Source organism: Vulpes lagopus, chromosome 20, assembly GCF_018345385.1.
Source record: "Vulpes lagopus strain Blue_001 chromosome 20, ASM1834538v1, whole genome shotgun sequence".
In the NCBI taxonomy this organism is placed as follows: Eukaryota; Metazoa; Chordata; class Mammalia; order Carnivora; family Canidae; genus Vulpes; species Vulpes lagopus.
Window position 1 is genome coordinate 16,184,264 of NC_054843.1, and position 72,089 is coordinate 16,256,352.

General features: G+C 35.7%; 1 protein-coding gene and 1 pseudogene across 2 annotated transcripts; one reads left to right on the forward strand and one right to left on the reverse strand.

Moving 5' to 3' along the window:
* Positions 1-11,640: 11,640 nt before the first annotated feature.
* LOC121479351 lies at positions 11,641-25,451 on the forward strand (annotated as a pseudogene).
* Positions 25,452-44,297: 18,846 nt separating this feature from the next.
* LOC121479452 (phospholipid scramblase 1-like) lies at positions 44,298-46,204 on the reverse strand. Of its 2 annotated transcripts, XM_041735072.1 has the most exons (2): positions 46,066-46,204; positions 44,298-45,778 (listed from the first exon to the last, which is right to left on the reverse strand). In XM_041735072.1, the coding sequence occupies exons 1-2, from the start codon at positions 46,144-46,146 to the stop codon at positions 45,152-45,154; spliced, it is 708 nt and encodes a 235-aa protein (XP_041591006.1). In that variant the 5' UTR covers positions 46,147-46,204; the 3' UTR covers positions 44,298-45,151. The 2 variants fall into 2 exon arrangements, with proteins under 2 accessions (XP_041591006.1, XP_041591005.1); XM_041735071.1 differs by having other exon boundaries at positions 44,298-46,204.
* Positions 46,205-72,089: the final 25,885 nt, after the last annotated feature.

Here is a 72,089-nt window from a genome sequence, read left to right on the forward strand (position 1 = left end):
TGTTGGAGGTTATCATTCCTGCCATCACCAGAGGCCAAATGCTGGAAACTTCTCTCTTGAGGACAACCAACCACTTAGTTGCAATTTGATTACTTTAGACTTCTAAAAAGGTCAGCAGGGGTCCTTAGCAGGACACACGTAAAAATTTGCTTTTCTTATTCCCAGTGTCTATGATAGTACCACTAACTGAGGGTTTAAAGCCCATATACTGACATGGGATTCTGTATTATAAGACCTCAGGCAAAGAAATCAATTTTATGGTGAATGGTATAACAGTGGACTCAAGCCATTGCATATTAAAAATATCACAACAATCAAAAAGTGTGGCCTGAGAATATGTTGAGGTAGCCTTTTAAAAATGAATCTTAACTCATACTTGAAGATAATATTCATGGGGCTGGGGTACTGTCCTTTGAGATGCAGAATGTAACTTGACTCAATGGTCATTTAACCAATAAGAGTATATGAGTCTAGGAGCTGAAGCATAGCAAATAAGAGTGTTCATATTTTCTATGCACAGGGGCCTAGGGCTTTGTTTTCAAGAGCTGGTCAATGGGAAGTCCTCAACATTGGCATTTCTTTGAAATGTGAAAAGTTTGAGTAACCTATACCTATTGAGTTAAACTTTTCTTTAAAGGTTTTTATTTTTATTATTTATTTATTTATTTATTTATTTTTTGTGGGGGGTATGCCTGGGTGGCTCAGCCAGTTTGGCTCAGGTTATGATCCCAGCATCCTGGGATCAAGCCCACATCAGGCTCCCTGATCAGCAAGGAATCTGCTTTTCCCTCTCCCTCTGTGATCTCTCTTGCTCCTGCTCTCTCTCAAATAAATAAATAAAATCTTTAAAAAAATAAAAAGGAAGGTTATTTGGAAACATGAAGGTAAATACTAGTGAATTAAAAAAAACTAGAAAACGTGAAAGTGTTCGCTTGTATGTGGTAAACCTGGGATATGTAAACTATCTAAATATCAGTATTATGAAAGGTAAGATATGAAAACCATTCAGACGATATGTAAGCTGTTGGAAAGAGTGTAAATAGAAAGAAAAATATGCATTCTAAGTCTTTTCTTTGGCCACATTCAACCTATACTCTGAGACTGTGGGCCACTAGCCATTCATCAGTTTCAAGGACTTGCCCCTAGATATAAGTATACTGGTTACATATAAAGATAAAAGTAATGGAAATGTAGTTATGAAAATTCCATTGTGTTCCAAAAAAAAAAAAAAATTCCATTGTGAAGAGAAGTATCTTTCCTGTTGTGGTTTTTACCAGCATATCCATTATCTTTGCCAGCAAATCTTTAACATTAGGTAGTCAAATTTACATTTGTCACAATGGAGAGAAATGCTTTTGACCTCCTCACCGTAAAAGTCTTCTGGTCTGTAATGGAGTAGAACACTTAATTAGATTCCAACAAAGGATATTATAAATATGTTTATATATATTTTAAAGGGAAAAAGAAATAGAGAAAATCAGTATCGTGGCTTGATGATCTCTTGTTGGATTGTTTGTATAATTACCAGCGATCCTTTCACAGAATTTTATGTAATATATTTAGACTTCTCTAAGACTAAAGAGCCCACAGAGCATCTGAGCCCTCATCATGTTATACTGGTGTCTATATGTGAAGAATAAGGGTGAAACTTTTTAATAATGTTGTAAAGTATTTTATATCTGTGTTTTGTATTATAGTGTATGCCAAAACCATGCGTAGAGCCAAATATTTCTTGGAGAAAAGAATTTTGTCCTAATTCAGAGGACAGAAGTTCTAATAAAAGTGACACTCTCATTTAATTGTTGGAAATGCTAAAACTCATACATGCAGAGAGGAACAACTTGACTTTTTTTGATGGAACAGAATTCCTGATATACTGCATATTTTTGTGTTTTTATTAGTTATTTTATTTTTATTACTTTTTGAATTAATTTTCTCTTTCTCCCAGGTATTCACCTGGTATCCCAGCTAGGGAGTGCAATAAGAATAAATACAAGCCTGAGGCCAAAATGAATTTGGGGAAACTACATAAATGTTGGCAGGCCTTCCTTTCTTATGAAAGCTAATCGCCTGAAATGATTACGTAAACCACCTCCAAGCGAAAAAAATATTGATTGGAATGTCAAATGTAAAATACTATTACAGAAACAGCAAATGTAATCCTAGTTTAGTGCCAGCATACCATATCTCAGTTCCAAAAGGTTTTCTTCTCTGAAAAAAAAAAAAAAGGTAAGCATTTCAGATAAGTTACAGAAACCAAATCTCCAATAACTTGCAATGTAGCAATATCAAGATTCAAGGTTAATAATGAATAGTGATTTCCTTTTATCCAAGTATCTTTTCATAGCTATACAATTTTTCTATTATTGTTTGGTGAGGATGGTGAAAGAAACATTAAATGCAACTTCAGCAAAATGGAGCTAAATCACACTTGTCTAAAATGACAAAAAATAAAACAAAAAACAAAACACCAAACATACCCAAAAGCATGGTTGACTAATACTTACAAAGTGGTTTAAGACACAGTTGCATTCTGTTCTGCTTGTTTCATGACTCTCTGTTTTAAGAAAATGAGTATTTCTCTTAACTTCTAAAAAAAAAAGTTTAGTTTTATATCAGCACATTGGATCACTTTTTGCATGTGGGTCTTAGAATTTTGGTTCATCAATTTTGATCTGACAGAGAGACCAAAATGTGACCCTCCACAGCAAATGAAGTCTATTTTAGTCTAATGTTGACTCTAAAAGGTTTTTTTCAGTGTTAGGAAAGTATGTTAATTTGAAAAAGAAAAGTATGCTAAATTGTTCAAAATTGTCCTAACCAACCACTGTAAAGTATCCATGCTGTTCAGTTCCCACTTTGTTGCCTGCCAATGTGTTTCTTCATTGCATTCATTCTCCTTCGTAACACAGTACCAGCATGCTGAAACAGGAAGCTAAGGAATTGCTGGTATGTCAAGGTGAAGTCTGCTTCCAAAGAATAAAAAAATTTGCAGATTTTTCTTTACTTGTTTAATTTATTTTTAGATATTGTGTTTATATGTACAAGAAAATAGGATCTCCCAAGAATTGTCCACCACCTAGTCTAGTTCTGGATCAGTGTTAGTCTGTAGTTTGGGACTGAATTTGAAAGATACTGTATTTTTTAAATTCCCAGTTATAGAGGGCAAAAATCACATAAATATCAGCTAATCAGGATTTGTATTGGCTAATAATTTACTTCATCTCATTCTCTTCTTTTTTCCCCTCCCTCCCTCATCCTTCTCTTTTTTCTTTTTCATTTTTCCTTCCTTCCTTTCTTCCTTCCTTCCTTCCTTCCTTCCTTCCTTCCTTCCTTCCTTCCTTCTTCCTTAAGGCTGTGTCTGAAAAGCAAAATGTAGGCCAGCAAACAAATATATTGTGATATTGGCTTTGGGGTGTAAGCAAGATTGATACAGATTGATATTATAAATTGGTATAAATAGCAAAACAATCATCACTATAACACTAGTTGTGTTATAGGAAAACAAATTCAGCATTTACAAAGTTGTATAGATTTCTCATATTTTTGTATGTAAAACCATAGGAAGAGACAAGAAGGACACATTCTTTTTTTTTTTTTTTTTGGACACATTCTTAAATAACATTTACCCATCACTTTTTACAACATCCCAAAATTAAACTTCCTCAAATAAAGATTGAGAGTAAATGTTATCTATATGTCAGTTCCTGTCATTTGTAGTAAAATAAATTATTTGGATGTATTATACATGCTTGAATGATTTGTTACCTGACTAAATTTTACTTTTTATAACATGCAATGGCCCCTTCATATAATAATTAAAATAATAAATATTTGGAAGTTAGTCTAATAGGAATTTTTCTCATTTTTCCTTTTATAGGAAGAATACTTGGTCTATATTCTTAACAGACATATTTTGCTTTTACTTTTTATTACTCTTTATAACATCACAAATAGCCTCCATATTGTGCATTTATGTGAAAAAATTTACACCTTTTGTGTAATTTTGAGTGAACCATACACTTCCCTTAGAGTGTGAAAATGAACTTCTCTCCCCCTTAGAGAACATTGTAATATTCAGATTTAATAGCCTCTCCCTAGAGTAAAGGAAACTTTTTTTTATTTCTCACTATAAAAGAAAGAATGTGTCTATGTCAAGATTTCTTTAATAACTGGGACTTGTTCTTACTGTCTTTATATGAACCAGGGTCAAGGGTTCATAAGGTTTAATAATGCCATGTTCTCTCCCAGAGACGGAAACCATGAAAAGGTATCCTGAGAGTAAAATCCATTGTATGTTTATTTTTAAGATAGGTTTGAAAATATCTTATCTTTTTTCATCAATCAGAGCCAATATGGAAATTTGAATCAATTTTATTTATACTACATGACTTATATGAATTCTACTCCAAGAAAAAATATCACCTTTCATTTTACTTTCCTTTTGAAAACTCAGACGTACATTCCAAAACATACCTATTATCCAAAGCAACCACTGAAAAATTTATAGAATCAGGGATTAAAATTGAGACAAAATTCATGTGAGTTCAAGTAATGAAAACTGAAGTAAGAGTTGAATTATTTGTCAGAGGCACTGGGAAGGCTCAGTGGGTTGAGCATCTGCCTCTTGATTTCAGCTCAGGTCATGATCTGAGTCCTGAGAGCCCTGAAAAAGCTCAGAACTTAGTGCAGAGTCTACTCGTCCCTCCCCCATCTCCTCTCCCCTCTCCCTACTTGCACATGCATGCACTCTCTCTCTCTCTCAAACAAATTAATAAAATCCTTTTTAAAAATAAATTATTTACTAATTGAACATTAAATTTCATTCAAATTTATGCACTCAGTATATGAATGGACTTCAATTAAGCCTTCCAAACTTGTTAAGAGTTACCTATATTCTAAAAACTAATCTCATAGTCTTGTTCAGCAGAAGTGCAAGAGATGACAGAAGTAGCCAGCCACACTTGGAGCAAGGGAGGGTCAGCCAACAGTTGACATATTGCCAAAGATGCTACTACATGAAAGTAGGTAGTAAATATAGTACCTGAGATGCTCCTTATGGAAGGATGTTAAAATGCTAAGGAAAACTTTTAAAGTTGTTTTCCTTGGAAATTCCAAATATGTAGTTCTGGGTGTGCATACTCCAAAGACCCTACCGCCTATTCCCTGGAGTGTTGGGCTGTCCTTATTTGAAATCATGTCAGATTAATTGGAGATAGACTTTAACTTTTACTACTAATATGTTTATTTGAAGGCCCTGGTTATCCCCACACATTTTTAAGAGTAGAGTTAACAAATACCACAGTGAGAATGCAGACATGGTCAACCAAGTTGCTTAATGGGGTTCCCAAATATACCTCCTTCCTGTCTACTTCAATTTTGGGCTTTGCTCTTAAACAAGACAGTAATAAGGTAGGGGGAAAACATTTTCCCCTCTTTGTCTTTAAAGACATTGATGGTTTCAAAGCTTTAGAGGATGAGAATAATAGATTTCACTGGTGCACTTAACAGCCATATGGCTTGCCCACTCACACAAACTCCCTTTACCACTAGTCTTCATATGAAGTTCTTTTAAGTTATTCATATCTAGATTCTTGTGCTCAAATGGCCCTCATCAGTTCTTAGGTTTTGTGACAAATCATATGACAGGACAATGTGCTGGGCTATTCTTGGCAATCCTTCAAAGTAAACAAATTCCTAAAATTTCTTTTATTTTTTTATTTTTTTTTTTTTCTAAAATTTCTTTTAAATCCTATTTTTCTCTTATTTCAGACTTCTGGTTTTAAAGTGATAAATTTATAATACTATTCATATTATTATAATGTAATATAGATCACATATAGTGCATTATAAAATGTACTATGCAATATTGAATTAAATTACTGCTGCCATTTGTTGAATATATATACATAAATGTATATTTATACATAAACATATAAATGTAAATATGTATGAATATATCATATACATCATATACTCTTAAATATAGTGCAGATATATTTTCATTAATCCTCAGAAAAGCTTTATAGAGAAACCACTGCCTAGAGGCAGCGCCTTACGTGTAAGGAAAGTTTATAGCTATGGTGGATGCTGTGACATGATATCCAGTCTTTCTTCTGAAGGACTTACTCCCCCTATTCTTTTTATTGGGAATGCTGCCAGCAGAAAAGCTCTTGGCTGTCAACTCTCTGGAGAAATGGTCTTCAAAGGCAGCCTGGGTGGCTCAGCAGTTTAGCTCCGCCTTCAGCCCAGGGTGTAATCCTGGAGACCCAGGATTGAGTCCCACGTTGGGCTCCCTGCATGGAGCCTGCTTCTCCCTCTGCCTGTGTCTCTGCTCCTCTCTCTCTCTGTGTCTCTCGTGAATAAATAAATAAAATCTTTAAAAAAATGGTCTTCAAGTAAAAGTACTGTCTTGTCCAAGATCACTCTCCTTCTGGGGACTGGACCCCATGCATTGAGTGTAATGATACAGTGGTAACAGCTTAGACCCTTGCTCCAAATATAAAAATTCCAAAGGGCCTTTGCAGCTTTGGAGCTCTATCTGGGATTGGCTGAGGCTTTTTTCCCTCTCTCTGTGGAATCTTGCTTCTTTTCCTTTCCCCTCTGGTAGAGATCCAGAGAGCATTCCCCAGTAAACTTCCTCCAGGCTTATCTCTGACCTCAGAGCCTGCTTCTTGAGAAACCCAGCGTGCAGTAATAACCATATAATTTATAGTCCAAGCTAAGAATTTTTTTTCAAGTGAAAGGGTGTGCTGATCAGATGGAATGCAGGTACCATAGGCATAGACTGGAATTAGTCCCAAGTGAACTCAAACATGGTCACTCTACGGTTGAGGTAGCATAACCGTGGGTTCAATGCCACTTTACTAGTTGTGAATATTAGGGTAATTACGGACTTTCTTAATCTCACTTTCCTCACGTGTAAAATTGGAGAATTTTCACTGGAGATTTGGACGACTTAAGATGTGAATAAGACATTGGTATAATGTTTAAGACTTAATATTTGGTAGTTCTTACCATGATTACATCCAATTAACAGGTGAAGATATGAAGCTCAGAGAGATTAAGCAAATCCAAAGTTTACACACCTCATTGAGGGGCAATGGCCAGGAATCATATTCAGTTTTCCAACTCTAAAACCCACCCAGATAATCAGGCTGCTGGATTATCTTTTTATACAGCCATTTTTGTCATTTTTAAAATTTATTTTTAAGACCTAATACTCCTCATTAACTGATGTCTTAAGTACTCTTTTAACTGCAGGTAACAAAAACAAAACAAAACAAAACAAAACAAAACAAAACAAAACAACAAACCCTCTCCAAAAGCACAAAATCTCAAACAAACTTGATCAAAAAAGAAATATGTGAACTTGTGAACTAGAAAAGCTCAGGGGGAATTCTGTGTTCAAGCCTGGCTGCTTCCATGTCCTTAAAAGCTATCGTGAGAATTTTATATCCCTTATTCTATATATGGGCTGCTTTTCTCAGTGCTGGCTTTATTTTCAGTCACACTTTTCCACATGTTTGGAAAGATGGCTATTAGCAGCTCCAGCCCAGTGTAGCATGTAATTCCAGAGTTGAGAAAGGCAAACCCCCCCCCCCCTTTTTTTTCCACCATCCACACTAATCCCCTTGTTTGGTCCTATTTGACATAAATATCCTTCAGAGTTTTACACTTTCCTCTCCTTCCTTAAACCTCCAGCACTTATTCCCTTTCCTCTCTCAGGCGATGGCCTGAATTTTCATTTCACTAAGAAAATTAAATCAATCAAAGCAGAATTTCCTGATGTGCCCACCACCAAATCTATCAACATACCTGTATCTGAAATCACACCCTTCGATTTCCTTCCTTTAAGAGTGGTGAGTCTGTCAGTTTTCCTGACAAAGACCGAACAACATCCCATTATATTATTAAATGGGATTATAATTATTATATTTATTATTATAATTTTCCTAAAAATTATTCTCTCTGGGTTCTTCCCCATGATTTCTCCCTTTACTGAATCATTCCCATCAGCATTTGTTTCAAAGGAAGAACTATAATTCAGATATCTCTTAGCACAATGAGTGAAAGAAATCAGTGATTAAGTTTGGCCTTAAGGATTAGTTCAGGATCTAAAAGTTCTTTTTATATTGAGTTTTAGTCTATTGAATTGCTATCTTCAAAATCTAAGCCTCCTCAGATTCATTTCATTCCTCCCCCATTTTTCTGCCTTTCTCCCTTCAAATAAATGTACCTGATACTGTCCTATTTTCTATACCTTCAGGTCCTCATTTTTCCCTAACTTAGAGTGAATGATAATGATAATTAAACAATTAGGTGAAAACTCCTGGGATTGTGTTAGCTGTTTAATAGGTATCATTTCCTTCTCAGGTTACTGGAATCAATCTAATTCAAAACTGTTGATCCTAAAAGAAACTGTTGGAATAATTCTTGAGATGATTTTAGGTAAATGTGGTGAATTTATAACTTTGTCCAGGCAAGTTCTTGAGGCTTCTATTTTTTTTTTTTTTACCAGATTTGAGAGATTTTGATATAGAAGGAGGGAGGGAGAAATAATTAGCCATCTCTGGTTGCTTTGGAAAGTGAATTGACTCTTTTAATCTGTCTCTTGAGTACACATGATCATGGAGTCCAGGGGTGGTAGAGAAGACTATGGGTTCACATGATGCAATTGGACCTAAAATTTATAATTGACTAAGGATGGAGAAATTATCAGTAAGAGAAATTATCAGTAAAGAAAGTGTTGGTTTTCAAAGAGGAAAACTTCTTCAACATTGGCTCCCATGCCAATATTAAAAAAAAATGAGATCACAATTTGATTTGTGAAAAATGATTTCACAATTTGCAGTTTATTCTTGCTGATTACCTCATCTAAATATGATTTATAATGTACATGAACTGAGTAAGGAAACAATTTGTATATTTTCAAAAAGTATAGAAACTAAGGCCAAGAAAAATCAAGTAACTTTCCCAAGGTCATCCAATAAACAAGTCAAATGTACTCTACAGGTAAGGAAAGTGGTTACCCAGCTCTACATACATATGCTCATCATTATGCTGCCTCGGATAGCTAATTTCTAAAGAGGGCCCCCCAAAAACCTTACTTTTCAGTATTCACATGTTTGTATAGTCTTTACCCACAAAGATTCAGACCTGGTACTGGTTAGACGATAGAATGTGACATGCTTCTTCCTTGTTCTCTTGGAGTGTGTACTCTATGAGAAGCCAGCTGCCATTTAAAACTTTCAACTACTCTGATATTCCAAGCTGTTAGGAAACTCAAACAAGCTATGAAAAATAAAGCTCTTTCACTAGCTCTTTCAGAAATCTTACCATAAGTAGCAGACATGTAATTGAAGAAACTCTTGGATGGCCCAGTTCAGTCGAACATTCAAGTGACTCTCCTTTGGTCACCCTCTGACTGTCATCTTAGAGATACTTCAAGCAAGAGGTAAGCTAAACTCAGTTAATCTACATTATAATAAATATATTTTTTAAGTTACCAAGTTTTAGGGTGATTTACTATACATTAGATCAGCAAAACCTTGTCTCTATCCAAAGCTAGGTAAAGAGCAGAAATCAAGGGATCTTATAAAGTAAATATTAGAAAGATAACATTGCAAATTTTGAAAAATGTTATTGAAAGCATATGGATATAATGAAATACACAGAGCCTCAGAGGTCATAAACCCTGAGATTGAATCATCTTCTTCACATTTTCTCACCTTGTGACTCTTAGATAAATCCCACTCAAACTCTCCACCTCTAAATGTGATTATCAGTAAAACTATGATAAGAATGCACAGCCATGGGACACCTGGGTGGCTCAGTGGTTGAGTGTCTGCCTTGGGCTCAGGTCTTGAACCCGGGGTTCCAGGATCAAGTCCCACATCAGGCATGGAGCCTGTTTCTCCTTCTGCCTCTATCTCTGCCTCCCTCTTTCTGTGTGTCTCTCATGAATAAATAAATAAAACCTTAAAAAAAAAAAAAAAAAAAAAGAATGCATGGCCACTCCAGAGTGGCCTCAGGTAGGAAAATTTAGTGTTTAAGTACTTTTATAAATTGCAAAATTTTGAAGATATTTGCAGTATTATTATGGGAAAAATACAGAGGCAGGAGAATGTGATCCTGTGATCAAGAGGCAAATTATGTTTGAGTTAATGGAATAGAGTTCGAGCATTGGAATCATTTACCCTATGCTTTTGGATACCATCATGCATAAGGAATTGTGCTTAAGGTCTGGTAACCTGGTGCTGAATGAAACATAAATACTACATGGAGCTTATATTCTAATGTTTATCAAATGAGTGATTTCCATTTAGGCAGCTATTATTGACATAAATAAATCAATTTTTCTCTTAGTAGTTATCCTGGTAATGCTGGTGACAGATATGATATATTTTGTAGTGACTGTGGCAGAGCATTTCTAGGTTGAGATAGTTATAATTAGTCACTCACTAATTTCTATGAAGAAGTTTGAAAATTCTATCACACTCTGTGATTAAGGGGAAAGGGGTAAGTCAGTATCATATTGCTCTTAGAAGATAATCCCCTAGGAAGACCCTCGTCTAAAAATGGCAAAATAGGAAATTTGATGGTGCTCATGGAAAAATAATGAAATAGACATTCATCTACAGAGATTACTTTCCTTTGGCAATAACACACAAGGAATTAAACATGAATGTGTTTTTCATGAAGATCTTGGCTTTACATTCCTGTCCAGTGACTAAAAGGAAAACATACATTACTAAAATGGGCTTATCAAATACAAAATATGTATAGAATCCACTTTGGGGCATATGAGCACTGCCTTCTAGGTTTGGAATATGCAATTTCAGAAATCATACCCTAAAAAAGACTTGAGACTAGTATGGTGTGATGTAGCCAAAGCAAACAACATCACTTAAGTGCTTACCAGGAACCTGTAAGTTTGAGAGAAAGAAAGGAATTGTTTCAACTTCATAGAATATGTGGCTACCATACCTAATTTATAGGAGATATACATCAAAATACTTATAGGCTTGTAAGTCATCTCTTGAGTGTTAAACTTCAGACAGAAGATAATCATAAGCATCAGATAACTATAAATTATCAGAGAGTTTAGAGGAAAGATATGTTTTGGAGAAAAGTAGTAAGGATCAGAACTGTATCCAATTACAGTTAAATTCTGTTACTTAGGAAAAAACACCATGGCTTTATGAATACTGAAGAACATTTCCCAAGATGTTAAGCTGAAGATTAAGTCTTACGTATAAATTGGATTTAAATCATATATATGAAATAAAACTTATTTTTATCTTATAATTAGTACTTACTTGCAAGTGCTAATAAAAATATTTCATTTCTAGTGGTATAAAATTCTATTGTGATATGAAAGATAAATGATATCAGTGAGAGAAAAAGCCTCTGAAAATAATTTCCTTCATACAGACAATGAAAGAATGGCAGAAATAATCAGAACTAATTTTTTTTTAACTCTGGAAATTAACCAAAGGCTTCTAAGACTCCAGAAACTCGTGTGTGTGTATCATCTTAATAATAGAAAGAATTGTGAACTTTGTGATATTTTAGTTTGCTCTATTCTCATGCCCCTTTCTAAGTACCCGGGTAGACAAAAACAAAGAGCCTTCAATCATGAACATTGGCAGCGTGGCAACCACCAGTATCATTCCCAGAGAACTATCATTATTTGACCTGGTAGGTGGTTCAGTGGGAAACCCCACTTATAATTCTGTCTTCATGTGACCTAACTTGGAACTTACCCAGTGTGAAAAGCCTTTTCTCTGGGATACTTGTTGAAAATATTTAGAGGCAATATTTTAACTTCATGGAAGGCTGAGGTAGGAGATAATGGTTAGAACAAATCATAAGTAGGCATAACACTTAAAAGAGAAAGTTATAAAATGAGATGTCAACAAGGATTTTCAAAAGTTCTGGCATGTTATTGAGGATCTAAAAGTCCACACACAGGGATATGGTGGTGTACATTCCAAACAGAGCTTCTATTTTCAAGAAGCTGTGTATGAGAAAACCTAAGCTCTCAGCATGGGCTTACCAACCAGGAGGCCCTGGGAAAGCAAGAAGTGAGGACAAGGTCAGAGTTTTCAACTGCCTGTCTGGGAGTTGGAGGTGTGCCCCAACTGCACACAGATACCCTTAGCAAAGACTGGATGAATTATTGGGTCCAGAAGGAAGGAGACAGTAAAGACTGGAGTGGAAATAAATAAAACAGAGAATAGAAAAATAATAGACAAAATCAACAAAGCCAAAAGATAATTCTTTGGGAAGATTATCTAAATTGACTCTGCTGTAGCCAAAATGGCCATTATAAAAAGAGGCAAGATGCAAATTACTAAAATCTGGAATAAGAAGAGGAATATCACTATTGAGATTATATAAATAAGAATTATAAGGAAATTCTATGAATGTTCTCATGGTAATTTAGATAAAGTGAGAATTCATCTGGGAAATTTCATATTCCTAAAAAAAGAAATGCTTGTGGGAATGTAAAGTGATGAAGGTGCTTTAAAACGGAGCCTGAAAATTCTAAATAAAATTAAATGTAGAATTACCATATAAGCCAGAAATTCTGCTCCTAGGTATATACACTAAAGAACTGACAACATTTTTCTATTTGTTTACACAAATACTTGTACATTAACGTTCATAGTGGTATTAGTCATGATAGCTAAAAGGTGAAAATAACTCAAATATCCATGATTTGATGAATGTATAAATAAAAAGTGGTATATCCATATAATGGAACATCATTTGGCAATAGAAAGGAGTGAAGTACTAATTAATACATGACAGAACATGAATGGACTTTGAAAACATTATGCTAAGTGAGAGCAGCCAGACACAAAAGGTCACATCTCGTATTATCCTGTGACATAAAATATTCAGAAGAGGCAAATCTATAGAAAGTGTATTAGTGTTTCCAGGAGCTATGGCATGGGTGGATAGGGAGCAAATGCCAGTGACTACCGAGTTTCTTTGGGTGATGTTGAAAATGTGCTGGGGTTAGAGTGTGGTAATGATCACACAACCATGTGAATATCTAAACATATTGTACACTTTCAAGGTGTGAACTTGAAGAAATGTGAATTATATCTAAAAATAAAAGGGAAAAAAAGAAAGGCAGAAGTGGTTGACTCGATGCATAACAAGCTTGATGCATACATGCAGGAATAAATCAATAAAATTAAAGCCCTGTTTTCTGGTCTAGCAATCTTCATTAGTCTGGGTTGCCGGAAGGAAAGAAAGGTGATACTTAAATTAGGTAATTGATGAGTATTTAATAAAGAGACTAATTGCAAAGTTATGGCACAGTTTAGTGAAACCAAACAGGGACAAACCAGTGAACTCTGGCAAGGAAAATTTATTCGTTGGCCTGGAAAGGTTAGAAGAAGAAACATTTAACAGAACTGTTTGAAAAAGAGACTGCACCCAGTGGGGTGCCTAGGAGAAGCTGTGGCTTTTGGTAAAGCAGCACAGTCAGCCTACTGATATCCAACAGGAGAGAACTCAATAAATACCCTCTCACTCTTTTCCCACCTTCCATTCTCCTGCTAGTGCTTCTCACAGGCAGTTTGAAGCCAATTAGAAGCCAGGGTTAAGGCAGCCTTTTGAGACAGCCCACAAAGTCAGCTTCCCAGGGCAAAAAAAATAGAGTTACAAAGGGCAAATTGAAAACGTAGAGTACCGTAACCTAAAGGAGATGGACAAAGAGGACCAAGACTTTCCTTTTGATGTTAGGAGTTGGATAGTACTCTATTAGAAGTCTGAGTCCCAGTCGTGGAGGAAGGCTGCTGAAGAACATGTCCTGCTTGTTCAGATTAGGCATGGAGATCATACTTGATTTTTGATTTTTCATGAAAAGAGTTGAAACTGGGATTCTACAGCATCCAACCCCCTGATCGGAGAGGGCTTACTCTCAGTATACTTATTATCGACAGTATCTATTCTGTGGATGGATACTTGCTTTAAAGGGCCCTGTTTTCTATCAAGAGAGAAGAATTAAGATGTCAGAAAGTGTGCTGACCTTTTGTGTCTTCAGTTGGACAGTTAATCTAAAAAAAAGAGTATCTTTTTTTTTTAATGCAGAATTAAGACTTTAACGTGGCCTTCTAACACCCCGATTCAGACTTCTGGCCTCTGACATTGTAAGAGAATCAATATCTATGGTTAAGCCAGACAGTTTGTAGTAATTTGTTAAGGAAGCCCTAGGGAGATTGTATACTAGATATGTGGCCTTATTATTAAAAACAAAAGAAAACAAGAAACTAGCCAACAAACATTGTCCCACGTAGTCTGATGCTTTCTTCGTAGCCCTCATGATGAAGAAAGAAACATAGAAATAACTATGTAAGTAAGGGGATCCATTCACTCATGCTCTTGCTCAGACATGAATAGAACTGTCCAAGTCACAGTGTGTGTGGGTCAAAGAAAGATGTTTCTCAAGGGATTTTAATCCCAGTATCCATGGGTGTCTGTTATGATGTCTTATACTGCTGGGTCCTACATCAGGCTGGCATTGGCTTGTGAAAATCTCTCTTAAGTCTGCTGGCAAGCAGCATGCACAGTTCATTCATAATCTGGGAAGCTATGGGTTTGAAGACACATATGAAGGACAGATAATAGGGATGTTACCAAAGCTACCTTGTTTCAGGTTGAGACATAACTTGGAAACTGGGCACTAGGCATCTGAATCCTAGCACAAAGTCATGCCAGAATAGGCCATCCTTTGTAAAACAATCTAGCAAGATGTTACATAGGACTATGATTGGTATACAGGACTTAAAAAGAGAAAGTTTAGGGGTGCCCGAGTGACTCAGTCAGTTGAGAATCTGATTTTTGGTTTTGGCTCAAGTCATGATCTCAGGGTCATGAGACTGAGCCCCATGACGGAGCTTGCTTAAGATTCTCTCTCTCCTCCCCCTGATCTTGCACATGCTCTCTTTCTCTCTCTGAAATGAATAAATATTTTTTTTTTAAAGAGGGAAAGTTAAAGCTTATATAGAAACAAAGAGGTTCATCAAGTTCTTATGAAAATTTTAAAACACAAGCTTAATGTAGCCATAGACAAATAAATGAATACCCTATTGCCTCAAAAATTAATCAAAAGTTCTTTGTATTATACTCTTTAATTTTTTTTATTTCAATTCAATTTGGCAAAATAAAGTATAATACCCAGTTCTCATCCCATCAATGTATTACACTTTTCATGAGAGAGGATAATAGCCGATAGATATTTAGTATCCTGGTAAAAGTTGTCTTTGTGGCTGAATAAAACATGACCCTTTACCTCAAAAAGAGGGCAACAATTATTCTAGGATGCAAGTGAAGTCCACACAGGCTGAAAAAGAACCACTGAGCCCTGCCTCAGCATCTGCTCTTACTTCCACAGCAAGACATACACCTTTCTTGATGTCCTGCCCATTACACAGACAAAACTCAATCAACTGAGTTAATTAATGGTGTTGTTCTTTCTCTCACATATGAAATTGTATGAAAAGACATTGTGTCTTCTGAATATTAGAGCCATTAAAGCATTTTGTCCTTGCATTTAATTTCCAAGGTGACAGTAATTACTTTGCTAGGTGAAAAGAAAACAACCACCACAAAAGGCAGGAAGTGGTTTAACACAGGAAGAACCAAGCCACCAGGAGTGGAGGTGCAGATTGATGGGCTACAGTCGGCATATGCACATTGCCATGGAAATTACACAAAAATGGAATCCTGGGGCATCCGGCACAATTAAGGGCTATTATCAGTCATGACTACCTAAAGAATATGTTATAGAAAGTTGAATAAAAACATTTTTATTAAAGGAAGAAAATGAAGTAAGTGTCTGAACTGAAAGGACAGGCATGACACAACATTTCTGATAATATTGAGGGAATTTCTTCCATTTTCTGAGACAAGTAGCTAGAATGTTTAAGGCCTGGAAATGATGGGTTTGAGTTAGATGACTACGTTAGCACTGAAACCCTCTCATTAAAGTAAAGATCAGCATCTCTCCTTGGTCTCCTGAGGATATTTTTTGGCGCTGTATCTACATCTCAAGGTCAGAAAACTTACTTGGAATTCTCATGACTAAGCTAATCTCACTGACTTGGTCAAAGGGGTACTTTCCAATATTCTTTTACAGCACAGTCTCTGCTACAGAATGGCTCCAAAGGTTTAATATCTTATCCTAATTCGAATCATACAGTCCATAATTTCCTGGTATCCAAACAAACCCAGTGGGTAGGCATGCACAAAATTTGGCCACAAACACTAGTAATCACCATTTTCTCTCAAGCTTTAATAAGAGGCCTGTGGCTACAACGCCATATGCCAATGGACAGAAGCCCTCCTATCAACCTCAGCCATGAATCTGATTTATTTAAAAAAGGAGGAAACCAGGAACTAGCTGGATAAAATCCACTGCCTGTGGTATGAACCTTGACCAGTCTAGCAGAACCACTACCCAATACCAAAACCCCTGAGTAAAGGAAAAAAATAGACTAAATAATAAAGAAAATATGAGCAAAGAGATAAACAAAAATCTTTTGAGTACTCAAGCATCAGAGTTAAATGCTTTTTAGCTCTAATGTACTTCTTTTTTTCCCTTGAGAAGTAGAATATCAGTCTTTCCACTTGACTTTCTCTGATAAGGACAGTTGGGGTAATTCATAATGATCATGATGATAATAGTAATAAGATAATGGCAAACTCTCTAATTATTAAACTGAGGAGCTATAAGCGATATTTTATATATTAACTCTTCTGATCCTCACAAGGGAAAGCTCAGAAAGAGAGATAAATGGCCTAACCTCTCAGAGCCAATGAATGATCCAGTCTGATGAACCCAAATGGTTTGGCTCTTGAATGTTCTTTTTTAACCATTGTCTTCTACCAAGTCCCATGTAACCCATTCACACAGCAGATGAACCTCTACTTCAATTTGTAAAATTTCCATAGTGAGTAAAATAAAACTGTCACCTAATTCACCTAGTGGTGCCAAAATATCACCGGCCTCCATAATGCTACACCCAGCCAGTTGAGAGTAAAGCACAGAGATGAGCATTCTGGAATATCTATGAGATGCCAGACAATGTTCTGTGCATTTCAGCAAAATTGATCTCATTTAGTTTTTTATAAGTGGTAAATTTGAAGAATAATGAAAAGAGTAGGTGAGCAGACTTGGTGTTTTCTTGACACTATGGATTTTTCTTCTTGGTTTTTTTTTTATATTTGTCTTTTTCTTTTCTTTTTGGTAATTAAGCAATAATCTGTGTTAATATTTAGGTTGTATTCAATCAGTTTTTACTAATGTACTAGGTGCTGTTGTAATAGGAAGTATTTTCTCAACTATGTGATAATGTATTTTAATTTTTTAAAAAAAGATTATTTATTTATTGAAAAAGAAAGAGTGAGAGAGATCAAGAGCATGAGCAGGGAGGAGGGTCAAAGAGAGGAGGAGAAGGACTCCCTACTGAGCATGGTGCTGGACATGGGGCTCAATCCCAGGACCCTAGGATCATGACCTGAGCTGAAGGCAAATGCACAACTGACTAAGCCACCCAGGTGACCCTATGATAATGTGTTTTAAAATATGTATACATTCATCTGCCTCAAATCCACTTAAGAAACAGTGAGATTAAATCTTTATATTCCTGGGAACCCTGCGTGGCTCAGCGGTTGAACAACTGCCTTCAGCTCAGGGTGTGATCCGAGGTCCAGGATCAAGTCCCACATCGGGCTCCCTGTGAGGAGCCTACTTCTCCCTCTGCCTGTGTCTCTGCCTCTCTCTCTGTCTCTCATGAATAAATAAAAACAAAATCTTTAAAAAAAAAAAAGAAACTTTATATTCCTAATAGCCTATGCCAATAAGTATATTTTAATTTCTGTTTCTATTAAAGTTCCTTATTTAAGATTAAGCATTTAATAACTATTTGCTGCCTCATCATGCAAAATAAAACAATGTAATATTAATGATGCCTACTGTGTACTTGCTTTGCACCAACCTCTGCTGTAAGCAAATTTAATTTATTAGTTAAATTAACCTTCACTTGATAATTTATAGAGTTACTATTACTATCATATTTATTTTGCAGATGACAAGAGAAAAGCAAGAGAGTGTAAGTAAACAAAACTAATCAGAAAATGATGGTATCGGGCAGCCCGGGTGGCTCAGAGGTTTAGTGCCACCTTCATTCAGCCCAGTGCATGATCCTGGAGACCGGGGGTCGAGCCCCACGTCAGGCTCCCTGCATGGAGCCTGCTTCTCTGCCTCTCTCTCTCTCATGAATAAATAAATAAAATCTTAAAGAAAAAAAAAAAGAAAAAGAAAAAGATGGCATCAAGATTTGGACCCTAACAGTTTGACTTCAGAGCTGGAAAATCAACCTACACACATACTGTCTTTGGATTCTCACTAAATTTGAGATTATCTTACTTATAAGCAATTTGAGAGTCACAAAATTTCTTCGCAGCTTCCCAAAGAAAAATGTCCAAAAGATAAGCAACACACCAGTAGTTGAAAGCTGGCCATAGACTAAGAGAACACTAATTTTACAGGAATGTCTATAAGATTCATGAAAGCAAACATGGAACACTTAGAGGTCATCTTGGTAAGCTCCATGGTACAGTAAGGCAACAAGATAAACAACAAGGATAAAGGGCCAGCTAGTTTAGAAATCTAAAAGGCTACTAGGATACTTTTAAGCATGTAAAACCCCAAAGTATACTTAGACTGCCATGTTTTTCTACTTTATCTATAACAGTTTAATTCAATTTTGTTTTCAATCTTAACTTAAAATTATAAAGGTATAAGATTATGCAGTATCTTTATTGCCTCATGTTTTTAAGTTCTCTCTCACAATTTCCTTCTTAGACAACTTAGGGAAAGCTTAGTTATGCCTAAATTCTACACACTGACATAATTGAGTTGGTGGAAATCAGTGAGTAATCAGCATTCAAATTTCTCTTAATCATTACAGCTAAGACAGCTAAGATTTCATAATTTCCTTTGTTATTCATAAAAATTGTTTAATAATAAAATATCAGTCTCTTTCTACTTCAATATTTAACTTTTGAAGATAGGCTCTAGAAAAAGTCATTTAAAAATGTACATATTGATTTGTTTCTCCATATATAATTTCCTGGCTGTATCTTTTGCCAGCTTCCTGGGTGTAGACTTTCAAAATTGTCACATGAGTATATGCAAACTATGGATTAAGAAATGGTAAGACTTGTCCAGATGCTAAGACATTCCATGCCAAAATTAACATTTTTTCCCACCTGAGAAGTTCAGTGTCTTTACTAATGTTGCTATTTAGTAAAACTGCATTCTGTACATTGTTGATGAGAGTACATGGTCATAGGATTGCTTTAGAGTCCTGAGAGCCAAGTGGGGATTCTCCAGTGTTGAGAAGATAAGCTTCATAATCATTGCTCATTAATTCTGGGAAATGAACACTCAGCTTGTTCAAAAACTTGCTAAATATTTCCATGGCTGAGATGCAAACCTAGAATTCCTGAACATGTTGGCTACTTACTGTCTAAAATAATAAACTAGAACTTCTCACTGATAGTCTGTGCTGTGAAACACATAATTTAGAATTAATAATCAAGTCATTACTATTTGACTTAGATAGAGGGACTTGTGTGCATGTCTGTATTGAACACATGTCCAAACACTTAGGTGTATCATATACACAGTAATAAAAATGTTTTCCTTCAGTATCTACTAGAAAAGAGAATTAGAGAAATACCAGTCTCTACTGCCTTCCTTGGATTCATGCACTAGTTACTTACCTGAATACACCTTAGAGTAATTACATACATACATACATACCTGATGGACCTAGTGCAATGGGTTTGCCCTACAGCAAGTAGTATCAGAAATAATTTCAATTGGAATGCAACTGCTCTTCAATTCTATGCAATTGCTAAGTGGAGACATAATTGAAAAGAAAATTATAATAATTCAATCAACTACAATAAATAATTTTTAGATGAGGAAGCAGTCCCAAGAGCATGAGTTTGGAAGTTGGCCCCATTTGTCAGCAGTATGTCTCTTTATCTTAATATTTATCATTAGTCTACTTTTCTGTTCTTAATATATCAAAATTACCAAATAGAAAGAGGTAAATCTGAATCAAGGGGACACCTAAGCCTTGATCTAAAAGTATATAAGCCTGTAATCTAAAAATAAAGGAGAAATAAGCAAATGTATTAACTTGCTTTGACTTTAACTACATTCTAGATTATGCTAAAATGCAGTGTAAATTAGCTATTTCTGCCCCCTAATAATAACAGAAATATAAAAGTGAAATATAAAATTGCAGGAATCCATATTAAGGCTCTCAGATTTAAATTGATGTTAAAAATTCAGCAATATTTATTTCAAATAAAAAAGAATGTTAAATAAATTCAAATTAAAGATATTCCATATATTGTCATAATATGACAGCAAAACTTATCCTCTGAAGAAAGATCAAATTTTTAAAATAAGTGGGAACGAGACCAAGCATCATCTAGAAGCCAGTTTCTTGTTTGCTCAGCACTACGGACAACTTTTATAAGAGTAAGAAAATTAGATTTACTGAAAATGAAATTTAGATGAAGTGTTATTGAAGTATAATATTTTATGAAATCCCATGTTAAACTAGAAGAAGTTAAATGACAAGTACTAGATTATTATGAAACAATTGCTATTTTTTCCTCTAAATTATGGGATAGTGACTATTTTGGTGTTTTTTGTAATGGGTAAGTCATATAATCTAGATCTTAGCTCAGTGACTTACTGAAATTCGACTTTACTACAAAAAAACAAAACAAAACAAAACAAAACAAACAAACCTCTGTGTTCCTCCTTAACCTCTGAATTTAAAATTAATATCATGCAACTTTCTTCTACTCTTTCAAGTTTTCTCTTATATTCTCAACTAGTCTGTAAACTCCTGGATGAAGTTTTATGACTTATACAAATCTTATCCTTCTGCATCAACTCTCTGTTGCTAAAATATAATCATTTGTTAACACGGATTTGTAGATTCATTGGTAGATTTATTAACTTTAAAATTAGCAAGCAATGCACAGTCAATGCACTATTAAAATTATTATAGATTAAGAAAATTATCTTTGTTAAAAATTTAAGGAGAGTTTTGGTCTTCATTCTCCTGATATGTAAATTCAAATATACTTCCTATTTCTAAGAAAACCAGCTTCAGTTAGGAAACATCTTCTAAATTGTTTAGGTCTTAACAATACCACTTTTTTTAAAAAAGTTATTTATTTATTTATTTATTTATTTATTTATTCATGAGAGACACACGGAGAGAGGCAGAGACTTAGGCAGAGAGAGAAACAGGCTCTATGCAGGGAGCCTGATGCGGGACTCGATCCTGGGATGCCAGGGTAATGCCTGGGCAGAAGGCAGGTGCTTAATTACTGAGCAACATAGGTGTCCCAACATTACCACTTTTAAATATTTATTTAGAATCTTATGAAGATTGCACAAGATATTGAATCAAGAATATTAAAGAGATTGTGCACTACACTTTGGATGAATGCTTTTATTTTCCTCCTTTCTGTTTTATGGAGATATAATGACATAGAGCACTGTACAAGTTTAAGGTATACAGCACACTGACTGGACTTACCACAATCAATATAGTGAACATTTCTCATCTTGTTATGAACACAAAGACATGAGTAGTTTTAAAACTCTAGTGGGCAGAAGTCACTTGGATTTGTGTGTGTGTGTGTGTGTGTGTGTGTGTGTGTGCCAAGTACAGATATTAAACTGAATTCCAGACTCAGAGACTCTGACTCAATAGGTATAGAATGTGAATTAAGAATCTGCATTTTAAATATACTCAAGGTATATCTTAATTATGTTTAGATGTAGGTAATTTTCCTACTTGAGAAATGTTGCTTGAGGCATTTATTATATGTGATAAAAACTAAACCTGCATTTAGATAATTCAAAGAAAAATATATGAGTGAGATGTGTTCAGTATCTATTCTGTCTCAACCTCTGCTCATTTTTGTCTCTTCTTTTGTTCAACTTTATTGTTTGTGCATTTGCTTAAAATTTTCATGCAAACCCCAGCTCTCTTCATCAATCCATATAAAATGTACTTTGCAAGGACCTTTTCAAATTTCTTCTTCAAGTATTCCAGAGCTGGATGAATCAGTTCTCCCTATCTTCCTTGTAGTGCTTGGTTTGAATCACTCATGACACTAATTTATACTGTGATTTATGAAAGATTTCCTTATTTCATTTTTATTTCCTCTTTACTAATTATTTTTCCAGAAAAAAAAAAGAATTATATACTCCCCACCCCACCCCCCCGACACACACACAACTGTAAAGGGCTTCAACATGATAGCCCCAAAATAAGTTTTATTTTAATGCTGTGCATATAAATAAGAAATGTATGAAGGAGATATAAATTAATCTTGAAATTAAGAGGGGGCTATTACTGAGCAAAATATATGCTTTCTCAAACACTTTTCTTTTTAAACAAATTGAAAACTCATTTTCAAAAATCTTTGACTGTTTATCCTAACAAAACTTTTTAAAGTTTGTTAAACTTTTATTTTTAAAATTATAGTCAATCATTTATTTCACATTCATGTAGTCAGGATAGGAAGTGGAGGCAGGCTGGAAGATAGGAATCAGAATATCATCAAATGATTTATTAATTTACTATTGTTCAGAGCATTTATAGTTGGCTGTCATGTATTCAAATGAATAGAAAAAAGAGGGTAGAAATAAATCATATGTATTTAAAATGATTATTTACTCTTAAAATGAGTGTTCAGAAACAATGATACTGTAAGGCATTGAATAAAAACAGTTTATCTCCTGATTCTCTATTAAAACTTACTGATGGTAAAAACAAAATAAGAAAAATAGGGAAGATAAACATCTTCAGGGAAAGAATTATAACCTTAAAATAGGATTATAATTTTGGAGCAAACTAGCCAAATACTGTGGTATCTTAACTAAGACAAAGAGAAATCTGAGTGCTTTCACATTCATTTTTTCAAAATATTTTATTTATTTATTTGAGAGAGAGCACAAGCAGAGAGAGGAGCAGAGGGAGAGGGAGAAGCAGACTCCCTGTTGAACCTGACTCGGGGCTTGATCCCAGGACCCTGGGATCATGACCTGATTTGAAGGCAGACGCTTTTCAACTGAACCACCCAGGTGGCTTATTTCATATTAATAATCTATGTATCTTCAGAATGAATATTTTGTCAAATGTTATTGTCACTATCTAGGAAGTATAATTAAAAATCTTTTTCTTAAAAATGATAACATCTTATGGAATGGTTTGGTAATGGTAAAAGTAGGAAAGCCACTGTAAAGAAACTCAGTGTTTTGTAACCATAAAATAGAAGGAAATTGAAGTTGAAGAATCATCCAGGGTGATGTGCTATTTTTATTTCATATACACTGGGCTCTAAGAAGAAGGAAACTCACTGAGATAAAGAGAAGTAAAAGGACAGTGAAAAGATTTAACCCCAGTTGATAGTGCAAATATCCTATAGCCCCAGGAAACTAAATCTGAGTCATAATATCTCTGGAAAGGAGAGTGTTAATAGTAGGCATTTGTCCAGTGTAGGAAAATGAGTATGATAGTGTTCCCTAACAGAAACCTAGATAAAAGATGATATAAACTGCAATACCCATACCACTCCTCCCTTAAGTATCCCTTAGGTAATACCTAAATCTATTCTAACAAAAGAAGTCCTTGACTTACAAGGGGAAACCCATAAGGCTACCTGGAGATTTCTCAATAGAAACTTGGCAAGTCAGAAGGGAGTGTCATGGTATATTCAAAATATGGATTGAGAAAAATCTGCAGCCAAGAATATTATCCAGCAAGGATATCCTTCAGAGTAGAAGGTGAGATAAAGAGTTTCCCAGACAAACAAAAGCTAAAGGAATCCGTGACCATTAAACCAGCCCTGTAAGAAATATTAAAAGGGGCTCCTTGAGTAGAAAAGAGACACCAAAAGTGACAAAGAGAAGAAAGGTCAGAGAAAATCTCCAGAAACAATGGCAACACCACAGAAATACAGTTATAAGAGCATATTATGAAAACCTATATGCCAAGAAATTGAACAACTAAAAGAAATGGATAAATTCTTACAAACATATAGACTACTAAAACTGAAACAAGAAGAGATAGAAAACCTGAACGGACTGATAACCAGAAAAGAAATTGAATCAGTAGTCAAAAAATTCCCAACAGACAAAATTCCAGGGCCAGAGAGCTTCATAGTTGAGTTCTACCAAACATTTAAAAAGAATTAATATCTATTCTTCTCAAACTATTCCAAAAGAGTAGAAAAGGAAGGAAAACTTCCAAATTCATTCTAAGAGGTCAGCATTACCCTGATATTAAAACCAGATAAGGACTTCACTAAAAAAGAGAGCTATAAGCCAATATCTCTTATGAACATGGATGTAAAAATTCTCAGGAAAATACTAGTAAACTAAATCTAACAATATGTTAAATAAATAATTCACCACAACAAAGTGGGACTTATTCTTGGGTTGCAAGAGTGGTTCACTATTCTTGAATCAATCAACATGATACACCACAGTAATTAAAGAAAGGATAAAAATCATTTCAACAGATGCAGGAAAAAAAAAAAACATTTGACAAAATGCCACATACATTCATTATATAAAAAAAAAACCCTCAACAAAGTAGAGATAGAGGAAACGAACATACCTTAACATAATAAAAGGCATATATGAAAAACCCACAGCTAATATCCTAAAGGGGAAAAACAGAGCTTTTTCTCCATTTCTCCGAGAGTCAGGAAAAAGACAGGGATGTCCACTCTCATCACTGTTATTTAACATAGTAATGGAAGTCCTAGCCACAGCAATCAGACAATAAAAATAAAAGGCATCCAAATTGGCAAGGAAGAAGTAAAAGTTTCACTCTTTGCACATGATATGATATTCTATATTGAAAACTCAAAAGACTCCACCATAAACACTGCCAGAACCGAACACAAATTTAGCAAAGTTGCAGGATACAAAATCAATGTAAAGAAATCTGTTGCATTTTTATACACAATTATGAAGTAGCAGAAAGAGAAATTAAGGAATCTAAACTATTTACAACTGCACCCAAAACAGCAAGATATCTCAGTCACATCATATGCTATTGCTTTCTACTCCTTACTGCCTCCATGGACTCTCTAGAATCCTTGCAAACCAGTAGATGATGAGACGTTGTTCATCTATAGCCACTACAAACAAGCAACTGTGGATGACATAGACACAGAACAGCCTGGGCTGTTGAAAAAGACAAGGCCAGTGGGATGCCTGGAATCAGCTGAAAGAGACTTCCAATGAAGATGCCATGGAAGCTGACATCAACAAAGCAGAAGTTCTATATAAAAAATATGGAATATAAGGGACTGGATTTGGCTGCCAGCAGTACATTTTATCTAAACTGATATAATGCCCTATTTTTCTAATACTGTGGATGATATGAAATCATGCAAATAGCCTGTTAACCAAGGTCCAGAAGACTGTACAGGACATGGCTCTAGGGGTAGGGACTGACATGGTTACTGACCTGCACTGAGTAGTTTTTATCCATAGATCAATTCAAAGTGCATTTATTATTTAAACAACAACAACAACAAAATAAGGTACCTAGTAATAAAACTAACCAAAGAGGTGGAAGACCTCTACACCGCAAACTATAAAACATTGATGAAAGAAATTGAAGATGACACAAAGAAATGGGAAAACATTCCATGCTTATGGATTGGAAGAACAGCTATTGTTAAAATATCTATATTACCCAAAGCGAATCGACACATTTAACACAATCGCTATCAAAATACCATCAGCATTTTTCACAGCTAGAACAAACAATTCTAAAATTTGTGTGGAACCAGATAAGACCGAGAGTAGGCAAACTAATGTGGAAAAAGAAAAGTAATGCTGGAGGCATTACAGTTCTGGACTTCAAGTTATATTACAAAGCTGTAGTGATCAAAACAGTATGGTTTTATATATGTATATACACACACAAAACTCAGTCATTAAAAGAGATGAATTTGGGCAGCCCTGGTGACACAGTGGTTTAGCGCTGCCTGCAGCCCAAGGTGTGATCCTGGAGACCTGGGATCGAGTCCCACATCGGCTGCTTCTCCTTCCGCCTGTGTCTCTGCATCTCTCTCTCTCTCTCTCTCTCTGTCTCTCATGAATAAATAAATAAAATCTTAAAAAAAAAAATGAGATGAATTCTTGCCATTTGCAACGACATGAAGATAGATGGCGCTAGACAAGTATTATGCTAAGTGAAATGTCAGTCAGAGAAACCAAATACCATATGATTTCACTCATATGTGAGATTTAAGAAACAAAACAAATGAGAAAAGGGGGAAAAGAGAGAGGGAGGCAAAACAAGAAAACAAGAAACAAACTCTTGACTATAGACAACAAACTGATGGTTACCAGAGGAGAGGTGGGTGTGGGAAGGGGGAAATAGGTGATGAGGATTAAGGAGTGCATCTGTTGTGATGAGCACCAGGTGTTGTATGGAAGTGTGGAATCACTATATCATACACCTGAAATTATTATTATTCTGTATGTTAACTAACTGGAATTTAATAAAAACTTAAAAAAATATTAAGGAATTATAGAAAAGACTTTTTTAGATTCCACATATAGGTGGGAATCATACAGTAGTTGTCTTTTTATATTTGACCTATTTCACTTAGCTTAATGTTCTCCAGGTTCAATCATCTTGTAAATGGGAAACTTTCCTGTATTTTAAAGTTGAATAATATTCCACTGAATATAAATACCATATTACATTTCATGATTTGTAAATACCATATCCTTTGTTAGACACTTAGGTAATTTCCATCTCAGTTATTGTGAATGTCTTGAAATGAACATGGGAGTGCAGGTATCTCTGCAATATGATTTCATTTCCTTTGGATGTCAACCCAGAAGTGGGATTATTGGATCATGTGGTAGCTCCATTTTTAATTTTTGGAAGAGCCTTCATACTGTTTTTCATAATGGCTCATACCAACTCACATTCCCACCACTAGTGCACAAGGGTTCCCTTATCTCCACATCCTCAGCAACACTTTTTATTACCTTTTGTACTTTTTATTACCTTGAAATTTGAGAAGAGGTAGTTCTTATGTATTTTCACCACAAAAAAGTAACCATATGAGATGCTGGGTATGTTAAATAGCTTGATTATGGTAATCATTTCACAATGTATATGTATATTCAAACATCATATTGTGTTCTTTACATATATATCCCTTTTGTGTCAAATCTCAATAAAGCTAGAGAAAAACAAGAAAATTCAGTGATAATAAGCTGTCCTGCTATTATATGGTTTATACAGACTTTATATTTTTCATGGCATCCCCAGAGTTGTAGCATAACAAATAACTAAATAAAAAAGACCAAGAGAAGTGAGATGAGAACAAATCTCTATGTAAATATCATTCATTAGACAAGATAAGCTCTTGGCTTGGAAGCACATTTTCTCAAAATCAACTGTTTGAGCAGGGAAATATGTGCACAATCCGTGATGTACAACATAATGGTCCATAAAAATTAATCTTCATCAAAAAAGATAAAGAAAACGACAAAAGCATAGCAATCCTTATGAGATGTTGGTGGATATTAAAACATGAAAATTCAGACCCACCATCTGCCTGTTGGTGTTTTGAAAACAGAAATAAGCATTTACAATGAAAACATTACCTATTGAAAAGTTAAGAAATGAAAGGATACTTGAATCTACAGATAAAAATGGCATGCTATTTTTAAGATTAAAAAAAAATAATGATCAACACCAAGACTGACCTTGATTTAATTACTAGGTTTGAGGAATAAAGAAATGACACAATTAGCATGTGGGCAAAGTGAAGTTTCTGCTACTTCTGCTATCACCGATGTCTTGTAAAGGTATATAAATCTAGGACAAAGTGTATGTGCCCTCTGTTTTCATGCATTAAACAACAGACAGAACAAGACTGTGATGTGTGAGAGGTGGGAAACAAGAAGGTATGCCCTTGACTGTGCCAGGTTACTTCCTGAAAGTGGTTTGCAGCCTGTTGCACAGCAATGTCAAATCCAAAAGGAAGTAGCATGATTGGCTTAATGTAAGAGTCAGACATCAAAGTCTAGGGAGGCCAAGGCACCAAGATAAAGCCAAACAGGCTAGCACAGGGAAGAGCTTTTAGAAAGAGAATTGTGAAGATCTACAGAGAGATCTCCTGGAGTCTTTGGGTAAGTACTTATCTGTGCCTAAGTGATTTAAAACAACATGACAGAGAAAAAGAACCATCAAAAGCAATAAGCCAAAGGAATTTCCAGAACCCATATAGGCCTCAGAAAAGTTCACCTTTGCTCCAGCAAGAAGGAAAGACATGTAACCATACACTGATTATTAAGTGAAGTTTTCAGAATAATTACACCTAACTATTATATAACAAGTTAGCTCCATAGTCAAGGCTACACTGAACCCACCATTAAATAAGATTACAAGCAAGACACAAAAATCATTTGATCCTGGTACCTTAACTGCATATAAGAATAAAAATCCATCTCTCTTTAAAGGAGTAGAATGAAATCCTTCACTGTATAGCATAAAATTAAAAAATTACCAATACACATTTAAAAAATTACCAGAACTACAAATAAACAGGAAAAACGGATCCACAAGGGAAAAAAAAATCAATTGATAGACCAAGAAATTATAGAGATGACTGAAATAGCAAAAAGAAATAGAAATTAGATCTGCCAGCTATTATATATACTATAAAATACTTTAGCATAAAAAGAAAGCATAAATATGATGAGTAGGAGACTGAAAGGTATAAAAAAGGTTCAGCTGGAGAACTTAGGAAAGGCATAATATCTGGAAAGAAAACACACTGGATAATATTGTAGCCGATTAAACACTGTAGAAGAGAGTAGTAGTAGTGAATTTGAACAACCATCAGGAATCACCACCAATATGTAGCACAAAGGAAAAAAAAAAAACATTAAAGAATGAACCATAAAGTCAGTGCCCTTAGAACACTATTAAGTAGTCTAACAATACACATAATCCCATAAAATAGGAGAGGTCAAATAGTATTTGTAGTAACAGGGGTTGACTTTTTGTCAGACTTGATAAAACGAGCTAACAGAAAACAAACAAAAAACCACTGTGGCCTCCATGCAGAATCATCAATATAATGACCAAGTTGGATAAACTTAGTTGTAAGAGAGAACATTTAAAAATGAGGAGGGGATAAAGAGACATGTTATTAACAAAGAAACTAATATAATAAATGCTTCAATATCTGATAAGAGGACAAAGAACTATCAATTGTAGAAAGAAGAATAACAATATAGAGTTATAATGTACTTGAACTATACACAAAATAATACAAAATTATTCAAAGGTTATTCTAAATTTTAAAAAATTACAGCTACAACACCGAAGACACAATCCATGAAAGAATTGATGAGCTGCACTTCACTAAAATTGAAAACTTCTACTCTGGGGAAGACAATGGCAAGAGAATGGTAGGACAAGTCACAGATTGAGAATAAATATTTGCGGGAAGCCCAGGTGGCTCAGTGGCTTAGCGCTGCCTTCAGCCCAGGGTGTGATCCTGGAGACCCGGGATCAAGTCCCACGTAAGGCTCCCTGCTGCATGGAGCCTGCTTCTTCCTCTGCCTCTCTCTCTCTCTCTCTCTTTGTATCTCATGGGTAAATAAATAAAATGTTTAAAAAAGAGAGAATAAATATTTGCAAGACTCATTTGATAAAAGATTCATCTGAAATATGAGAGAACTTTTAAAACTCACAGTAAGAAAACAAACCTGATTTAAAAACGGGCCAAAGACCTTAACAGGTTCCTCATCAAAGAAGATATACATATGGCAAATAAGCATATGAAAAGATGCTCCACATAATATATCATCAAGGAAATGCAAATTAAAACCAGATACAGTCACTACACACCTATTAGAATGGCCCAAATCCAGAACAGTGACGAAACCAATGCTGGCAAAGGTGTGGAGCTACAGGAAGTCTCATTCATTCCTGGTGGGAATGCAAATTGGCACAGCCCAAGTGGAAGATGGTTTGGCAGTTTATTATAAAACTAAACATATGCTTCCTATACACAATCCAGCAATCTCTTTTGGTATTTACCCAAAAGAGCTGAAAATTTATGCCTGTGCAAAATTCTGCACATGGGTGTTTATAGCAGCTTTATTCCTAATTGCCAGAACTTAGAAATAACTGAAATGTCCTTCAGTAGGTGAATTGACAAATTAAAGAAGTGAAAGAGGTGAAAGAATCCCATATGAAAAGGTTACATACTGTATATTTTGAACGACATGAGATTCTGGAAAGGACAAAATTGTGGAGACAGTAGAAGGGTCTGTGGCTGCTAGGATGGAGGGATTGGGAATGTAGATAAATAGGCAGGGCACAGAGAATTTTTAGAGAAATGAAAATGCTCTGTATGGTATTATAATTATGGATACATGTCATCATGCATTTGTCCAGACCCAAGGAATATATAGCACCAAAGTGACTTTAAGATAAACTATGGACTTTGGGTATTCATATATCAATGTAAATATATCCATGGTAAAAAAAAAAAAAAAAAGTACCATTCTGGTGAGAGAGGTTGATAACCTATGCATGGGGATAGGGGAGCCTATGCATGTGTGGGGACAGGGAATAGATCAGAAATCTCTGTACCTTCCTCTCAATTTTATTGTAAGCCTACATATTGCAAATGTAGGCAATAGTGACAGAAATGGAACAATCAGAAGACATAAGGGCACACAATTCTTTAATGTCTTTAAACTTTAATAAAGTTTTGCAAAAACATAGATGTATTAAACAAAAGCTAACAGAAAACAAACAAAAAACCACTGTGGCCTCCATGCAGAATCATCAATATAATGACCAAGTTCGATAAACTTAGTTGTAAGAAAGAACATTTAAAAATGAGGAGGGGATAAAGAGACATGTTATTAACAAAGAAACTAATATAATAAATGCTTCAATATCTGATAAGCAAACTTCTCCCATTGGAAGAGTGAGCTTCTTTGGCCACATTTAGGTAGGTATGTACCCTTCTTATTGGAAAAAGATTCCTCTTACCCCAGTTGCAAAACTCCCATTACTATTGAATTAGTTTTGGGTTTCTTCTTCTTTTTTCTTTTTCTTTCTTCTCTTTCTTCTTTCTTTTCTTTCTTTTCTTTTCTTTTCTTTTCTTTTCTTTCTTTCTTTCTTTCTTTCTTTCCTTATTTCTTTCTTTTTTTTTTTTTTTGAGAGTGTACATGCATGCTTGCAAGTAGGGGGCTGGGCAGAGAGAATCTCAAGCAGCCTATACACCAGTGTAGAGCCCAAAGTGGGGCTCAATTTCACAACTCTGAAATCATGACCTTAGCTGAAATCAAGAGCAGGATGCCTAACTAACTGAGATACCCAGGTGCCCCATTTTGGGTTCCTTCTAAAGCTGACTCTGAGACAAAAACTTGAGGACAGGTGGGGTTTCTTCACAAATTAATCTCAGAAAGCATTAATAGAAATGGAGAAAGTGAGACAAAGAATGGAGAAAGCCAATGTGAATGAGCGATCATTGCTATGTGCTTAGTCTTGCTGGGGCCATCTAGAACATGGTTCTAAGTAGTTTCATGGAGAAGGAAATTGGAGCATTTCCCTATCTAGTTTCATCTTCCACTGATTTAGAGTTACCTAAGAGGCATTAAGGCCCTTTCCCTAACTGCCTTTTTCTTCTGGTCTGAGACTGAGAAGCACTAATAAGCTGCAGAAGCTCACAAACCCAGAATCAGTGTCACAGGCATGAGATGGGAAGCTGTCAATGAGCTGGATACAAGTGAATTTCAGTGGACCCAGGAGATAGTGTACAAGTTACCAACAGTGTCTATCACAGCCATTTTTTTTTCAAATATGTGCACTATGTGTTGGGGATCCCCAAATCTGCCCTCAGTTTTGACGGTTCATTAGAAGAACTCACATGGTTCAGAAATGCTGTTTTTTTCAGTTATAGTTTATTACAATGAAAAAATACAGATTAAGCAAAACAAAGGGCATACAGAATACAGAAGCAAAATGGTACATTGAACCCAGTCTAGAAGAAACCAGATGTGAACTTCCAGGTGTGCTCTCCGTGGAATCTTATGACAGCACTTAATTCTTTTTGCAGTGATATGCAACAACATGTGTGAACTATTGACAACCAGGAAGTTCATCTGTGCTTTGGTAGGTAAGGATTTATTGGGGCTTCATCATGTATGCATAGACACCCATAGCTACTCAGTTTCCAGCCTCCCCACCTCCCAAAAAAATCGAATTGATACAACATGGTGCAAAGCTCCAGCACACAGAAACAGATGTTCCCAATAAACCACATGGTTAGCATAAACTATCCAGTGTGGTCTACAGTCACAGATGTACAAAGACTCTTATCAGGCAGGATATTCCTAGAGTTCACCAGTCACCCCCAGGAGCTGGTCAAGGGCCAGTCCTAAAGATGTTCAGAATGTGCCAGGTTTGGGGCTACCAAGGTATGCTGAATTAATACTTTATTGCACACCTTCCAAGACACTCTTGATATTTTTAGAACTTTGACAATGTGCCAACCAAGTAACTAATAACAACAGTGTGCTCCTGAGTACTTCAAGTTTGAATCACAAGGCAATTTTTCTCATTTATGTTTACTGTGCACCTTGCTACTTTAAAGTGTGGTCTTTCGGACCAGTGAAGTAGTCACTTCGTGGAGAAGCTTTTTGGGAATGCAGAATCTCAGGCAACCTCCTGAATTTAGTGAAGCAGAATCTGCATTTGAACAAGATCTGAAGGTCATGAGTATGCATGTTAACATTTGAGAAGCATGGCCCTAGCCAACCCCTTTGTGGAGCCACTGTTAGCCATCATGTGGTAGCCACTTCACAGTGTGCTCTGGAGCATGTGGTTTAATCTCTCTGAGCATGTTATCTCATCTAAGAAGTTGGGTTTGGCACACACTCAGACTCACATGTATATGTATAACATATATGTATCTTACAGTGATCCGTCAAACATCGATTTAATATAAAGGGCCTAGCAGAATGATTAGCTCTTTCGTGGTACAGTAGCTATGATGTTGATATGATGATGATGATGATGATGATGATGATGATGATGGTCATGACGGTCCCCACCAATACAGAGAACAGAAGGGAAACATGAAGACACGAATAGTGATACTGCCCTGCAAAGAAGAAGACTACTTGAATCTCACAAAATATTTCAAGAGAAATGTTTTAAAAAGCCAATGGATTTAACAGGACACTGTTAATACACTGGCCATAGGACACCAATCATATTTTTAAAGGCTTATTTCGATATACTGCTTTGAAGATAGTAGAGCTCACTCTAAAAAATGCTGTCCCCTCTGGTCCCAAATAAAGCACATAATGAACCACCTGCTTTTGACTCCCAGCTTGATCTGGGCCACTGTTCTAGGTCTCCTGAGGCAGAACCATGGATGGATGTGTTAACTGAATGATTATTTATTGTCTGATCCTGGCAATGTTTCTCATAGATATGCATAAGTGAAATCAGGTATCAAGTGGGATTGCAAGAGTCCTCCTTCATCCTTGTGACTTCAAAGTCTACTGTATTATGTAATAATGATAAATTCATACTGAAAATGAGTTTGAAACACATGAAAAATAAGATACCCATGTGTATATATGTAGCATGCTTTTAGTAATGTACTAATAAAGAACAGAATTAAGTAGATTATATTCTTTTTAATGTCTATGTATATGTTGATTTAAGAACTGCCCTGTTCATTTTAACATAAACTTATAAATAATGTCTATATAGTTTGTCAAAATATTATTTTAAGAAATTAAAAATATGCTTCTCATTGAAATGGACATGTGTTAAAGATGTGATTAACTGATTAATAGGAGAACCAGTACATTGGCAAAGATGGATTAAAGATTATTTTGAGGAAGTGGATATTTACAGGCATTTTGAGAAAAGAATCTCAGAATCCCACTACTATGAGACTTTCAAATTGCCTAATGTCCTAACAAGCATTAATACATAGTCTTTAGGAATGTATACTCTTCTGGGCAGAAGTCTCAAAGTTCATAAGCGGTTTCACAATGTCTAGTCTCTGATCAAATAGTCAATTGCGAAGTCAAACACAGAGTTCTCTAGAAAATTTAATAATACTGTTAAATGGTGCTCCAGTATGACATTGAAAGGCCATGTTAACTAATTTTCAACTAAGTTTCAAGTATTAAAGAATTATTTTATTATATGTGCTTAAATTTTCGGTACATTTCAGTACACCTTTGTGATGGTAGAATAGATACTCCAAGTGGACTCAGAGACTTATATTTCATCTTTATTAATTTATCCTTTTTCATCCTATAGAAGTGAACTAAAAATGCTTAATACTTATAAACTCACAGAAATATAGGCATTTTCTAGTTTCAGGAAAGATAAGCCTGATTAACTCATTATAGAAATAAAATTAACCATGGATACCAAGTTTATCAATGTAGTCAGATTGTCCCCATCTTCTAGTCTCCTTTTAAAACATAAAATTGCCTAAAATAGCTCTAAGTAGAAGTTGCCTTTTAACTTGCATAAAAGCAAGTTAATAATGCATAATAATAAAATATTATTATTTCTTTAGCATTCTTCCAAAAAGTGAGCATATTTAATATACATCTAAGTATATTTCAAGTATTATATTTCTTAAAGAGCAATTCTCAGAATCTTTGGAGATAGAACTCAGCATTAGGAAATGTTAAAAGTTTCCTAGGTAACTTTCATTCACAAGCAAGACTGCAGACCATGTAGTGTTCGTTATGCTCCTTTATATTCTTTGCTAAGAAGGGGGTCAATAATTGGTTTGGGGCAGCTTCAGCTTTCTCCAACAGCACAGACCTTTGAACCCTCAGGTCTTGGAACATTTGTGATGCCTGGACACACTCACTGTAAAGCCCAGTATAATTTGATAATATTCAGTAAGACAGGATAGTCTGATGACTCAAACATGATTTAAATGAGTAACGAAGTGTGGTATTTATTTCTGGGTTTCCATTTTTACTGGCTTGTGTGTAAAATAAGTTGATGAATGTAATACTTGAGAGTTCTGTTAAGTGAGGGGATTGTCTTTTTTAAATAAAAGGTAAAATGAGATGAAATGGGTACAGAGAAGTAAAACAGTGAAAATGGAATGCTTAACAAGTAGTCATTTAGCATTTAACTTTTTCTCACTACTAACATGACTAAGGAAAAAAATCACAAAGAACACACTACATAAAACTATCATTTAATAATACATGCTACTGGAAGGGGTAACATTCCTCCCCTCAAAAAATTACAACAGGCAGAAAATTATCCAAAAGCAAGGCTACTTAATTTCAGTGTCATAATTTTAGTTCATTTGTACTTAGTTCTTCCTCTTTTTGCTTCTTTTTTCCTTATGCATTTAAAGACAAGCCAACTTGCCAGGTATAAAAAATGTTTAAACAGCCTGGAGTTTACTCTACAAAAAGAGTTGAATTAAAAACTTGAGGTTTTAGTTAACATGAAAAAATATGTTAAATTATTAATAAAGAAAAAACAGCACGTCTGCTTATTATAACACATATCCTGAAGTGGGAAGAGGCAGTTTCCGTAAAAGCCAAGGTTCTGCCTTCATTGGCTTAGAAGTTTATTGTAAAACATGACCGAGCCAAGGACATTTAGAGGACCAATTCCAAGTTAGTGAGAAGGTGCCAATGTAGAATAATCTTTAAAAGATGGAGACTCCATCACTGAAGTAACAGAAAGAACAATTCTTGTCACGTCTACTGTTAACTGTAGACATCTGTTACCAAGATACAGAAGCATATCTGTCTATTAATTTCTAAGTAGAACTATTTGGGTTGTGCTCACCCACTTAGTTTTAATAAAGTCTCTATAAAAGCTTCTTTTCAAATGCTATTTTGTGTAAAGTCAAGTTTCATTTTCTGCTGTTTTGGGTCAGTATTTCAATTTTAAGGTATATAGGCAGAAAAGGAGAAGCGCATGGGGATGCAAAAAGAAAATCCTAATCCTTACTGGAAGCCTGTTATTCCTGAAGATATTTTTTTTTTTTGCCTTACCACGGTAGAACTTGGGAGCCTCCATATTACCTTGGGGTTCTATGACTTCCTTGTTAGTCCATTGTGAACCTCCTTTGAAATGGGTTTGAAATATGGCAAGTTTTTAATGAGTGTTTATTCAATGACTATCAATGAAAACCCCAGTTTTTGAAATGATAGAAAAAAAATTAAATGATGATAGAAATAATGATGACTAGGTTAAAGATAGACTTTCTGGAAATCAAAGATTCACCAATATTAAGATAATGATTGTTGGGAAAAGACAAGGAGGCACATTAGCATAAATAAATGCAGTGTTTGGCAGACAAATCCTAGAGGTATATCAGAGGGTGGAATTCTAAGATTCAGGATGTAAACCATTAATATACTATTTTTCCCTTCAATAGTTGATTCATCAGTGTTTAATTTGGCTCACCAAATGGCAAATATCTCACTTAAAATAATGGTTCTTTCACCATAAAATTTGTATTCTGATGTGTTCTATAACCTGCAGGTTGATCAATAAAGCAATAAGTCTCCTTATCCATCATGATACACAGCACCCCATTCCCAAAACACAAAAGCAGCAATCACCCAGAAGCTTCCTAGCATCTCAAATGATTCAGAGACAATCCTGGTTTCAATCATTGCTCCAGACAAATTCTTCCATGAAGGCATTCACACGGGGCAGGTAGCTCATAATGTTCTATTTGTTCTAGTATCTAATATCAGTACATAGTTCATCAATCGGGCATCTGGGTAGCTCACTCAGTTAGGTGTCTGCCTTTGGCTCAGGTTTTGTTCCTGGGGTCCTGATATCAAGCCCCACTTAGGGCTCCCTGCTTGCAGGGAGGCTGCTTCTCCTTCTCCTCCCTGCTCGTGCTCTCTCTTGTGTGTTCTCTCTCTCTCTTTCAAATAAATACATAAAATATTTTTTTTAAAGTTCACAAATCATGTGTGTGCAGATTATATCAATGTAGGATTAGTTTATTTGAAATGAGTCAGTCTCACTTAGGGGAGTTCTGTTGGCCCTCCAAAGGTCTAGTGTTGAATAGAAGATTGTCTATTCAACGTATTGCAGGACTAGAATAAATCAGAAACCAAACAGCTTATGCTTTTCTTTGTTTCTAGAATAGACTTTTCTTTTTCTTTCTAAGGTTTTATTTATTTATTTGATGGAGAGAGAGAGAGACAAAGATAGAGAGTGAGCACAAGCAGGAGGAGCAGCAGGCAGAGGGAGAAGGAGAAGCAGGCTCACCGCTGAGCAGGAAGCCCATGTGGGTTCAATCCCAGGACTCTGGGATCATGACCTGAGCTGAAGGTAGATGTCTAACTAATTGAGCCACCTAGGTGCCCCTGGAATAGACTTTTCTAAACCTACTATTTTGGTTAAGTAAAATTATTTTAAATTGTCAATTAAGGCATTAAATTATACTTTTCTCATTAGGTACATTTGGACTAATTTCTGTCAATTAATATAAAGTTTTTCAGTTAAATATGGAACATAATATTAAGGAACTGTCAGAATCCAGGTTTTCCCTAACAAGCTATCACCGAATATTGATTAAAAAATCTTAAATAAAAAACCTGTTTTTACTCTTTCTGGTTTCAAAACACGATGCTAAGGCCAAATTGTTTGGGAAGTTAATATTTACTGTTAGATGGCTGAAGAGTCAGCTGTATATTTAGGTGTTAACAGTTAAATACAGGTTTGTACATTAAATTTAGTTAGTTGAGCTGAATAGTGACCTCAGATTTAGGGGAAAAGAAAAGTGTACACTTCCAACTACTTATGCAAACCACTGCTGTGAAGCCAAGGTTAACTCAACAGAACAAGACATGATTTTTATATTTCATCAGAATTTACCAACTTCTAGGCCAAAACTAAGATTATATAGTAAAGTAAAAACCATAGTTTCACATTAATTTTTAAATATTATTTTAAGTTAGCCAGAAAATAGAAAACACATTTGAAAGAATTTTATTTAACTATTCTTTTAATGTAATATTTTAATATGAATTCTAATCATTTCCCCATATAGTCTTTGAAATTATATTTTAAACACTGGAACTTCATATTTGCCAATACAAAGTTGTTACCAATCTCCAGTTTTGAGGATGACCCCTTCAGTGTCATTGTGGAAATACATAAATTAATTAATAGGGAAATTTTAGTATGTTTGAGAAAAGAATGCTTTGGCAAATGATGTGGAAAACATTCCTTTAGAAAATACCAATATCAAGATCAAGCTATAAAAACAATTTTAACTTTAGGCCCACTTTATTATTATTAATAGGTGAATTCTTTTATTGCAACTGTATTTAAAAGGGTAAACTGGCTTGTGTTTTCAACTTGTGACCATTTCTCTCTCTTCTGCTATAATTGCCAAAACCACTGTGTCAGGAACAACAGCTCAACTGTTCTCCAGCCTCCCTTTGGGACTTGGGACACAAAAATAAATCATTAGCTACTACCCAGTATGCAGAGATGGAATCAAAAGTTGCCTTATTCTGTCTTCGAGAAAAGCATCCCACCATTAAGATGACAGGAAGTGCTCCAAATTAACCCTAAGTTCTGACTTAACCTCTAGCATAAATAAGCAGGTGTTGACATTATAAATAACCTCTTATTAGGAAAAACATGAAAAAATAGTTCTTTTAAATAGTGTATTTAGGGGTCAATGGGACAAGGAAAAGTAAAAGACACCATAAAACCTTATTTTATTGTGCAATTAAAAAAATATAGAAGACCTGCCTTAGTAGTTACACAATGGTGATTCTAGCCTCTATCTGCTGTTCACTTATTGTGCACCATTCAAAAAGTGGGAGCAGGAATCTTTACTTTATAATAATTTTGAGATATCAATCCTATATTAAATCATATAAGAAATGAAGGTGAATATGCCTCAGTGTTTATAGCATTATCTACAATACCCAATTTTGGAAAGAGCCCAAGTGTTAGATATATATATCTAACATCTTTATTCATCAGTCAGCCATAAACAAGAAAGAAATCTTGCCATTTGCAAGGACATAGATAGAGCTAGAGACTAAGAAGGTAAGCAAATAAGTCAGAGAAAGACAAATATATGATTTCACTCATATGTAAAGTTTAAGAAATAAAACAAATGAACAAAGAGGGAAAAGAGAGAGAGAGAGAGAGGCAAACCAAGAAGCAGATTTAACTATTGAGAACAAACTGGTGGTTACCAGAGGGGAGGTGACTGGGGAATGGTGGAAATAGGTGATGGGGATTAAGTAATACACCCACTGTGATGAATGCAAGTGATGTATGAAAGTGTGGAATCACTATAAAGTATACCTGAAACTAACATTACCATGTATGTTAACTAACTGGAATTTACATAACTTTTAAAAAATGAAGGCAATATAGAAATGAAAGTATTAATGTAGAAGTAAACCTACTATTTTAAACATTTTATGTCAGCTATACTTTAATAAAAATTTGAAAAAATCTGTCATATTGTTTAATTGATAGAGAAAAGCACTTAGCAATAACAAGCGTGAGGAATGGAGGAGTGGGTAAATTATGTGCCCAGAAAGATATCTAATAATCCTAGTTAAACTGAAGACAGAATGCTGTTGAGAACAATGGGTTTGAGGATGTGGTGTTGGTCTGAACTACTCTCATACATAAGATCTTGATAAACTTTTCTCCCAATGTTTCTCCTTTTTATCATCTTTCAAATGAAGCTTCTGGTTCAGATGATCCATGACTCTAGAGTCAACTTTAGTCTGACACATAAAAGGTATAATGTCGGGGCACCTGGGTGGCTCAGTTGGTTAAGTGGCTGCCTTCAGCTCACGTTATGATCTCAGGGTCCTGGAGTCAAGCCCCAAATCAGGCTCTCTGCTCAGTGGGGAGTCTGCTTCACCCTCTCCCTCTGCTGCTCCTCCTGTTTGTGCTCCCTCCCTCTCTCTCTCTCTCAAATAAATAAATATATAAATATTTTTAAAAATAAAAGATTTAATCTTTTGTTTACAACCTCTTCTTTCTGAATCTCCCTTTTTGATGTAATATTAGGATTCTTTAGGCTCCTTTCACCTTTGCACATCAGAAGGTGGATCTAGGTAACCAATTATACTTTGTTTGTGTTCAGATATGGCCATTTGTGAGTGGTGTTTACACTGCAAAGGGAATACATTTGATGGTAGAATGACAGATATTTTACATTTGTAAAGAAGTTTTATACCAAATAAGAGAGATTATTTTAAAATTTTTATTTATTTACGATAGTCACACACACACAGAGAGAGAGAGAGAGAGAGAGAGAGAGAGAGAGAGGCAGGGACATAAGCAGAGGGAGAAGCAGGCTCCATGCACCGGGAGCTGGACGTGGGATTCGATCCTGGGTCTCCAGGATCGCGCCCTGAGCCAAAGGCAGGCGCTAAACAACTGTGCCACCCAGGGACCCCTAAGAGAGATTTTTCAAGACAGAAAGTCAACTGAATTTAAGAATTGCTAATATAGCTAACTTCAAAGCCAACTTTATTTTATGTTATTTTAAGGGTTACTTATATAATGGTATGATTCTCCCAGTTCAGGGTTCTTCCCTCCTCACTCCCTAGGGAGGTCAGTGTTTTCTTGGGAAAATTGCTTTCTGGCAAACTGAGAGGGACTGAATTCAAATTTCTGTCTTGAGTTTCTTATTAGTACTTGAAATCCCCCTAACCCTGATGTCAACACAGGGAGAACCAGTCTTTCTCTGGGCTCCCCCTCACCATCTTCTCAATTGATAATGCTATGACTCTCCCTTCTTTATATTTTAAAACTGCTCTGTCAAGTTTTGGGGGACACATTTTAGTATGTTTAAAAATTTTAATGTGCATTTAATGATATATTTTTTACCATTATATTTCCCTCTTTTTTCCCCTTTATTTCTTTTTCCCCCACTTTATTTCATACTCTAAAATGCACCCTATGACACTAGGCTAGAAATTCTTTGACGTGTTGTGTTTGAAAAGTATGTTTGTCATTGGAATGTTGCTCCTTTACTAATTGAGTTTTTACTTTACTATATAAGTGACATAAGGTGAAAATAAAACTTTAAATATATAATGCTAAAAACTTAGTTTAACTTTCAAATATGGTAACATTTAAGAATATTATTTATTTCATAAAATAATACCTGAAATGACTTTTAATGATCACATAAATACCATCATTAACCTGGATTATAGAACAGACCTTGGCTAGTACCCACTGCAGCAATCCATTGGTCCACATTCAGTGAAACCATGTAATTTATTTGCATTCAGTTTTCTTTTTCTTTCTTTCTTTCTTTCTTTCTTTCTTTCTTTCTTTCTTTCTTTCAAGATTTTATTTATTTATTTGAGAGGAAGAGAGTGCACACAAGAGAGTATGAGTGGTGGAGAGGGAGAAACAGGCTGCCCATCAAGCAGGGAGCCTGATGCAGGCTCAATCCCAGGACCCGGAGATCATGACCTGAGCCAAAGGCAGCCACTTAATTGACAGAGCCACCCAAATACCCCTACATTCAATTTTCTAATTATCATCCAGTGAGCGTAATGCAACTTTTGTGGAAGTTCAGAAAGGCTGCTTACTTTGTATATAGGCACAGCCAGGAAATACTAGGAAGTTAGAACCTCTGGAAACAAAACTCAACTAATGTGAAGCCAAAAATCAGGAGATAAAAGCCCATCCTCCTCATTTTTTAGGAGAACAATTCTGGGGTATGTTCTTGAGATCCTCAAAGAGTCAGTAGCATGATTGATCCTGTTTGCCAACAGTGGTTACCAACTCAACAATTCACCTTTTGTTGGGTTTTCTTCCTTTCTTATTTACTCTTCCCATTCCTTTATTTCTGCTTCTAAAAATACTAAGTAAAATACCTGTGTCATGTTCCTTCTACAGCTTCTAAGGAGGCCAAGTTAAGACAATTATGTAGCTTTCTATCATCTCATAACTTTTTTCCTACAGAAGTAGGACTGTTAATGACACTTTGCTTGATAAGTGAAAGCTCACTATTACCAAACCACTTATTTTCTTGTGGCTTTCATAGATATTTGCTGTGACAATTGCCACCACAATATAATGTTACTACCATGACTTCACCTCTGTAAAGTTCTTTTCCCATGTCTTGAAAAATTTTAAAGATCTTCAGAGTTGAAATAATGTTTTATTCAAGCTTATTTATCTATTTTTTTCAAGGTTAATATTACCTTTATTGATACATTGGTTAGCAAAAGTCTTAGTACATAATGGTCATTCATGGAATGTTTTATAAATAAGAGAATCAATTTTGTTATATTTTATTTATTGTTTATAAGATTAGCTCTCACTAGGTAGACTGAAACTTAAAACTCCAGAACATAATGTTATTCTCAATAATTCATATTTTACTGTTGTTAAAGTATACCTCTTTAACTTTGGATTACAAATTTACTTTAAAATATATTTTTTTAAAGATTTTATTTATTTATTCATGAGAGAGAGAGAGAGAGAGGGAGAGACACAGGCAGAGGGAAAAGCAGGCTCCATGCAGGGAGCCCAATGTGGGACTCAATCCTGGGTCTCCAGGATCAGGCCCTGGGCTGAAGGCTGGGCTAAACCACTGAGTCACCTGGGCTCCCCAACTTTAAAATATTTTCATAGGCAAAAGATATCCCATGATCTTATGTTAAGACTATCTCTTCATTTATACTAAAATGATAAAATTTTAACCCAAAATTTCAATAACTTAAAAAAAAAAGAATATATAATATACAGTCTTAAAAGCAAAGTTTAAGATTTTATCAAAGTTACCTCATTGGAGGAAGTTTACTTTTGATTCACCTCCAAAACTAAGATCAAATAATATGTTGAAATAGAATTGACCTCGAATATAATCTTGAACTATTCTCATTCTTTTAAAAAATGATGCTTTGAGATAGGCTTTGTATTGTCTATTTTAAAAATTGCCAATAAATAACCAAGTTAATCACTTATGGATGGGTATGTAACAATGCTTCTTTACATAAATTAATATACATTAGTCCTAACAGAATAGCTGAAAATAATATGTTTATTTCATGTGTAATTCATGAAATTATAGACTGAATTTGAATATGGAAAGATATTAGGCCATTTATTTATTTTTATGTCATTTATTAATTTAACAGAAAGGCTTTTAAATAAAAGTAATATTTTTGAACATTCTTTTAGGTAAAAATGTAGTCTTTGAATGACTAATGTCAAGATGTAAGTGATGAAGCCACTTGTGTAAATACTGATCTCACAAAGTCTTGTTTAATTTCTGTGTCCCAAGTGCATGACATACTAAACAACATACAATAACTCCTTAATAAATATTTTCTACTTTTATTGTTTTTGATTCACAAGTAGAATATCTTACATAATCATTCTTTTTACTGACTTCTAATCATTCTTCAGAGCATTCTTTTGGGTTATTATTTTCACTTTTTTCCCTCAAGAGATTTTGAAAAATATATTGCATGTCTTAGTAATTAATTTTATCTAAAAAGTTTTCTCAATTTAGAAAAAAGAAAATGGTGTTGGTTAATATTCTAAGATTGTCTATGTGAGTACATGATGTAGGTCATACAAGTTGAGGGGAACTTTTTGGTCTTAGCACCTGGAGGTCAAACTTCATGGCCAATGCAGCTGTTCATTTTTTTTTCAACTGTTCATTTTATCAGAGTTCCATTCAATTTCAGTTTAAGTATTTAAAAGGTGTTCCAAAAGTTACCCTCCAAATTTTTTTTTCTTCATTTTATTATCAGGTTTTCTCATTGGGTTAAATGCCACAACATATCCATTGAACTCTATTAAGACTTAGTTATTAGAGAGCATACATTTGAGTACAAGTGGAAATGGAATACTCAATATCTTTGGCAAAGCATCTTAGAATTTACAGAAAGTGACGAAATCATGAGGGTCATAGAAAACTAGGGAATGTATTCTTGGGGAAGGATGGTTAGCTCTTCATCTATTTAATCACTTAGATCTTTTTTTTTTTTTTTTTTTTTTTTTTTAGTTTTTTTAAAAAGATTTTATTTATTTATTCATGACACACACACACACAGAGAGAGAGAGAGAGAGATTGAGAGGCACAGACACAGGCAGAGGGAGAAGCAGGCTCCATGCAGGGAGCCTGACATGGGACTCGATCCCGGTCTCCAGGATCACACCCCGGGCTGAAGGTGGTGCTAAACCGCTGAGCCACCTGGGCTGCCCAATGTTCCAGTTTTATAGTGAGTCTTTAAATATGTTCTTCTCAAGGATATATCTTTTTCCTTGGAAATCACTGAAATGTCAGTAATTTATTGTCTTGTTAATATGAAAATCTTTTTATAGTAGAAGATTAACTTAGAAATTAAATATACTGTAATTTGTTGAAAACACAAATATACATTTTATGTTCCTTGATAATATGAATATTATTATTTTAACATAATTTTAAAGGAAACTGAAATTATATTGATTTATAACTTATGTGAATATACAGTATTTGCAAAATAACATTAGTTGTTATACCCGTGAAGTAAATTGGAACTATATTTAATAAAATGTAACCTTTTATATTAAAATTACTTTAATAAGGCTTTAATTTTCTACAAAAATTGAAAATAAAAGAGATCATATTTCAAAACAATTTACCATGAGCGGTTTCATGATTAAATGTAAAAATTCCCATGTCCTTTCTCCAAAATGCACAAAGAAAAAGAACATGTATGAAATAAAAGAAAATGCATAAAAACATTTATCAGTAAGTGATACGGAAAATCAATTCATAATTTGAAAAGTCATGTCATATAACAAGAGCTTCAGGCATCACAGTATAATTCACATGTGCTATAACTCATTTCAATAAAGGAAAAAAGTGAGCTTTTCTTTTACATAGTCCCAATCAATATACAGACTTCATGCATTCTGAGGAGACTTTCATTAATCCACTGCCACATTCCTTTTTATTCGTTATTTCCACTCTTTTCAAAAAACATGAAGTCGATGAGGAAACATGCACCGAGCATCACAGCTTTCATTTTCACATCAAGATCTAAAGGGAACTGGATGCCAAAGTTATCAGTATCTGTAAATGCCTCTCTCACCAAACCAGTCCACTGCTTGGAAATCTTGCCAACCACATTTTCTTCATCAAGAGATTTAATCTCAAAATCAACATCTGCACAACAGCTGCATACAAGACACGGACCAGTAATTTTTAGCACATCCTCTCTCCTCTCATTTTGAATTGTAAACTTTGGCAGGCATGGATGCCAGGTCTGATTAACATAACCTACAGGTACACCAGGAGGAGCATGGATTTCTATCTCCTGAAGGCAGCAAGGGCAACAACAGCTGCCACACCTTAGTGGTCTCTCCAGAGTTATAACTTCTTGGCCCATATTGTCAAGAATCCTTATGGTAAAAGGCCTAGAAGCCCCACAGCAATTTTGGGTACAGAAATCCGTATCCTCTGCTGCAAAGTAAATCCTCTGTCCAAAGCTGTTCTTAATTTCGTATTTGTTATTAGTTTCAAAACCTGTTATGACTTCCAGAAGCTCAATTTGCTGATGAATCAGTATCTGATCTATCTGACTTAAATATTCCAATCCAGGTGGACAGTCTAATGGAGGTGGTGGTGCTGGCATCCATGGTACCCCTGCAGGTCCACCTGGCTGATTATACACTGGCTGGTGTTGGACAGGAAAGCCTACTGGGCCAGCACCTAAATAATCAGCTGGTGGAATTGAGTAGCCAGCCTGAGGGCCAGGATAGCCAGGCTGGGGGCCGGGATAGCCAACCTGAGGGCCAGGATAGCCAACCTGAGGGCCAGGATAGCCAACCTGAGGGCCAGGGTAGCCCATATGTCCTGGAGGCCCTTGGAATGCTGCTGAAGGATATTCAGGGGGATGTCCAGATGGTAGATTTGTTCCTGGATGAGGAGCATCCATTTGCCCATTTTGTTTTTCCATGGTTTAAAGAGTTCTGCGGCCGCCGCCTGCGGATGCTGCCCGGATGCTGCCTAATCACTTAGATCTTTGAATGAGCTTTAGGTTTACTACTATCATGGCTCAATGCTCTTTGTTCCTTTTCAATCCCTACAAACACAACCAAACCATAGATCTATGGGATTATTAACAAGTATTATGGAACTTGCCATGCCCACACCTCTGTACCTTTGTGTATGCTCTTCTGTATGTCCAAACTAAACATTCTCTTTTGAACTTTTCCCACATAATTCTTTAAAGCTCAGTGCAAAACTTTTTGTTCCATAAAGCCTTCTCTCATACCTAAATATGATTAACTACTCTTTTCTCTGCATTTCAAACTTTTAAGTACACCATTATATTAAAGTGCTTATCACATTTGCTCATAGACTTATGATTAAAAATTTGCTTCCTTTTTAGATTTTAAGTACCAAATAAGCAGAAACCATTTATTACTGACCATTATAGCCTGTCTCATTTTCTCAGTGCAAGGTGATTTTTATATGGTATGCCTTTCTGAAAGATTAGACACTTTAGTCATAAGATTCTAGAAAAAAAATCAGAGCTTACTTTTCTTTATACAAACTTCATTGAAAGCTTATAAATAGAAAGTATTATAAAATAGTGCTTGATTCTAGGGATTAAAAAATTAAAATAGCATTTTCATTACCATAGGGTAGTTCATGGCATAGCAGAGAGACCTCTAAATACTGTGACAATGAAATATAAACAAATTATGACATGTGTTATAATGTATAAAGAGGTGTGGAATCACAAATAAATTTTATTTACTTCTTTAAAAATAAAAATATTCCAAAAATAAATATAAAAATATTTAAAATAGTTGCACTATATTATTATTGTCTTCTCATATATTGAATGGCAGTACTTAATATTCCAGGTATGAAACTTCACATGATCTGAGAAAATATACTCCTCTTGAATTCTTTAAATCTACTAATAAGTGGTCAAGACTTCCAGTTTGAAAGGTAAATTTATTATTTTCAAACACGTCCATATAGTTTTCAGATACATTTAGAATATTTTATCAATACAATATGGAACATTGGAGAAAAAATGTACGCATAGAATTTTCTGATCCATTTGAATAAAAGTAGCAAATGTCTGACATAAATAACATTTTCAATATCATTCTGTAAGAATTTCAGTCATGACGTAGATTCTAATTTTACAACTTCAAGAAGACCTAATTTCAAATGAATCAAGAGAAAGAAATCTGACATTGAAGAAACCAGAAAGTTTATTTATTTCAAAAATGGTTTAGGTAATACGACTTATTGAAACATATTTCTTGATCTATTCAACAGTTTTATTTGATCTTTTATCACTCTACAAATGACTTAAAATCATTATGACAGTACTACAATTGACGGACTAGCTTCAAGAGAATTGGTATACCTAATAATATTCTAAAATGTTAATATAGGGCAACCCCGGTGGCCCAGAGGTTTAGCCCCGCCTACAGTCCGGGGCGAGATCCTGGAGACTTGGGATCGAGTCCCACATCAGGCTCCCTGCATGGAGCCTGCTTCTCCCTCTGCCTGTGTCTCTGCCTCTCTCTCTTTCTCTCCTCTCTCTCTATGTGTGTGTCTGTCATGAATAAATAAGTAAAATATTTAAAATAAATAAAAATAAAAATGTTAATATAAATGAAACGTCAATTTCTGTTAATATGTGATATAGTTTAATGTGTTTAAATAAATATTGTCTTCCATTTAAATATGTGCTAGAAATCAATATGTTCATCCACTTTTTTTTTAATGTCGAAAAGAATAAAGAAAAATTAGAAAATAGCCTAAACTGCCGATTAATCTAATGGATTTCTAGTTTCAATTATTATGCTAAGACAGAACTTCACTAGTAAAACATTTACAGACATATTTATATTTAGAGGAGATTTAGGCTCTTTTTAGTATGACTCATGTATGTATAGGACATGTAATATATTTCATGTCTGTATTTCTTTAAGCCATCACCATTAATCAGAATTACTTACAACATCTTTCAGTTTCTGCTATAAATAATTGTATCAGCCAAGTTGATTTGTCTCATGCTACACCAATAAGTATCCTCAATATCTTGAGTGGCTTAAAACACTAGATTATTTCCTGTGTAAGCTAATGTCCATTGCATACTTTGGAAGGGTGGCTGGCATCTCAGTGTTTTAGTGTATTGAATAATGTCCATTGCCAATTGCTGGTTGCCAACCCTGAATGAAAGAGAGCTTTTAGCTCACAACCATCCTAGAAATAATCTGTATCACTTGTACCCCAGGCTCATGTTCTCATCCAGCCACAGTAAAGCCTTGTGCCAAGAAGGCAGGGAAATGGGTGTATGTGGGATACAGCACAAATGACTAGCACTACTTAGGAAATGAAAGATATACAGGTAGAGTTACAGCAAATTTTCATTGCCCTCAAGATATCTATAATTTACCCAAAATGTAATCACCATGAGACAAACGAGCTAGAGTTTAGTTTTTTTTTGTTGTTGTTGTTGTTAAATAAAATGGTAAATTTTCTTCTAATTCATCCTCTTATTTCATTCTTTCTTTCTGAATGATGAGATCATATTTTATAACTTTTGCAAGTGTATGGCAAATGGTTAGTCAATATTTTCTTTAAATGCTTAGGGTCCAGTAACTGCCAGTACACACAATTATGAGAAGTCACTCATGTCTTAAGCATCTCTATGCCTCGCATTTCTGAAGATGGAGATTCAGTAAGTCTAACCATACAATTCAACCAAACACCACTCATCAGACTCATTTGAAAATCTCATAAATAAATCCAATATGACTCAGAGCCCAAGTGTCCTTAAGGTCTTCTACAAGACTAGTATGCAGTACATTTATTGGACTTTCAGCTTTATACCTGACAGCAACACTTTTAATTCCTCAGAACAGAGAGCTAGATTGAACATCTTTTAGATGCTATGACTTCTTTATAATTTGGTCTATATTATTTCTGTTGAAATTGATTCTGTTACTTACAAATATAGGAGTCAGTTTTATTTTTGTAAATTTGCTGTGCTTCCTCTACCTGGATGCCATTAGATCACAATAAAGCTATTTCTGGTTGCTTTCAGCCACTTAAAGCTTTAACTGTAGTTAAGAATGGGATTCTAGGACAGAATTCATAGCAATAGAAGGTCTGAAGGGGTCTATGTTCCATAGTCATAACTTACATAGACTTATAAGACTTGATCATCTGGAATGACAACGCAAAGGATTAGGTGGACTGGGTTAGGTCCCTTAAAGAATGTGAGCAGAAGTGGAATTCATTTCAAACATTTTACAATGTTTTAATTTGAATATTTCACCTGTACAGGCACCTAATTCTTTGGTCACTCCTTTGGCTTAGTGCGCTTGTGACTAATAGCCTTACCATTTAAAAACTGTCAACTTTTCAGAAATCAAGTGCTTTTCCTTATAAAGTAAATTTAGAAAACTTTATGGAATGATATTCACATGGATAAAAAATTATAACACTTAATGACTAATAATACTATTCCTTAGAGATGGTAGCTTCCGTAACACACAAAAAAGGGCAGGGTGGGGTCAGTTTTACTGCTTCCACCTGTGCAATGCAGGCTGGAAGATGAAATAGAGTGATTCAAAATCATACTCAGAATAGAGCCTCTATTAAGCATTAGCTTTGCTTTAAAATCCTTTTGGTTTTGCCATAATTCTCCATTCATAAAAAAAATGACATGAGTGATGGAATCCATTTAAGCTCACGAAGACTTCTGTTTACTTGTTTCTTTTTAAAATATGTTCAGCTACTAAAAACTTCTATTTGCCACATATAAAATGTTTTAACTTATTATAAAAAAAATCCCATGATGATAGTACCATGTATGATGATAGTAAGTAGAAATCATTTTACGTTGTTATATTTGTGGTAATTTGTTATATAGCAAAGAAAATGAATGCACCCTATGTGTAGATCTATTCTCCCATTTCACAAGCTTGATACTGTATTGAGACATACCCTATATACAAACTTACAATAAAAGTTAAACTTATGGAAGTCTTTTTAGGAGATGTCAAAATAGGTCAACGAGAGTTTAGAAAAAAGAGTGAGGAGTTCTTTCTGAAGGAATCAGGGGCACTTCATGAAGAAAGTGGACCTATGTTTATTTAAAAATGAAGAAATACCTCTAGGTGAACATAGGAAGGGCATTAGAGCTGCTGGTTTTCATGAATAGAGATGTATTGGCAGCTGCATGGAGATTCGTGTTCTATTTACATGGGTATGTATAGTATGTGAACGGGAATAATGAGGATTCAGGTTGAAGAGTAGTTTGGAGACTTGTAGATACTGTACCTAGTGTGGGTTATTACTGAAGCTGTTTTGATGGGGAAAGAGTTGAGATGGTTTTCTACCTACTACTTCTATAACCTGGCATAAATTTTTAACCTCATTCTTCCTGTGAAATGGAAAAAGAGAAGACGCACCAGGTAATGTGGTTCATTCAGTGACAAAGGGAGTAGGTACTCAGAACAGGGAGGGATTGGAGGTTATTATCCACAGCATCTCTGGCCATTGCAAGGAGAATAAAGTGGAGGAAAGAGGTTGCTAAAGGTAGATTAAAATGTACTGTGATGGCTTGTGGCCTGCCTGTGTTACTAGTAGTATGAGAGAGATAAGAGAAGCTGGAGGGATACAAAGAACCAAGCATACTTTCTTGTCACCGTCAAACATTTCTAAAAGCAAAAAAAAGCATTGCAAAATAAGAAAAGTTCAAAAATTTTTTTAAAAAGACACTAAAACATTCCTGTGTTCGTTCCTGGATGAAATCTATTATTTGATATCATCACTACATCCAGTATTTTCATTCTTAGAGCTTCCTAAGGCAGAATTGATTTTGTTTACTAATGAAAGTGAGTAAACATTTTCAAACATGGAATGACGTGATCACATTTGTTCTTGAAGAACATAAGCGTCATGACATGTGGAGGACAGATAGGAGTTGAGTAAGGTGGCAGTGGGTAGAGAGTTTAAAGTAGTATCTTATAATCCAGTAAAGACACCTGAGGCCTAGATGAGAGCCATGATGGCAGGAATGGAGAGTTGTAGTTTTAGACACAACCCAAAGGGAGAATTTTTGGAATTTGGTGGGTGAGTGAACATATGACATAAATATGGAAGAAGTGATTCCAGTGGTATCCTTTTGTGTTGGCTCCCAAGAGCAGATGTTGCACATCTGTCCTCAATTTCCTGTTCAGTGACATCAAATTGTTACTTGACCACAGTGTGAATAATTACAACACTGGAATGGCAAACATTGCAAATTAGAACATTTTTTTTAAAGATTTAACCCATTTATTCATGAGAGGAGGGGGGAGAGAGAGAGGCAGAGACACAGAGGAAGAAGCAGGATCCATGTAGGAAGCCTGATGTGGGACTTAATCCTGGGACTACGGGATCATGCCCTGAGCCAAAGGCAGATGCTCAACCACTGAGCCACCCAGGCATTCTGCAAATTAGAACATTTTTAATGAAAACTGCTATTAAACATGTATCACCACTTCACTAAATTCTTAGTTTTCAAGTGGGAAGTAAGTGGTTAGGAAGATGGTAGTTCTACGAATTGAGAAAAGTTGAGAGAAGAAAAATTTGAATCAAAAAAGGTAAATGAGGTAAAAAAAAGTATGAGTTTCTGGTGGAGAAAGAGGAAATAGATAAGTGTGCCTTAGGGCCTCTTAAATTGCTTTTCCAGAGGTAAGCACCGTGCTTGGTACTTGGTTTTACATTCTTCTAATACCAGCTAAATGACTAACTTGTGTGGTCTTCCATAAGGAAATCTAGTAGGAGGTTAGAAATGCAAAATTTGAATTTAAAACTATATATACAACTGGACACATATACAGGGATTATCTATACGGGATTGTAGTCGAAGTAGAGGCACAGAAGGATTTCATTAAAAGAATCTATGGAGGTATAAATAGGAGAAGGTAGAATTTTGAGCAATTTGACCAAAGGCATTTGAGAAGAAAGAGATAAAATGGTATTGCCAAAAATCTAGTAGGCAGAAGTGGGAGCCAGGATGGAATGCTATGGATCAGACAAGGTTAAAATCTAAGAATCTTCCAGAGAATTTGATGAGTAGTGATCTGCAAGGGCTGTTGTCACTCAGATGATTGGATCAGAATCCACATTTAAAATCTCTCAAAATGCAGTCGTCATCACAAGAATGACCTGGAGGCTTTGTTAACACAGATTTTGAGACTCTTCTCACAGTTCTTGATGCAATAGTGGGTTCATTCAGGATGTTTGTAGCCTGTTGTTTCAGAAACATTGTGGAAGGGACTGAGACATACTAGGGAATAGGATATGGAACTAAAAAGATTAGAAGCCTAGGATTCTCTTGTATTTTGACAGAAACGAGAAGAGAGAAACATTGGAATCCTTACTGGACGTTGGTTTGTGAAGTATATTTTCAGGTTAGGAGTGAATTGAGTATGGTGATTAAAGAGTGTGCAAATCAGAGAACAGAAAAAGACAATGATGTATAAGAAAAAGAGGAGAAATAAGTTGGTATAGGCCTATGGAGGAGAAAGAAGTGTGTACTTACTTTTGGAGATGGCCAGGGAGAGAAAAGACTTTGTTATGAAGTAAAAAAAAAGAAAAAGAAAGTTTGTTAAAAGAAACATGTAAATGTCAAGCATATTGTACCATATTCAGGTGATAAAACTAACAAATATCACTTAATGTTTTCATCTGCATATCAAATAAAAATATCTAAGAGGAATATGATTTACTTTTAAAAAATGAAATTGATTAGTTTTCCATTATGGTTAAAAATTCCATTCATACTCAGAAGGCTTTTTAATCCTTTTTTTTTCTTCCAAATAAATGCAGCCAAGAGCAAAGTCTAGTTTTCTTTCCTAAAAATGGCTATATAATTAGGAAATCACTAATTAGATTAATTGATACCATTCCGGAGATTTCAAACAGACATTTGGTGTAGTGATTTGATTAGAAAGGTGTTAGAAAGTCTGGAGGAGTGAAGAATGGAAGGAGTTTCACTCAGACATTAAGAAGGTACTCCCGGGATCCCTGGGTGGCTCAGTGGTTTAGTGCCTGCCTCTGGCCCAGGGCATAATCCTGGAGTCCCAGGATCGAGTCCCACATCAGACTCCCTGTATGGAGCCTGCTTCTCCCTCTGCCTCTCTCTCTCTCTCTCTCTCTCTCTCTCTCTCTGTGTGTGTGTGTGTCTCTCATAAATAAATAAATAAAATCTTAAAAAAAAAAAAAGAAGGTACTCCCATCCATGGATGGAGACCACCAACCTGCCCTGGGAGCTGAGCCAATGGCACTGCCGTTGAAGCCCTTTTGTGGCACCACCCTTGCTGCCACTTCTCAGACTGTGGATGATGCTGGCACCTGCGCTCCCTACTGTTGCACCTGCCTGAGCTGGAAGCATAATAATATCTCTCTCTTCTTCATACTTCCAGTTTATCACAGGTATCTCCACCAGCTAACTCTCAGTTTGCAGTGGAGTTTTTGAAATATAGTTTGTAATCATCTAACTCCTGTGATACTGAGAAGAGCACAAAAAGGTGAGAATGGGACACAGTGCTCAGTGAGAGACAAAGGCCACACACTCATCTTTATCTTTCCAAATGAGAAAAAAAGATGATCAAAAATATATAAGGATAATATGAATAATATGAGAAATGCTAGGAAAATACTGTATTAGAAGAGACTGAATGCATGTTAGCTGAGTGGTTCAGATGTCTTTTGTTCTGCCTTTTTTCATTATATTTTTATTAGTGACCTAATCCAAAGCTTTTCCCATGACTACGGAAAACACACACACACACACACACACACACACACATCTATGTATGTATGTATGCATATAAGTAGCATATTTATACAACAGTCATAGCATAGATTTGATAATTTATTGAGTTATTCAGGAACTATTTATAGAAAGTTTGCTTTGTGCATTTTACGAGGTTGGATGGGGATTTAAACCAATAATGTCAGCCAACATTTACTGAGAACTGATTTTGTGCTTGGAACTTTTCTAAGCATCTAATATGTAGTATCTCATGACATCCTTACAGCTATTCTATGAGGTAGGTACTCTTACTGTATCCATGCCACAAATTATGACAAAGTAACAAAAAACAACAAAACAGGAAACAGAGTTTATGCAATTTGCACAACATCAAATTTGATAGATGGTACAGTAATCAGAGCGATAAAACTTTTACAGTATGATAAGAACAATTAATATGTATTAAAACATTTTAACGTAAAGTAAAAGCTTCTGTGTCCTATAAGAGTTAAATATACTTCCAGTATATTAATATATATAAATATATATTTTATATATTCATATATATTATATATTTACATAAATATATAAATATATATTTTATTCATTTATATATTTATATATCAAATATTAACATTAATATAATATATTGTTGATATATTAATATATAAATATTAACATATATTAATATACCGGAAATAGGAAGAAGAGAGATATTATTATGCTTCCAGCTCTGGTAGGTGCAACAGTAGGGAATGCAGGTGCCAGCATCATCCACAGTCTGAGAAGTGGCACAAGGGTGGTGCCACAAAAGGGCTTCAACGGCAGTGCCGTTGGCTCAGCTCCCAGGGCAGGTTGGTGGCCTCCATCCATGGATGGGAGTACCTTCTTAATGTCTGAGTAAAACTCCTTCCACTCTTCACTCCTCCAGACTTTCTAACACCTTTCTAATCAAGTCACTACACCAAATGTCTGTTTGAAATCTCCAGAATGGTATCAATTAATTTAATATATTACACACACACACACACATACATATATATTCCATGTGGCATAGAGATCAGCCACAGAGGAGCATATGACACCACTCCACCCTTTCTGAGATCATACTATTTCCCATAAGAGTCTCCATGATGATCTTTAAATGCGAACTCGGTTCCAGATCACTGCCTTAGCAGCTAGTTGTTTGGTTTAATTTTTTTTTTTTTTTCTGACGGTTTGTGCAAACATCAGGTCAAGATGTCTCAGACAAATAAAGTAATGTTCACTAGGAACATTTTTAACTAAATGACAATTTTAAAATGATCAGACCCATTCCAACCATTAGAGTTTTTATTTTTCCAATATTAAAATTGTGACCATCTACATAACTCATGCAGCAATTCATGGAGGCAAATTTCATGAGCCTTTTCTTTCTTGTGATGTGAAGGAAAGAACAGTAGCAACTATTGACACATATTAGCCCTATAGCATCAAAGAATCTTTGATTAAGAATTATGATGGATAATAGAGCCTAGAGAAAGTGTGGAAGGAAAAGTAAAGTGACAAATCTAGGTGATTTGAGAGAAGAGAGTATGGGGATGGAGGTAGATGTGTGCATGTGGGTGTGGGGCTAAGAGTATGTGCCATATAACACTCAAATTTATATAATTGTACAAAGATTAAAAACAATGAATAGGCTTGAAAATGAAGGAGAAAGAGAAAGTACCATTCTTCTGAAATTTTGAGAAAATATAACAGATTTTTTTTTTCTGTTATCTTAAAGCTTGGGTTACATCTTTTGTACAATACTTAAGAATGAATCCTTAACTTCACAGTTTCTAAGCTTCAGAGAAAGAACCTCTTCCTTTTAAGGATAAGATGTGGTCTGAAGAATTTTTGACTATAGGGCCAAGGAGAATCAGTATTAATATCTGCACTATTTTATATATTTCTCTGGGGAAACTTCACATCTGTTTTTCTATTTTATCCTCACAATAACTTTGTAAAGTGAGAAAGACAAATATTACACTCCTCATTTTATAGATGGGAATCTGGGGTCCATTAAGGTCAAATGACCTGGCTAACACCAAACAACCAAGATTAGAACCCAGAGCTCCTGACACATTTATCCAGAAGATTTCTAGCACCCCGGTGCCTCCTATGTAGGTCTCTTGAAAAGCAGCTCTGCAACAGAAGTGTAAGTCAACTTTTCTTCCTTTGAACAGGTTCTTTTTATTTGCTTTATTTTTCTGAATTAGGAATTTTCAGAGGGTTAGCACCTTAGTGTATGTACGATGGATTTTTCCTATTAGGTAACACTGCCCTTTGCTTCACCCGCCACACAGCCGGGCTAAGTAATTCTAAAGGAATGTTGTCATGCCAAAGACTCAAGAGAAAGTAGGTTGAGTAAAAATCAATTTATTAAAGTAAATCCAGTTTTTTTTTGTTGGTTATACTTTTAAGAGTCCCTTGGTTAAACATTAAGGTGTTCTTACCACAGAAATAAATAATAATTTTATGTGTTTGGATATATAGCAAAAGAGTAAAAAAGATTACACTTTCTGAAAATGTGACTGTTTACAAAGCCCTAGAATGTGTACTTTCAAAAAGCTTAGAAACCAAACTCATAAAAACACAAACAACAGTGCTTTGACACATAATATTAGACTGTAGAGTTATTTTGACGATTGAATAATAGTGCCGTATTTTTTTTTTTCTCTTAATGATTCACTTGGTTAATTTGTTTGGTAAGTTCTATCAGACAGCTCTCAGAGATGGATTGGTTCCAGCGTTCATTAAAAAAAAAAAAAAAGATATTCATCAAGCTGAGATTAAGGTCTATTTTGTTTTCCCGTGGCCTAGAACTTGGCTTGGTTTGCTCCACGTGAGATGAAACTCATGTGATTTTCTTCGCTCTGCAATCTAATGTGTCAGTGTACAGAGGGTTCATAGTGGTCGGTCCTAAGAGATCTGTTACTCCCAGCGGCCTGTTCGCTTTAAATAGAATCCACTTGAAATGGCAATGGGGTGTATATTTCACTCAGGGCAGATAAACCTTGACAGTTGACTTAGAGTACTAGATTTTCTTAGATGTTTCAGTGAATTTACAATGCTGAGTGCACTTGAAACCTAAAAACAGAGAGAATGGCACTGCTGCTCTATTAAGACCTGGGGAAATCAGGTGGGTCCCTTTCACTGTCCAAGGATGGAAGGTAATGAGTTACTATCTCTAAACATATAACGTGACTCTTGGGCCAAATTGTGTACGAGACAGTACTCTAGGCGTCAGTTATGGAGAGTTGGGTTAGAGAGGGGACTGATTGGCTGGCAGAACAGAATGGAGGTACAACGAGAATTCAAGTATATGGGAAATGTGTTGGGGTGTGTGTGTATTTTGTTTTTCTTGATAAATATATGTTTTTGCTCATTGGGTAAAAGAAGGAGATAATGCATGGAGACACTGTAATTTGTCTTCATTTAAATGGGTAACCGCTAAATGGTGAATTCTATAGTTCTATGTTACAAAAGAGGTTTGGGTGGAAACCAGTATAGCCTGGGGATCCCTGGGAAGGTCAGCGATTTAGCCCTGCCTTCAGCCCAGGGTGTGATCCTGGAGTCCGGGGATCGATCCCACATCTGGCTCCCTGCATGGAGCCTACTTCTCTGCTTCTCTCTCTGCCTATGTCTCTGCCTTTCTCTCTCTCTCTCTTTGTATCTCTCATGAATAAATAAATAAAATCTTAAAAAAAAAAAAAAGAAAGTAGTATAGCCTGCCTAAGAGACACAACAAGACATTTCCACTCAGAAAGCGCTAGGAAAAGAATTGTCAGCTCTTATTCTACTCAGAGGTCATAACTGGGGCTGGAACTCTAAGAAATCTCTATGTTTGTCTGATGGAGACTCTTGGCTAAGAATTTTCAGATTGTTGGCTCCTCCAGGAATCCTAGTTTTGAGTAACAGACTTGAGATATCACTATCCATACTTTGAGATGTCAGTAACACACTTCTTTGGCAGAATAAGAGCAGTTTCTTTCTTATGGCTCATCTCCAGTTTTTTTGGCATTTATTCCTATTCTTGAAAGGATCTGAACATCACACGGTGGATCAGGGATTTTATAGTGACCTGAGTAACAGCTACTTCAGTTGAAACATCGCATGGAGATCAGGGAAATGGTGATGGTTAAGATCGGTATAACATGTCTTTCAGTCTAGGGTTTTTTTTTTTTTAAGATTTTATTTATTTATTCATGAGAGACACACAGAGAGAGAGACACACACAGAGAGACATAGGCAGAAGGAGAAGCAGGCTCCTTATAGGGAGCCTGATGATGTAGGACTCGATCCCCAGACCCTGGGTTCCCATCCTGAGCCAAAGGCAGACACTCAACCACTGAGCCACCCAGGTGTCCCTTAAATTTCTCTTCTAGACACTTTATGTATAATAATTTATGTGGTCCCCCACAACAGCCCCATTCTACAAAAGAGGAAACTGAGACCCAGAGGAGTTGGGGAGATCATTCAAGACCTGAATATTAGGAAATGACAGAGCTGATGTTTCCTCCCTGGCAGTCTGGTTCCAGAGTTCATGCTCTCTTCCCCCAATAGTGTATCCCCCAAGGAAGCATAGCGAGCCATCCCACTGTGTTCTGTGAAATCTTACTACCTCTCTGGCCTCATAATTCCACCTCCTTATATAGTCTATCCTCATACCTGGAGCTTTCTGTACCAAATGCGCCATTTTGTCTACTTAAACTCTTTACTATTCTCTCATAGGAAGGTCTCCGTTTCTCAGATTTTCATTCTTCAAAAGTATAAAGTGAGAGAAAATCCCCACTCCTTCAGTAAAGTGAAACTCATATGCAGGAAAGAAAAGGATTCTGACTGAATTAATTCATCCTAAATGAGAAAGGATATTGGCAATCTTGTATTTGCATTTTCAAAGGGATCAAGGATTGCTAAATTAATCTTTAATTGGTCAAAATTCAGGCAAGCTATACAGTTTAAAGCATATGGGTATAGAAGTGCTTTTGTGGATCAGTGGGTTAAGGTTTCAACTCTTGATTTCGGCTCATGATTGCAGGGTTGTGAGATCAAGCCCCACATTGGGCTCCACATTGAGTGTGGAGCTTGCTTAGGCTTCTCTCTCACTCACCTTCTGCCTCTACCCCCCACATTCTCTCTCGATCTCTAAAAACAAAACAAAATACACATATGGGTATATTGGATTAAACTATATTTAATGGCCATTTCTAAGGGAAAAATGCTTGAACATCAGCAATCTCATTTGATTCAACTTGACAGTGTAGGATGGAGGAGAAGCCTCTTGCTGTCCCATAAAACGAAGCACCCCAAACACATCCATCTAACAATAAGACTAGTGTTTAAAACTAGTCCAGACATGGGCAGGGGTCTTTGGTGCTATCTCCTAAGCCTTCATAGTGCATTTTTTTTGAGAACTGTCATTTTGTTGTACACACCTGCTTCACTGGCCAAGGAAGAGTGGAGTCATATGTGCTTTGGAGTGGCTACCACCACCACCAGGAAGCCACTTCTCCAAGTGGCTTTTGTGTAAAATCCTGAGCCCTTGTTCTGATGAGACGCTGCTAGCAATAAAAACTGCATTTGCTCAATTATCTCACTTGATCTGGTATAAATGCTTCCAGGCACAGTTGGATAAACCTCTAGTGATGAGTATAAAAGACCGTTTATAAACTTGCTGAAAGTGAAAATATTTCATAATGTCTGTGAAAAATTCCCTTGTTTTAACTTGGTCATATTTGGTCTTCTTATTTATTGGTTTTATTTTTTTAAAGATTTATTTTTATTTATTTATGATAGAGAGAAAGAGGCAGAGACACAGTTTTATTTTTTTATTTAAGTATAGTTAACACACTTAAAACACAATGTTACCTTAGTTTCAGGTATATAACTTAGCAGTTCAACATCTCTATGGTTATGCTGTGCTCACAAGTGTAGCTACCATCTCTCCTTATACAATGTTATTACAATATCATCGACTGTATTCCCTATGCTGACCCATTATCCCTGTGACTTATTCATTCTATAACAAGAAGCCAGTGTCTCCTACTCCCCTTCACCTATTTTGTCCATCCCCAACACCCCCTCCCCTCTGGCAACCATCAGTTTGTTCTCTGTACAGGTCTGATTCTGCTTTTTGTTTGTTTATTCACTTATTTTGCTTTGTAGATTCCACATATGAGTGAAATCATATGGTATTTGCCATTCTCTGATTTATTTCATTTAGCGTAATACCCTCTAGGTGCATCCATGTTGTCCCAAATGACACTGTCTCATTTTTTATGGCTGTGTAATATTCCATTATATATATATATATATATATATATATATATATATATAAATTTTCCTTATGCATTCATCTATTCATGGGCTCTTGGGCTGCTTCCTGTCTTGGTTGTTACGAGTAATGCTGCAATAAACAAAGGGGTGCATATATATTTTTGAATTAGTGTTTTCATTTTTCTTAGGGCAAATAGTAGGAAATTATTGGATCATATAGTATTTCTATTTTTAGTTTTTTGCAGAATCTTCAGGCTGTTTGTTTTCTATAGTAGCTGCGCTAATTTCCATTCCCACCACCAATGCATGAGGGATCTTTTCTTCCGTGTCCTCATCAACACTTGTTATTTCTGGTCTTTTTGATGTCAGCCATTCTGACAGGTGTAAGGTGATATCTCATTGTGGTTTTGATCTGAAATCTGAATTACCCTGATGATGAGTGATGCTGAGCATTTTTTTTTTTTAATGTGTCTGTTGGCTGCCTGTATGTCTTCTTTGGCAAAATGCCTATTCAGGTTCTCTGCTTTTTTTTTTTTTTTTTTTTTTTTTTTTTGTGAGAGAGAGAAAGGGAGAGAGTGAGTGAGTGGAGGGAGAAGCAGAGAGAATCTTAAGCAGTCTCATGCCCAGTGTGGGGCCTGATGTGGGCCTCAATGTCACAATCCTGAGATCACGACCTGAGCTGAAATTAAGAGTCAGACCCTTAATTAACTGAGCCACCAGGCACTCCACTACTTGTTATTTAATCAGATTTTTTTTGGTGTTGAGTTGTGCAACCTTTTTATGTATTTTGGATATTAACCCCTTATTGAATATATGATGTTTAGATTGCCAAATATAAGTGACCTTATATTTGCTTCTGTGCATATGGGTAGTTGTGTATGTAGTACGCATGGACATATACAAAAAAGTATTTTTAAATGGGTCATAAAACCAAGAGGTATACCCCCATAAACCTAGATGTTTAACACCCAGACTAGATTGTTCTGTGGTGTGCACAATGCCAATTCACGTTCATAAAGAAAAAAAAAAAAAGTTTTGAAACTCTGTTGAATCACTGAAGAAAAGCTAAATTGTATCCCATAAGATTTAAATGTTAATTAGATTTTGAATGACAGTACTCAGGATTTGAATAGATTAAATTTTCACCTACTCATCACAGCTCCCCAAATTTCTGTTCTTGAATCATTCTTGATTAAAGCTTTTTGCTCTGCTCTTTTCCAAAGGTAGTTAGGTTGGAGCTGAGTATGGTATGCATGGTCCCCTGAAGTCCTGTTCTGGCCTCCAAAAGATCATCCTCCCCTATCTTATGAAATATATCTGACTTTGGCTGCAGGCCACAAGAAGAAACACATCAAATACCAGGAAAAAACACGTAATCCTAGAATAAACTGATACCCACCCAGCTGAACTTGTAAGAAAAATTCACAGGCACAGAGTCAAGTAAATAATCACAAGCGTTGTATTTTTTAATACATATATTTGTTCTCGTCAGTCACTCCCTCTATTCATCATGGTTTCTTTTAACATCTGCTCGATGATTTCCCATGAAAAACACTTCCAGCGCTGTTCAACTATCATTATTATCTACTGAGATAGCTTTGGGGATCATACAATTGGTTTCTCATTTTTTTTTTTATATCTATCATTTCAAACATGTAATTTCTTAAGGCTTATTCAAAGTGGGGGAAGTATTCTCCTTAGAAGAGAGTAAGGAAAAATCTATGACTCTGGCTTTTTTTTTTTTTTTACCCTGCCCTCTTTTCTCTACCAAAAGGAGCATGTGGTAAAGTGCTTGCGCCACAGACACTGGCCTTTTCTTCTTGTGGAAAAAAGGCGCTGCTGTTTTACGGTGGCCTGGAGGCCTGAGGCTGCTGGCTGCCAGGGGCTCCTGCTCTAATGGCTTCACCAAGCACACAGCACCAGAGGAGGAGCAGAGGGCCTGAGCCTGCTCCCTGTTTGCTTGCTCAGTAGCCTGGAGCAAAGGCTTTCTGCTCTCCAGAATCTTCCTCTCTCCTTCCTCTTCCCTCCTCTCTTTCCCTCTAGGCCTCCTAATCAGAGACTCTGCACAAAATTTATCAGAGGTTTCCTGCTGCAGTTAGAAAAGACCATTTTCTTGCATTTTTCTTAAAGTTGACATAAATAAGATATACGTAGGGATGAGCTTGATTGTGTTTAAACTCACAGATAATTTGTCCACGTATTTTATTTATCTGCTATGGCTGCATTTTTATCATCAATATTAGCCATAAGATTTAGTGAGAGAAGTGTTTATGGCAGTGTCAAGCTCTGAAAAGTTTTGGCTCCATTGCTTCAAGACCTTGTAAACTTCTCTGTGCTACTCTTGGTACATCTGCAAATGCAGGGCTGAGATAAATATAAAAGATTATGTGGGAGAGTTCCCAGCTTACACTTGGCACTCAAAGCATCCTTACTTGTATTATTATGAAAGTAATTGTATTAGTATACCCGGTAAAAGTAGAAATACCTCCTGGTTCTTTGAAAAAGTGAACCTAATACATAAAAATATCTATCCCATCTAAATTCACTCGATTTCTATGTTAAAATATTTAACGATGACAGATTTTGGCAGTACTTAGAGAAGTAATTTGAAATCAGATTAAATTTAGAGGTAAACTACCAAATAAATAATTTCCTGAAATTAAAAGGAAAAAAAAAAATCCTGTGGTTTTTTTTTCCCCCCAAGCAGTTTATATCTATAATTTGCCAATAGATTCTTGAATTTGGAAATTTATTTAAAAGAATCTCAGAAACTAAAAGTATGTTTCATATTACTAGATCCTTGGTGTTCAAAATGTGACCCCTGAATCAGCAAAAATAATATCAGCTGGGAACTTACTAGAAGTGCAGCATTTCACTGACAAGAAAATCTCTGTGTTGAAGCAACTCATGCCATCAGTGGGTAATTTAATTATTGAAAATATTTTTCATGTTTGTGAAAAAAAATTACACCAAAAGGATAAAATGTCGACCCTTCTGTAACTAATTTAGTTTGTTGCCTTCTTATTTCTGAGTAAAACAGTCGTAGTCCCTCCCAGTCAGAAAGATGACAGAAAGCATTTTTACAAAAAAAAAAAATCACACTTCCTATTAGTCCTTTTAGGTTACCACTATGGATGGGCAAGCTACTGCCATGGGCCAAAAGTGACTAGGTCCCTGTTTTTTGTAAATAAAGTTTTATAGAAACACAGCTATGCCCATTTGTTTACAGATGGTCTCTGGCTGCACTTGTGTTTCCACAGCAACGTCCAGTACTTACAGCAGAGACAGTATGGCTCACAGTGTCTAAAATATTTTCCATCTGCCCCTTTATAAGGAAAATTTTTCTCCGGACGTCTGGGTGGCTCAGCGGCTGAGTGTCTGCTTTCGGCTCAGGGCCTGATCCCAGGGTCCTGGGATCGAGTCCCACATCAAGCTCCTCCCAGCCTGCTTCTCCTTCCACTTATGTCTCTGCCTCTCTCTGTGTCTCTCATGAATAAATACATAAAGTCTAAAAAAAAAGAAAGAAATTTTTCTGAACCCTGGTCTACACTAAGCATTCCCATTTCTCCTACAAGTATTTAATCAACTTCATGTCTGTGTTGGGGAACATGCTAGATGTTGGGGTTTTAGAAATGGAAAGACCCCCTCCCTTCAAGATCATTCTGAGCATATTCTTCCTTGAATACTATTACTTATAAATATCATCTTAACTATAATGCCAAAGTTCAAATGGGCTTAATGAATATAGAATAGTAGGATATTTACTAGTGAAGAATAAGAGACAAATATCCATTCTGATATGGATTTGCTATTTCTCTTAGTGATAGCTTTGGTTGTATCATTTTTGCATCTTTAGCTTGTACCCAAATTTTTGATGAGCAAAAATTTCCATTTAGTAAATGTGCACACATGTATGTCATGAATCTCTTTTAATCTAACTCTCTTTTATCCTGTGTTTACTGAATTATTATTATTTTTTTAATGAAATATAGAAACTGCAGGTTCCCATAGAGCTACGCTTGACATGAGGGTTAACTATTCCTCCTGGTATTTTGACTTTGGGGAAAAATACTTGCTTTCTAAGAACTCTGTTTTCTAATCTATATAAAGTGAATAAAATTAGTAACTACCTTGCAGGATTTGGAGAAAGAACAACTGAAGTGGTGTCTACACGTGCCACACTACTGCCTGGCCTCAGGAAAGCCTCGGTAAATAGAAGCTCTCTTAATATGTTCAGGCCTTTTTTTTCCTATTCTATGTAGCAATGGTGAATCTCGAATGCTAATTCTTTTAGTTTTGTCTGCCAAACTGAACAGTTTGCTAAACATTCAATCAATTTAGTTATAAATGGTCACTAAAAAACAGTCCCAAGGGCAGAACTCTGCAGCCTATCAACTATTGCTTTCTTCCAGGTAATGATTTCTTTGATCTTTTTTTTTTTTTAATAGAATTGTGGATTTGGGGATGCCTGGGTGGCTCAGGCTGTTAAGCATCTGCCTTCCCAGCTCAGGTCATGATCCCAGGGTCCTCTGATGAGTCCTGCACCAGGAGGCTTCCTGCTCCGAAGAGAGCCTGCTTCTCCCTCTCCCTCTGCTACTCCCCCTGCTTGTGCTCTCTCTCTGTCAAATAAATAAGTAAAATCTAAAAAAAAAAAAAAAAAAAAAAAAGTTGTGGATTCACAAGGAACTGTAAGAAATGATACAGAGGTCCCTTTCTGTCACCTGGTTTCACACAATAGCAACCAAGTCTAGTACAATATCACTCCCTGGGAAATTGGTATCCACGGACTTATTCCTATTCCACCAGTTTTATATGCATTCATTTGCGCGCGCGCATGTGTGTGTGTCAGTGTGTGTGTGCGTTTAGTCCCAGGCATGTTCATCACATGTGCAGATTAGTGTGATCACCCTCAGTCAAGAAAAAGAACATTCCATTCTGTGCCACTCTTCTGTACTCACCTTGACTTCCCTACCATCCTCACTTCCTTTCTCAATTCCTGAAAACCACTAATTTATTTTTCATTTGTATAATTTTGTCACTTCAAGAATGTTATATAAATAAAATCAAAGAGTATGTAACGTTCTGAGGTTGTCTTTCTCCTGAGTCGCTGTGTGTATTGATACTTCATTCTTTCTATTTTGGGGGAAGGCCAGTGTTCCTCTTACTCAGAAACCCCCGGTGGTGTTACTGGGGCTCCTGTGGGTGGTGTTGGGGGAGGACCTGGAGCCCAACATAATCATTCTCTACTGGCCCCTGTCACGGGTGCAGCACTCCTAGGCAGTGCTCCAGGCTTAATTAGGATATATTTTAGCTTAAAATTAAGAAGCACGGTGACTATCATGTTCATGTTCTTTGCTTTATAATTTTAGCAACTCTCTTAAAAAGGAAAATGTTAGTTTGTCCTGACTTTTTCTTAGTCCATCCTGGATCTTAGTGAACTTCTCTTGTTTCTTCCTGGGGAAAGAGAGTGCAAGGGACCATGAGAGAGCCCTGGAGTTACTCATCACGGTTCAACAACTTTCTCAGCGTGATGCTAATGGATTTTGACTGCAATGACGACACACGGGGGGTTTTCCGCAAATCGAGAAGCAATTCTCTCACACCAGCTGGGTGTCCTACAATTCAACTCAATTCTGACACTGTGTACAGGGAGTCAGCATCCGATCTCACGAGATAAGGCTCAGGCCTCCAACTCTGAACTTTAGTTCACTTTGCCATTTGCAAGTCCACACTCTTACCTGTACTTCTGACCCACTATCAATCAGAGGTTGCATGACGCCTTCCTTGGATTTGATTAATTTGCTACAGAGGCTACCAGAAGTCAGGAAACCAGTTTACTTACTATATTACAAGTTTCTTACAAAGGATGCCAAAGATACAAACTGACAGCTGCCTTAAGAAAGATACATAGGGGGACACCTGAGTGGCTCAGTGGTTGAGCATCTGCCTTCTGCTCAGGTCATGATCCTGGGGTCCTGGGATTGAGTCCCACATCAGATCCCTGCAGGGAGCCTGCTTCTCCCTCTGCCTATGTCCCTGCATCTCTTTCTATGTCTCTCATGAATAAGTAAAGTGAAATCTGAAAGAAAGAAAGAAAGAAAGAAAGAAAGAAAGAAAGAAAGAAAGAAAGAAAGAAAGAAAAGAAAGAAAGAAAGAAAGAAAGAAAGAAAGAAAGAAAGAAAGAAAGAAAGAAAAGAAAGAAAGAAAGAAAGAAAGAAAGAAAGAAAAGAAAAGAAAAGAAAAGAAAGAAAGCGAGCTAGGCTCCTAAGCAAAAGAGCTTTTGTCTTCATGGAGTTTGGGGTCCAGCAAGGTGACACATGGAAGAACTCTGGTTCACCCACCTAGAAATATTCTAAACCCAGTTCTTTTGGAATTTTATGGAAGCTTCATTACATGGGCATGATTGAATAAATCATTGGCCTTAGGACATTGATTCACCTTCCAGCCCCTCTCCCTCCCCAGACATCAGGGGATGAAACTGGAAGTTTCAAGTCTGATCACCAGGGTTGGACCTCTTGGCAACCAGCCCCTTTTTAGGTGCTTTCCAAAAGTCACCTCGTAAACATAACAAAAGACACCTTTATCACTCTCAACACAGGAAATTCCAAGGGTTTTAGGAGTTCAGTGCCAGGAACAGGGACAGGGAAGATCAAATGTATGTTTCTTGTTATAAATCACAGTATCACAGATGCATCAAGCAAACCACTGAGCCCAATTACATTTGGTAATTTATACAATGGTGGAAATAATTTCTGCTCTATAAGGTTAGGAAGATCAGGAAAAATAATATATGTGGAGTTGATTCATTGGCTAAAACTCGCAACAAAAATATGAATATCCTTATACAGTAAATAATAGCATCTCTCCAGGAATTATATGTGCTTATATCCCCAACTCACCTCTGAGCCACAACCCAGATGCCCCTCCCCCATCATCACCACCATCATCAGTGCTGGAGAGGGATTTTCTTTTCACAGGCCCTGGGGCTTAGCCTACTTTCTGTTTCTACCTGCCTGCACGTACTCTTGTAAAGACTAGCTGTAGAATGAAACCCTTGTCTTCAGATTCCTCCCTCGTCCTCGCCACCCCCAAAGAAATACACAAGAACTCACATTGTTTCAAGGTCTGTAGTTTAAAGTCAACCCCAACTAAGACATGGGGATTAAACCACTAGCAACATCTCTAAACTTGGAGTCATTTCAAAATTATAGAATTATGGAAAATTGTCTGCCTCATGGATACTGGTTTACGGTTCTTGATTTCTTTCTGAGGCATCAAAAGGAAGCCCCATTAGATATCATTCCCATTTTTCCCCCCCTGGCGATAGCACTTACTACATTAAGTGCCCTCTTGTTAAAGAAAATCATAGCCTGACAGTAATGAAAGCTATGGAAACAGAAGCTGTGGGGATTGGCAAGTCCAAAATCTGTCAAGCAGCTCTGTGGATCAAAATTCCTTCCTCTCTGGGAAATATCAGTTGTTGCTCTTAATGCCTTCAACTGATTAGATGAGGCCCACTTACATTATTAAGAGTAATATATAACTGATTGTAAATATCACTCATTTCTAGAGTATACCTTTACGGCACCATCTAAACTAGTGTTTCACCAAACAACACAACACTATGGCCTAGTCAAGGAGGCATATTCAATTAACTGCCACACAGTGTACATTCTCAACTAAAGGTATGAATTTAAGGAAAGAAAGTGGAGGAAAATGCCAAATGAGCAAGTAAATGGGAAAAGCTTTAGAGACAATAGGATTATGGAATTTAAAGAAAAATTTATTTCTACCAAAGATATGATTATGCAAGCAGGGATAAATTAAAGAGAATTTAATAGTATTGAATGTGACAAAATAGTTGAAGTTGAGAATATGAGAAAAACAGCAGATATGTCAATTTGTAAAATGTTAAGTAATAAAGTGGGAATGAAATATAAAGATAGGAAATCATTATGCTGTTAAGAATTGGGGTGATTGTCCATGGAAAAGATAACTGGGTAATAACTTCAGAATGCTGGGTGGTTAAAAAAAGAGGTTTTCTTTGTTTTGTTATTGAGATAGAGGATGGGGGAATGGTTGTAATGTAGGTACAAATTAAAAATTCAAAGAACAGCTAAAAATATGTGAAAGTAAAACAGAGAGTGCATGGTTACATAAGCAAAGTATTATTGCCAGAGTCTGGAGAGTCCAGTCTTTTTCTCACAGAGCCTTCCTACAGTGGAAGAAAGAAGGAGAAATTAAGCCCCAAAAGTACAGTCCCAGAATTAACACCTGAGGGTAATGATAAATGAAGTTCAAGAACATGCTCAGGAGAAAGAAGTTAAAAGGAAGTTAAAGACAGAAATCAGATTCCACTGCTACACAAACAAAAACATTATTTTTATGCAATGGTTCTATATAATCCACATGGAAGAGAAATATGTATTCAAGAGCAGATTAGTCGTCAAAACTACACAGGTTGCTCTAATGCAGGAAATGATCTGCAGAGATTGAACTGGGATTGCTACAGTCAGTAATCGTGTTGTCTGGTTCACCAGTGGTTAAGCTCATTTCTCAACTGGAAGTTTAAGAAACAAAAGGGTTGACTAGACATTTTTAAATCCTCCATGATGATAAATAGCAACAATCAGAAGAATCTAGACTCAGACACATGAGATGGACTTTATTTCTATTCTCCAATGTTTCCCCTTTTATGCATTTGGGCTGATATCTAGTTGCTTTATCACTCTTAGCTCAGGAGCCTTCTCCACAACTTCATTCCATTATCAAGGGGGGAAATTGCACAACTGAGAGATATATGTAATAATAGAATTAGATGCCCCCCCCCCCCAAGTTCTTTTATGATACTTGGGTATACATGTGTCAAGATTTTTTTGAATTGTTTTAAATATGTGCAAAAAAAAAAAAGGAAAAAAAGAGGCCTTAGCAGAATATATGTACTCTTCTAATTATCAAGGAGTTTCTGATAAATATTGACACAATAAAAGTACAATCTTTTCTATTCTCTAGAATCCGTAAAAAACACCTGAAGAATATACAAAAAAGGGACCATTTTTTTGGCTCCCAAATACCAATTCAATAAATCTAGGAAAATTCCACATTTTCTGCCATTCAATTTTAATTATCTTTAAGTAGAGAAAAATTTGGATCAAATTTGGAGAAGTTGTTTAGAGGTGATCCAAGCTTAACTGTAAACAACTAGAGGAAGCATTATAAACTGGACATTTTAAACACATTTTTTTAGCACTTAAACCCCCTCCTACATGGAGAGATTCTCCACTTTATGCGTCTTAGTAGAAGTCAGAGATTGACTTTCATTGCAGAAGTCAATTACAGAACAAAATCAAACAAGAAAACAAAAGAGACACTCATTTCTGCACACACAAACATCCTCACTCCTTGCAATCAATCAAACATGATCAGTTAAACAAATCTGGCTCAGATTTAGCATAAGCACCTAAGGAATCACAGAAACCCCACAATGAGCAACAACTCTCAGGTCACAGGTATCACTGTGAATATGTCGCCAGTAGTGGAATTGAGTGACCAGTGACCAGCGCCAGGAACAACACAACGTGTCATACCTGGATTTGGTGAGGTAGTTATGATGTCCTCACTGACTTTGCTTTGTGGCACCATGTTGCCTGCCCTCTCTGGTCCCTGCCTGTTTTCTCAGTCTGTTCACCGTGATCTTTCCCAACAATTCTGAGCTAATTGCTATCTTTTTTTTTAAAAATTCCCTTTCTGTCCAAAAGATCTAGTAACTTAAAATAATCCCATTAATGGTGGCAAAAGATTCCCAGTGTAACCTCAATTGTTTGATGTCATTATTGAAGTACTAAAGTCAATACATCAAAGTAAAGAAAACAAAAGAAAACAAAAGAAAACAAAAGAAAACAAAACAAAAGAAAAGAACCCAAGTATCATTAGAAAGCTTGAAAGGCAGGTGGTTGCCAGGGGCTAGAGGGTAGGGATAATGGGGTGTTGCTGTAGAGTTTCAATTTTGTAAGATAGTAAGGATTCTGGAGATTGGCTGTACAGCAATGTGAATGTATTTAACACTACTGATCTGTATACTTACACATGGATAAGATGGTAAATTTTCTTATGTGTACTTTACCACAATCTAAAAAAAATAATAATTAAAGGAAAAATGTGTGATAGGTCAAATTATCATTATTTGCAAAATATGGATATTTTTTCTCAAGGCTATGGGGGTCAACTTAACATATAAATCACAAATTACATATGACAAGAAGTAAAAGGTCTGATATTAAAGGACTGCTATTCATTGTGAAAATAGTGACTGCTAGAAAATATAATGGAAAAAAAATCATTTACAATAATCCCCCAAAAGCTTAAATAGTTATGGTGAAGTTATAAAGTAAAACACGAGTAAAGCAAAAAAAAAAAGAGAGAGAGAGAGACTTCATCCTCTATGGTAAAGAGAACAATCTTAAAATTATTCTGTGAATTCAGAACAATAGCAGAAAAACTACCAATAGACATATTTCCTTTTGGAATTTAAGAAAATAATATAGACATTTTTTTAAAAAAATAAATATGCAAGATAAATAGAAGAAAATTAAAAGAATAATAATGAGGGATGCGTAGATGATATACTGTATTTCAAAGCTACGTTAATTAAAATGGATTAGGACTAGTATAGATATAATCCAGCTAACAATGAAAAAAGACTGACCGGAAAATAAAAACATGTGGGAATTTAGTATGTGGTAAAGATAGCACTTCAAATAAATGGGGAGAGAACATATAATTAAGTAAAAGCTATTGGGACACATGATTTGCCATTTCAGTCATTTCAAAATGGATCAAATATGTACCTGTAAAATATGAGGCCATAAAAATTACTAGATGAACCTAAGTACTAGATTACAAAAAAAAAACCAAAAAAACATGTACCAACAAACTAACATAGAATAACATCAAAACTAAAAAAATCCTCAAGGTGAACTGACACCTATAATCTATTATCTGCAACACACTTTCAGGTAGAGAGAGAGAGAGAGAGAGAGACCAAAAGGGGGAGGGACATAGAGAGGGACAGAGGGGGAGAGAGAGAGAAGAGAGAGACTAAGGGAAGGCTGGTAGAAACTCTTTGCTATTTGTTTGCTGTTCCAGTTTTTGTTTCCTCTTTTGATTAGCATCACCCCAGGAACACTTCCTCACCCTGCAGTGACTGTTTTTCCTATACGAGAATTTGCAGTCTCCCCTGAGCTCACAAAACATCTCAATGTTTGTTCCTCCTGAGACACAGGCACCAGCCGGTGATGCTCCTTTCAGCCCTCTGTGAAATCTCCTCCTCAAGCTTCTAAGTTCAATAATTGCAAATGCTTCTCTTTGTCCTCCCAGCCCCAAGGATGATAATTTCTTCCTATAGTTGCTGTCTCTGAAACACTTTCTAACCTTCTACTTTGCCAGTTCTTAAATATACATCAACACCATACACATATTATCACCCCAAAGTTTCCTCCCACCTTTTTTAAAAATTAAATTATTTTATTTTTTAATAAGAACTACCCTCTTAGCGAAATTTTGAGTATACCAATAGTATTGTTAACTATAGGCACTATGTCATAGGTCAGATCTCTAGGATTTACTCATGTTGCCTAACTGAAAATTTGACGAACACCTCTTGTTTGCCCCTCTCCCCAGCCCCTGTAAACCACCCTTCCACTGTATATTACTGTGAATTTGATTATTTTAGATTCCTAATATAGTGGGATCATAGAATGTTTGTCCTTCTGTGTCTGGCTTATTTCCCCATAATGTCCTA

Bases quoted from the DNA above. Each gene is read 5' to 3' on its own strand.
- LOC121479452 (XM_041735071.1), bottom strand. From the start codon at position 46,159: ATGGAAAAACAAAATGGGCAAATGGATGCTCCTCATCCAGGAACAAAT.